A 51099-nucleotide genomic window follows, 5' to 3' on the forward strand; every position below is an offset into this window, starting at 1 on the left:
AGAAAATTGCAATGACGGTTTGGCACGAAGTTCTTGTGGACAATTCCCTTGGAATCGTAAAAACAAATGAGCATCGACTTGATTTTTAACTTCTCCAAACGCGATTTTTTGGGTGGTGGCTCATCTGGGGACTTCCATTCGGCACTTTGGCGCTTCGTTTCAGGTTCATGTTGGAAGCACTGCGTTTCATCACCAGTTACAATGTTGTAAAGGAAGTTCTCGCCTCTTTAATGATCAGTTGAAATGCGATAAATTGATGTTTTGGAGATATTCAACTCAACGATGATTTCGGTTCATTTTTGATAAATTTGCGATAAATTTCGATGGAGTTTTCGGTGATTACTAATTTTGGATGGCCAGTATTTCATTGTCATTTATGTTCTCACCAACCATCTCTGAAACGTATAAACCACTCATGGGCCTGAGAAATGCACACTTTTTTCATTAATTCAAATGCTTCTGTAAACGTTTTACCAATTTTAAAACAAAATCTGATATTAGCTCTTGGTTCGAAACTTTTAAAGTTCATGCTCGTTGTCAAGGTGACATTTTATACTAAGATGTGAGTTGAGATAGAAGTCAACATAGGGAATATTCAGTACATTTACAATACCAGACCGCTAAAATTGTGAAAGGTGTTTGTGGTGTCGATACTGTAACAGCGAATTACGTGCAATTTTGGTTTTGTCAATTCCGTTCAGGCATTTTTGATGTTAAAGAAAATGTCGATAAAATCACAGAAATAATCGAATTTGACCGGCATGTTAGTTGTCGTAGCAAAGCCCAGGAGTTAAAGATCGACCATAAAACAGTTTCAACCATTTTTCCCCAAAATAATATTTTACATAATAAGTTAGGAGTTTTACATGACTGTAGCACCTACAACTTCGTCGGTGAGTGATCCGTGCACCCTGTTATCTGGTTTATCTTCCTAGTTTTAGTTCACCCTTTCCAAGTTTTGTTTAAGACAAGATTAATGTACCTTAAAAATTAGTGTACAACTTTCTGACCACAAATTCACGAATTACTTCTTACATTCTTTTCTTTCAGCCGAGCTTGGCAAACAGTTTAGTTCTTTCAAAAATCGTTGAGATTGTTCTGTACTACACGGGCTAGCAGTCGTTATTCCACATAACTTTAATAGGCAGAAAGTATTGAGAAACGTTTATGCCACCACCTGTAGAGATTTGCAGACTATCTGATTCCATAGAGAAAATACTGAGATAAGCATTGCTGCATCAATATTTTTTTATTTACAGTTCATAGGTACGAGTATATAAAAAATTGCATTTACTGAGTAGAAAGACATAATTTCATGATGGTAAATTTTTTCTTAATATATGGTATTCATCCTAGTTAAGTGGAAACATAAGGACAAACAGGCGCTGTCACACAGCCACTCTATAGTAAATTTAAGGATCCGGTGATCCACCATTTAATTTGGCATCTTTAGTAAAGTCCATTGCGCGTGAGGCTGAGTACGGCATATGTAAATTTAAAAAGTTTAGACGCTCATCAACCTTTACATCAATATTTTCAAGTACGAGGAATTTTAGCAACTTATACATCGGCACAGTGAATGCAAATTTACGATGCCACAAAGAATTTGCAAGGTATCAGAGAAATTTAGATTTAGCTTTATAAGTTTAGCTGGGTACAAACACTTATAAACCTCCTAAGTTCGGAACTACATACATATTTTTATGAGTTAATTCACGAGATACCGACCGAAGTTCTCCCGCGATTCATTCAAAATTGGTGTTTAGGGATGGCCGAATTATGGCGCAATTGCGGCCAACATTTAAAAGCGATTACCTCTAAAAAATAATTATCATGAATGGCTATACACAAAAATAATAAAGATTGCCCAATCAATTTGAATTTTCGTTGTGTTATTTCACTTTAAAGCCTGATACCTCAAAATTGATCGAGAGTAAACGCGAAAAAAGATAATCAGTAATAGATTTCAAACGTAATAGTGTGTTTGCATTATATTTGGCTGGAATATCACGACCAGCGATTGTTCGTGATCTCGAGCACCTTAATGTAAATAAAGTTTTTTCTTATTGCACCAGTACTCATTACAATGATACTGGTAGCATCGCGAAACGCTATGGAGGTGGTCATCAAAAGACTGCAGCGTCACGTGAAACGGTTCAAAAAGTGAAGAAGCGACTTGAGCGAAATCACCGACAAAGTGAACTGAAGAACTGAAAATATCTGACCGCATACTGAAAAATGATCTCAAAGCCATGTCTTACAAGATCCAAAGACGCATGATCTCACACCGAAACAGCAACAAGTCAGACTTCAGAGAGCGAAGGAGTTGCTTCGCTTGGCCTAAAGCGGTCAATTTCCAAACATTGTGTTTTCTGACAAGAAAATTTTTCAAATTGAGCAATTCGTGAGCTCCCAAAACGATAGGGTTACGAGAATTTGAGACATCGATTGGCCACCAGGAGGCAGCAACCGTCACAGGTATAAGTTTGGGACGCTGTAACCGCAGATGGGCGGTTTTCCCATCGTTTTCATCGAGCCTGGCGTCGAGGTAAATGCGAAAATTTTTTGGAGGTTGCTTGAAGTCGTGGGTAGGCAAACATTTCGGTGGTGGACCATGGACCTTTCAACAGGACTCAGCACCGTTTCGTAAGGTTCGAGTGCATCAAGAATGGCTAAAAAAAACGTTCTGAACTTCATAACATCCATACAATGGCTCTCAAATTCACCAGACGCGAATTCAAGGTCCGATCAAAGAGATTCACTAGTCTTGAATCCCTGAAACAAGCCATTATCCGCGAAAATCCGGCCAAAATACCTGCAAGTTAAATTCGTGCAGCTGCGATTTGGTTTTGGAGCGTCTCAAGGCCATAGTCAAAGCCATTTTGTATTGTTGTCACACATTTTCTACTTTGTATTGAATAAAAGTATGATAATTTTTCAAAATAAATGTATGGCCTTTTTAACTGGTTACACTTCGATTGCCGGACCCTGTAGAATCCGAATCTGTTAGGAAAGATGTCAAAAAAAATGTGCTCGCCCTAATACGAGCGTCGTTTGAAAAGTCCGCGCAAAGTCAGAGAGATGGCACTACGTATCGAGGTTAGTTAGAAGCATCTCTTGGAAGAACACCCACCAAGTTTTGACCAGATCCGTATGTTCCATTGTGTTTGGCATTCGTTTGAATCGAGAATTCGAGTGATTTTCTTCTTATATATCCATCCAGCTCACGCCTCAGCAGTTGTGCTCGCGAAATTAATGGAAATAAGGTTCCAACTCGTTTGGGATATTCTCCAGACTTGGCATCCTCAGATCCCTTTTAGTACTATTTGTTCTCCATTAGAAGAAATGATTGGCGGAAAAAATATTTTATATCAGAAACCAATGGCTATTTTTCAGACTTGGACAAATCCTATTATTCGCAAAGGGTCAACAAACTAGAACAACGTTGGACGAAGTGTAAAAGCCTGAAAGTAAATTATGTCAAAAGATAAAAATGGCTTATCCCAAAACAACTATATTAATATTTTTATTTTTGCACGGACTTTTCAAACGTCCCTCGTATACATACATACGTATATATATTTGATTGATGTAGATTAGGCCGGGTCGATTTGTGGGGAGGCAAAAAAATCGCCCATTGCTCTGTGAAAATCATATTCTAGGGATCAAAATAAGAAACTTTGCCGAAGGAACCATACCTCTAAAACGAATTCTGATGCCCCCCAATTTGGGTCGAACTTTTAGTGTCTTTTGTGGCGAAGCAAAAAAATCGCTCATTGCTCTGTGAAAATCATATTCTAGCGATCAAAATAAGAAACTTTGCCGAAGGAACCATACCTCTAAAACGAATTCTGATGTCCCCCAATTTGGGTCGAACTTTTTAGTTTCTTTTCTCATGTAAAGGCCAAAAATGGTGATATTTTGAAATGATTGTATGGGGAACCCCCCAGGGGAGTTCCAGGGGGTGTGCCACTGGCATGGGTGGATCGGCCGTCCAAAGTTAGTTGGGGTCGGTCATACATTTGGACTCGATTGGAGCACTCTAAATGGGTCAAAGTGGGATTTTTCGTTCGACCCAAATTGGGGGACATCAATACGATATAATACGATTTTCACAGAGCAATGAGCGATTTTTAAATCGACCCGCCCTAATATAGATTTACTTGAAGTTCAAACATGCATCGGTTGTGAACTGTACATTCACTTTACTCCCCTACTTTAAAAATTGTATTCCGATATTGGAAAAATGATCTCAGTTGATTGTTTTTAAAACTTCTCTTTAACAGTTTCACCACGAAGTTAATAAAATTTTGCCTGCTTGTCCTTCATTTCACTATTATGGATGTGCATTAATTTAGCAATATAAGCAAAAGAAATAATACCATAGATTGACGCCATATATTACATAGAGCGTGCGTGTCTTTCAGGGGTGCTGCGACGTGCACCAAACATCGTTAGCATACCATAAAAGGCTATTCTGATTGTCTAGGCCTGTTGAACAAGTTTTTTCTTTAGCTTTAGAGAAATCCATATCAGTGTTGCTGTGTTGCACAGACATTCATAGGTATCTTATCAACCATCTATTGCTATCTTATGACTCCGAGCAAATGACTAGTCATAAGCGAAGCGAATAACACACCTACGCAAAGAAATGTAGTATAAAACGATAGCACAACAACCAACGTTATGACATTTACAGCAACATGCATAACAACAATATATTTCATATAAATTGCTTAACTGGAATAATTTAATTTAAAGAATGTAAATTAGTTGCACTTAGAAACGTGATTGAATTTATTTGTGTGAAATAATTAGGCTCATATGTAAGTTTCCGTACATAATGAAAAAAGTAAATACATACGAGTACATACAAATTTCAGTTATTCAGAAAATTTGATAAGCTCTTTACTTTAAATAAGCGAATATCGTCTGCTGAAAATTACTTACGTTTTAGTCTCACTGATTGACGCTGTTATTGAGGCTTTGTACTCGTACACAACTTCCGACTTGCAACGGTGTCTTCTCATCTTGTGTTGATTAGTGTCACGTTTCCAAACACTTTCGTTCTCTTCAAAACGGGGATTCAAAATAAATGTGAATGTAATTATATTAACACTGGTAATGAACCGCAGAATGATTTTCACTTTCTGTTTCAAGACAAAAACAACGAAAAAACAGTTAGTTTCACAAAAAACTAAAAAAATATGTGTAGTAATGTTGAGCTTTAACCACCAGTGAGCACTCACTTTTCTGACAACTGAATGTCGGGGATCGTTTTTATAGCCAACCCTGGTAATAAATTTGATTTTCAGTTTGATTCTTTTCACATATTTCGTTTGCGGCGCCTGGCCTTCGGAATTAGGGTTGAGCGTTTTATTTAAATAAATGAGTTGTCTTCGAACCATTTTTTGGGCATGTGTTGGTGTTAACTTATTTGTTTCTCACCATTACTCGTTATGAGGTATTACTCCCTTCGAAGTTCATATAAAACTCAAACAAATTTGTTGAATTTGTTAAATATGTAGTGGCGAATAGTGTTTATGGAATCTAGGGCGATTATAGCAAATGCGATTTTAATACTGAGTTACTGTATCAATAACTAGCCAATTTGGAAGTAAGCAAATTTTGGCACGCCTAGTATATTGAACACGTGTTTTGGATTAAGTTACTTGCATATACTCTGAACTATAAAGATAAATAAAAATAATAATAATAATCAATTGATCAATAGACTGGATCTTTAATTAGATATGGGAAGGTCGACTGCAGAAAAAGTATTATATTAAGAAGTAATAAAATTATACCCTTTCAGTATGAGAGGGGTTCAATAAGTACCCGTGTTAGAAATAAAGACACCATTTTTTCAGAAAAGTATTTTTATTTTTCAACATAGTCCCCTTAAAGATACACTTCACCCAACGCTCTGGCCATTTTTTTTAAGTATTTGTAGAACTCTATAAAATACGCCTCTGTCTCGGCAATGACTTTCTCGTTTGAACTAAATTTTTTCCTGCGAGCTATTTCTTCATGTTAGAGAACAAAAAAGTCGCGGGGAGGCTGATCGGGCGGATATGGGGGTTGAGGCAGCAATTCATGTAGTTTGGCGTCAAAGCGATGCGTTATCGTGGTGAAACAGCACCTTCTTTTTCGTCAAATGCAGCCGTGTCACCGTATATTTTTTGTGAAGGAGGTTCAATAACTCACTGTAGTATTGTTCAGTTCAGTATTCGCCTTCTTTGGAGTAGATTCACCTGGAGAAATCCATTGTTTTAATTGTGACAACTCGACGCAAAAATTCCATCGGATGCTGCTTAAATTACTCCAAATACTGCTTCAAAGTTAACAGCCGCATCCGCTTGTTGTTGCTTGTGAGCAATCGCGGCACACATCGCACAGTGGTCCGGCGGCCGGACAAAATTCAATTTTTCAACATTTTTGAAATAAAAATTTGATAATGCAGATGTTTTCTTAAATATTCAAGGCAGATTTTTTGAAAATATTACTTAATTTAAAAAATTTTTCATTGTAGTTTTTTGACTTTAAACATGAAATTGTATGCAAATCGTACTTCATACAAGAGTTTCATTTTCATGTCTGCAAATAAATATTACCATTTGATTGTTAACCAAATATTGAAAAAAAAGATAATTGAATATATTAACGGAAACAGTAATAATTCTCTTAAGTTGTGGTACAAAATCCAATTTTTTTTTTTGAAATTTCAAAATTTTTCGAAAATTTTTTTTTTAAAGATCATTTTTTCGAGTGGTCCACACCGGTCCACTTATTATTTCAGCTATGATCTCAAAACTGAAACCTGTTGCGCAAAGTTGCGCAAATTAAAAATAATGTAGCATTTGTGCATTTACCCATAGGCAAAACGTTACATATGGCTTATGCAATTTTGTGTAAAAGACAGAAAAAGACATCACAGACCCCATCAGCATTAAGAGACAACTAAAAAAAAAAAATTTTATTAAAAAAACACAATTTTTTATATATAATATAACACTATATACAATAAAATTATATATAATAATATAACATTCTTATCTGTCACTGGAGGAACGGGCATAAGCCGATTAGAATATTAACGAACATCTGAGAATTGCTTGTAGTAATAAAATCAAAATGGCGTATAGTTTTGAAAAAAAGGAGTTATTTATTTTTTTACGTTCTTCAGAAAAAAAGTTTTGAGTCAAAGAAGTTAGAATTACAAGATTACGTTCTTGAGAAGCTTCAATACCATGATGATAGTGTGAATGAATTGAAAGATCAGGTTTTGAAGATTGTTAGTAATTTTTGTAAAGATATTAATAGAAAATTAGAACGTTCTAACAGACATTGGGGTCGCATACAAAATGAGAATGCATCTTGGTTAGCTGAAAAAATAGATTTTCCCTTAAACGACAACTTTAAATCCTCTTCATCTGGCTCTGGTAGCTGTACTAATGTTGGCCGCCCCGTAAAAAAATTCAATGATGTTTGCGAACGTTCCAAGAGACGTAAAGTAGAGAATTTACGTAAATCAAGCGCCAGAAGGTAACGTTCAGGGTGCAATTTTAGTGAGACATGTAGCACATACTTCTAAAATGGTTGAAGACATTCCTAAGCCCATTAAAACTTTTACCTCTTATACCAGCGATGAAGCTTTAGCTTTCTTGGTGGCTAATAGACTGACAAAGCATCAGTATCTTTCTATAAGATCTGGTGCAATAGAAAGAGAAATTGATCTATATGCACAAAATATTAATTCATGGGAGTTTAATTATTAAACATGCTTTGCTGCCTATTGGCCAACTCTCCGAAGAGGCTCAGGAAGCACGCAATAAGGATTTGAAAAATTTTAGACAAAACAATACACGAAAAATGTCGAGAACTGACACAATGACAGATTTATTAAATGCTTTGCTTTGTTCATCAGATGTAGTTATAATATCAAAAACTAAGGTTCCGAAAAACAAGCCAAAACCATTTTCAAAAAAGGTTCTTGCGCTTTTAAATTTGAAAAATGATCCAACCTCAGAAAACAGCTCATCAGAAACCGAGGATTCTGAATCATAAAAAGAAAATTAAAAATGAAAAACAAAAAAACAACTAAATATCCAAAAAAAATTTAAAAACTAAAACAAAAAAAATTTAAAAATTAAAAAAAAAAAAAAATTAAAAATAAAAAAAAATTTAAAAATTAAAAAAAAAAAATTAAAAAAAAAAAATTTAAAAAATCTAAAAACAAAAAAAAAAAAATTAGGAGAGAATAACCTTACCGTAAACCTCCACGTGGTACTCTCTGGGGTCGTGAAAAATGTAAAAATGAACTCACCAGCTAATAACGGAAGTAAAAATATATTTATAGTATTGAATGAATTTAAAATTTGCTAAAACTAAGGTCAGATTCGTCATCACTCCTTAAAACCCCTAAATATATATTTTCAGCTTAATTAAATGAGTTTTTGAATTTTGTCCGCCAACGCCTTCTGGTCGGACCACTGTGCATCGGGCCGACAATGTTTTCATCGCCAACTAATCATCTAAAATATTAATTGCCGTTCCGGTTGATACACCTATGGCCGCTGTTACTTTGCGCACTTTTGTTCGTCCATCAGGGAGATTCATGTCGTGGACTTTCTGAATGATTTCCTCGGTAACCACGCCTGCTGGGCGTCCTAGTCGCTCGTCATTAAAAACTGATGTTCGTCCACGTTTAAATTCGTTGTGTTCAACTTGGCTTTTATCTCCTCGCATTTTTTCCCATCCAAAAACAAAAAGCGTGTTAGCGAACGATACTCCTCTTTTTCCATCTCAGCGAAAATTACGAAACACGTCTTATTCGAATAGTTGTTATTCCGCCCCGGCTACTTCTTGAACCGCCCTCGTACTTATATTTTCTTAGGGAAGCAGTTCAATTTAAACAAATTTAATGCATGCATTCATAACCCACTTCGAGATATTCCCGATACTATCAGGTGTTTTTTTTAGCTGCATGAGAACTGTCAATATCGATAACTATGGTTTGACAGCTGAGAATTGCAAACTGTGTTGACATTTCCGTTCAGTAAGGTTTGGCAAGGAATCATAAAAAACGGTTAACGTCAGAACAACGCTTCCATATTGTGGGAATTTACTTTGAAAAAAAAAATTTGTTCGCCAAGTTCATTCATCATCGGTCCATATCTCTATAGAAATCAGGAAGGCGCTGCTGTTACGGTGAATGACGAGTGCTAAAGAGCATTGCTGACTGAATTTTTGCTTCGAAAAATTAATTAGCTAAACATCAACAACATTTGAAACGATTTATTGCAATATTCAAGCCACCATTGACGACATACGGCCAGATTTATTGGAAAAATTAGACAAAAATTGGACTTGTGAAATGAACCATGTGACTCATATGCCGAATATCAAATTCAAAAAATAATTGCTTTAAAATGATCTACCAGGTTATAATAAAAAAAATTAATTTCAATAATATTTCTGTATTGTATTATCAATTTAAGTTCACAAGATATTAAAAAACCGATGTTTTTATTTAAAGCTCTTTAAACACATTTTTATTTCTTACATATATTTAATACTACACAATACTTTATTCATACCGCATATTTTATTATGTTTCTTGTTGTTATGTGAAAATAAATTCTCTGAATATTCGTAAAAAGAGCAACAGAAACAACATATGTAAATATCATGATGGAAAAAAATGCCCCGTGCGACATGTGATTGAAGTTTAATTAGGAAAGGTTTAAATAATTATTGGGTACAATTAAAACTATTTTTTAGAGACGCTAATGCGTAACATTCTAAAATTAGTCACTGTAAAATATTGCAGGTTGGCTTATATAAAAAAAAATACAAAAATAAATAGTTGGTGCATACACTTCTGTTAGGTATTTGGCCGAGATCCTCCTCTTATTTGTGGCATGCGTCTTGATGTTGTTCCACAAATGAAGGGACCTACAGTGTTAAGTTGACTCCGAACGGCAAATGTTTTTCTTATGAGGAAAGGAGGTTTGCCATTGCTTGCCGAGAAGCGGCAGATATTAGAAAAAACTGTTTTTATTATTTTGCTTTTTAATGCACGAAAATTCGAATCTACGCACTCCCGAATGGTAATTGAGCACCATCCACATTCGGCTACGACCGCCGCTTTTATGGACGTAGCAATATTCCAAAAATGTCAATTTAGTGCGAACTAAATATGACACTAACAAAGGGCCTATATGTTAAACCTGTTGTCAATAAAAGAAAAACGTTTTAGATGCCGTTTTTTCTGTTTTTTTCTATTAACTAATTATTTCCTTGGATACTTTTTTTAACGAAATGTTTTATTACTTGTAGTACTTTTATTTATGGTATTTTTTTAACCCATTTATTAATTCTCTTATCAAAAATCAAACACTGTTTAATATGCCGTGCAATATAATGAACACAATTTTGTATTTGAGGACGAGGATGCATACATATATACTTATACAAGGTGGCGCAAAATTTATCATTCAATTATTTTGGAATTACTTTTTTACTATAAAAAAAAGATTTGCAGTAATTAAAATCTTATAAAATACATAATACATTCGATATGGTGATTACTTTTGTGCCACCTTGTAGATATATTGTTTTATAGTGGCTAAATATAATTGAGAGACAGTCAATATATTGGAAAATGGATGTCAATTGTTTTATGATAACAACAAGTTTATTCATATTTCAGATAGCAGCCAATTGGATGGACAAAATAAAATGCCTAAACTGCGACCATTTGTGAATTTGTTATGCCAAAAATATCAGAAGTCAATATTCATGAACGAAAAACTTTCGGTACATGAAAATTATGATGGCATCACCTTGCAAACCAATTTGTGAACGGAAAACTATAATAAATTATAAATTATTCCCGTTATTATGCCATAGATAAACTGGCTTCGAAGCGTAGGGTTACAGCAAATGGGGTTCATGCAGATGGACCTCATTTTCCAAAAAAGCTCCAAAGTTCTCGCAGCTGTAAGGGGGCAGATCGTATTAGCCTCGTTATTTGTGCAGGTTATTTAGTCTCAGTTGCAGTGTATGGGTGATCAAGGCATGCGTTCGCAATAGAAGCGTATTTCAAGACCAATGACTCGTGTGCAACTGCTCGTCGTAGATTTTGTTCACGTTTCAATATTCGACGTTTACGTGATGCCTCTAGTGAAGATATAATTCGTTCATGGATGCGAAGATTCTGAGCAACAAGTTCGGTGGCAAAGAGTCTATGGTCGGAGTCCAGCCGGACATAGACAATAAATGGACAAACGAAAATAATGTACTCGTTGCTACAAGTTTGCACGATAATCCGCGCCAGTTCGTGAAGTGATGAAGTCCATTTACATTTAAATGTCATCCAAGGAACAGAACCTACAATTAAAATATCAACAGCCACTTTAGAGTTCCAAAGTGACGGTTTGGCGTGCATTGTCATGGTGTGGAATAATTAGTCAATATTTTTGTTTGAAAAATGGTCGAAGACCAGCAATTTCTAGTTATCTCTTATTGGCGCATGCTGAATGATTATCTTCTGCCACTAATGAGAGAACATCATTCTTCAGTACACAAGCAACATGGCGCCACGCCGTACATGACCAGAGAGACTGTGTGATTTCTTCCCTACAAACTAATAACTTTGGACTTTTTCTGTGGGGTCACCACAAAAGTAAAGTCTATGAAACAAACTCAGCGCCTTTACTCTGCATTAAAGGAGTTTGCAAAGTTAATGACATTTCGACAACACATTTCCATCAAGTAGAGGAAATAATTAAAAAAAAAATAATAAAATTCGCACTTATCTTCGTTGTAATAGTTATTGAAATTAATAGTATATTAATAGTAAATATTTTTAATTCCTAATTCCGCCACCAGATACCCTGTGCCATCACAGTGTTCGAATAAGGTAGATCTGTGAACTTTGTGTTGTTTAAAAAAAATTGAAATACTTTTTCCACTGTTCCCGCTTGGTTACAGTTCAGAAAACCTACCTCTGAATTTTGGTGTTATTTGCTATTCCTTCAAAAAAATTAAAAGCCAATAAAAAGAAATTCTTAGTTGTAAGGGCTCATAGGAATAAATGGGCTAAACTGAAAAGATGTGTTTCATTGCAATTTATCAAAAAAAAAAGCAATTGAAATAAAAATTTTCGATAAAATACTTATCAAGTTCAATGAAGCGGTAACAGAATTTAATCTTTCTACATTTTTTATTTTATGTATACGAGTTTGATTGTAGAGTGCGGCTTCGGATTGAACGAAACCAGATAATCATTTTTGGTCCTTCGAGCCGGGTACACAACCAAAAGCCATAAAACCACAAATATATAGTTAAAATCAAATATCAAACAGGGGAAGTCTAATCAATAGTATGGCGAATAGAGAAGACGAAATCAACGATAACAAGAAAGAAGCTAGAAAGATTGGCAGCTTCAATTTCTTTGGGCGCGTAGATTAAAGAACCACAGGTGGTGATTTATTTAACGATTTTTTAAAAGGATATATGAAAACAATTTTCAACTTCCGTATGTACGCAATGTTGCACACGAATAGTTTTTAGCGGAGAAAAAAGGAAAATATTTAAATTAAAGCATAAACGGCACATAAACACTTTTGGGGTAATAGTAAAAATGTATTAGGTGCGCAAATAAGTCCCCGCAGTTTGTCAATAGATGCTGCCAGCGCCAGCAGTGAGTGCTAGTCCATTCTAACATAACCTAAACATCATAAACCAAGCTTAGACATATGGTAAACAAACTGTTTCGACACATTAGTGATTTTGTTTTGGTATCATATACTTTTGGTTTTCTGAAAATGTCTGATTTTGTGCAGAATAATCGTCATTTGCGCGAAGTGTTGATTTTCCTCTTTCATTCGAAACAAACGGCGGCTGAAGCGCATCGAAAGCTACAAAAAGTTTATGGAGATACTGCTTTAAGTGAAACAACGTGCCGAGATTGGTTCCGTCGGTTCAAGGACGGTGACTTTAATGTCGATGACCGTCCGCGTGAAGACGCTGAATTGGAGGCATTGCTCAATGAGGATCCGTGTCAAACGCAGGAAGTGCTTACTTCAGTATTAAGAGTTACCCGCCAATCCATTTCCAAGCGATTGCATGCTTTGGGAATGATTTAGAAACAGGGGACTTGTGTTCCTTATGACTTAAAACCAAGAGATGTTGAACGTCGTTTTTTCGCCTGTGAACAACTGCTCCAGCGGCAAAAAAGGAAGGGTTTTCTTCATCGGAAAATGGATTCATTACAGCAATCCAAAGAAAAGAAAGTCATGGTGACTGCCCGGTCATGCTTCTACCTCGTCGCTCGGGCGAATATTCACGCTGCGAAGGTTATCCTATGTATTTGGGAGGACCAAGTTTGTGTTATTTATTATGAACTGTTAAAACCAAGCGAAACCAGCACTGGGGATTGGTATCGACTTTAATTGATGCGATTGAGCCGAGTACTGCGCGAGAAGCGGCCGCAATACGCGGAGAGGTGTGAAAAAGTGATTCTACAGCATGACAACGCCCGGCCTCACGTTGCCAGACCCGTTAAAATCTACCTGGAAACACTGAAATGGGAAATCCTACCCTACCCGCCATAATCTCCAGATATTGCGCCGTCCGATTATCACCTGTTCCGATCGATGACACATGGTCTAGCTGATCAGCAGTTCCATTCATATGTTGATTTATACAGTTCAAAAATGGTTTGATCCGTGGATAGCCTCAAAAGATGAATAGTTTTACCGCGACGGTATACGAGATCTACCAGAAAGATGGGGAAAAACAGTAAGAACTTGGTCGCGCACCTAATATAATATATAGACCTCCAAAGTTGATTATAAAGACACCACATAGTGATAAGTTTTAACTATTTACTTATTAATTTTTTAATTTCACTTATTTTTTGTTTATAGAAAAATGGTTCATTCTATAACATAATCACAATCCAAGCTTAAAACCTTGAACAAGATTTATGAAAATTCGACAAATTGATCCAAAATGTCAAAATTTTTTATAATAATTTCGGTTTCACTGGTAAATTCTTTTTCTGGCTTAATTTTTAAAAATTTTAAAGAATAGCTTGCTTATTCGACTAAATGAGTTGATTTGTTTGTAAGTATCAGGTCAGTCCATAAGTTCGTGTGTTTTTTAAAGGTGGTTTTAAAATTCATAAAAAAGATGTTTAAAGTATTTATTAACCAATAATATATTTTCCTTCATTATTTACAATGTCTTGCCAACGTTTAGGCAAATTTTTAATTCCCTGCTCAAAAAATTGTTTGCCCTTGGAGCCAAAATACGCTTCGATATCCCTTTTTATAGCTTCTTTTGAGGAGTAGTTCTTTTTACTTATATGGGATTGAAGTCCACGGAAAAGGTGATAATCACAAGTTGCAATATCCGGAGAGTATGGTGGATGCGGCATCAGCTCCCATCCGAACTCGTTCAGCTTGCCTAATGTTTGCCTTGCGGTATGAGGTCTTGCGTTGCCGTGGTGAAACAAAACTTTGCGTCTATTCACTAAAGACGGTCGATTTTTGTTAAGTGCCTCATTCAGGTTTGATAGCTGATGGGAATAATAATCAGCAGTTATCGTCTGGTTTGGTTCCAGCCATCCACCAATACCACCCATATACCACCAAATAGACAGGAGAATATTCTTGGGGTGAAGGCCATCTCTAGGGGTCGGTTCTGATGTTTCGTCTTTATTTAACAATTGGCGTTTGCGAACAGGGTTATTGTAAAGAACCCATTTTTCATCGCCAATAACGATACGGTTCAAAAAACTTTCAAGTTTTTCAACTCAAGCCGTTGCAGCAGCTGAGAACACACATTCACTCTCTGCTGAAGGTTGGCGACGGAAAGTCTATGCGGTGCCTGTGAACTGTTCCATGCGATGAATTTAACCTCTGAGCTATCATATCGACTGCCAAATTTGGTTGAGCTTCCACGAGTTCGAGCAAGGCGTCGGAGTTAAAGACTTCAGGACGACCAGCGCGCGAGGCATCCTTCACGTCGCAGTTACCACTTCGGAATTTTGAAAACCACTTTTGCGCAGTCCTTACTTTTATAAAAAAATACAAAATATGCCTCTGATACGCGTTCGAAGATTCCATTTTTTTTTAACAACACGTGCTTCTATCCGCGATTAAAACCACTTGTCGAATGCACAATATATCAAAGAAAATATAAATAGTTCCGTTATATTCCGCGAATAATTTTTTGTATGCAAAAATCGTACAAAAGTGAAATTATGGGTAAAATACGCACGAGCTTATGGACTGACCTGACATTAATGTTGCATTTTTCAATTGAAATCGATTTGCACCTTATTGTATACGTAAATTAAATCAGGTTGGAAGTGAACAACCTTTTTGTAATAAAATTTTGTTTACGCTTTTAATTCGATATTTCAATTGCTTCGGGATTTCGGGATTAGTACAACTCCTGGCATCCCTAGTACGTACGTGTGTGTAAAACGGCTGATAGAGAAGAAATGTTTGGTTAAGAAAGGTGCCTAAAAGCATGCTACATATTGAATTTTTCCAACTTTTATTTTACTATATTTTTATGCCCGTGCGCATAACAAAGAAAAAATAAAAACGGGTGCGGTCCTAATTTTTGCATTACAATAGTTTGAAACAGTCACCAACCCAAATCAAGAGTGAAGGCGAAATTTTCTGCCAAAGAACAGAAAAAGCAAACAAGTTAACGAACGCAAAATTCTGTCACCACTTGCAAAAACTGGTAGAATATAAAAACGTTTGTGTTGTCCAAAAAAAGTATTATAAATATAATTTCTATATTATCCTGATTTTTGTTGTTAAATTTTACATTCTATCGTTTCTGGCTATTAACTGCAAATTTTAGAGCGCAAGGGGAGAATTGTACAAAACACTTGATTCATCATCAAATTACTTCACAAAAAATTCAACCATATACTTTAAGGTCCTATGTTTTTTTTTTTTGTGGACACGTTTTGCTGGCTAAAATTTCCCCAGCACAAAATGAACGGCTCTCTTGTATCAACTGCTCTGCCACTTTTGATTTCTCGATTTTATGGATTTTAGCCATTGGCAAAATGCTCTTGTGCCACAATGCATTATCCTGTTGAAAAATAATTTTGCTCTTTTGCCAACTTTTTTCATGATTTGTTTCTTTGAACTGGTTTAAAAGATTACAATAATATTCAGAATTTGTTATTTTACCAGTCTGCAAGTAATCCACAAACGAAATTTCTTTCACATCCCAAAAAATTTATGCTAATACCAAAAATTTTTTGCGTATTGTTTCAATATTGTTATTTGAAGACTGAGCAATTTTCAACCGTGTCAATGCTACTTTAATTTTGTTACGATTTTGAACTGAACAAGCACCACTGTAAGCTATTACGTGTTTTGAGTACTATTATCCTTCACAGGTAATACAACACGTCATGGTACTTCCTATGTACCTCTTGAAGCTGTCGTTTCATCCCAAAAATGCAGTCTGTGTCAAAGGAAAAGAACCGGTTTTGTTTTTGTAACTTCAAGATATATTTCGTTCTGGTTTTTGCTGCATAGCCCTACTCAAGGGCTACGACGCCAGTGCTAATTCAGGTTAGTGTCGTTCGAAACATTCCCGTAAACGCAACCAAACAAAAATGAGTCAAAAGGACGCGAAACGTTTCGAGGCGGTATTTTTATGCACGCATTCGAAAGGGCCGAAATTATCTTAAGCCGCGGTTGCAAAAGTGATTAAAAAATCAGAAAAGTATTGTATGTTGTGATGTGTAATCAGCGGTATAAGGTGTACAAAAATGTTGATGACTTTTCCGAGCCCGGCTTGAAGCGAGTGACCACAAAAGAGCAGGATAAAGAGATCGTCCAACTTTTTAAGCGGGACCCTTCTTTGCGACCACGCTAATCACACACAATTCTTGCTAAAAAGGGAATGGATGTAAATATCAACACCATCGAACGACGACTGAAGGAGGCGAACATATCCTACTGTCCCACATCATCAAAACCACTGCTCTTAGAAAACAACATTGAGAAACAAAAAAACAAGAAACTGGCGTCACAGTAATGGACTGGCCTTCTCAGTCCTCAGATGCCAACCCTATGGAAATCGTGTGGGGAATTATGAAAACGCTTCTTGCCGGAAAGCCAGTCCTCGATTTAAGGGGGAAGTCTACTGTGAATTTTTCAAAAAATCGATTTTTTTTTATTAGCTTAAAAAATACTTTGAACCCTCTTAAATAAGGTACAATATGTGTTACAGCTGGCTAAATTTTTCTTCGTTGAAATTTCGACCTTTTCCCGAAGCGCTCCAAAGCGCGTACCTGCTATACTGAAACTTTAAACGCATTTTTCTCGAAACTAAGTTTTTGTATACGGTGTACACGATATCTCGAGTTCTGATAAATGAATCAGCTTAAAAATTTAATTATATATTCTCTGTAATAGTGTCTCTCGTCTGAAATAGGATTTTTTTGATATCGTTATTTGTTAAATTGTTATAAACAATAGTAACATCAATTTTAGGCAAAAAAAAAGAAAAAAATTTCAAGAATTTTTTTTTCAATGCCAAAATTTTTTATCGACATAATCCTACGTCAGACGAGAGTCAATACTATGTATATGATAACAATATTTTGTTTTTTTGTTTTAGATCACCGAAACGTAAGATTTCATGTACACCGTTTAGGCACCTAAGAAAAGCGGACCTGCGCTTGCAGAAGTGCCACAGCGGCCATTTTGAATATTTTGACTTAAAATTTTTTTTTCAAAAACTTAAATATATAATAAAGATAAGAGTTTAAATAGATTTTATGTACGAGCAATATTTTGTTAGAAATAAAATCCGGAAAATAAGCCTGTTTTTTCCCTTGTCACAGTAGACTTCCCCCTTAAGGCAACTCGCAAAATCTGTCAAGTTCGCAAAATCTAGTCCTCTTTGACGACGATGTCAGGCAATACTCGACAACGATGGATACTATACAGCTTATTGAGTAATTGCGACTCGTAGTGATGTACAAACTTTTACGTAAAAAAAATTTAAATATATTGTATATTTTTTATACTTCATGAATAATCGCGGTTCTTTTTTTCTGGCACAGACTGTACATCTTCATATTGTCATCATAGAAATTATGGAAACCCAAATTAAGTACGTACATATTTCTCTTATAATGAAGCAAAAGGTTTATGATTCGGAAGTGCTTTTTGCAAATCAAATGACAATCCATAATATTTCCTGGAATTTTCGTTTGCTTTTTTCTGGTTCTCTGCAAGACAGTTGTAAGTTGTAATTTCTCTTCCTTATCATTGCATGCTGCGATTTTTACCTTCAGTAAATCGCATTTTTGGCAGGTGGCCTTTCGACGAGTACGGAAATTTCTGTAGATTCATTCCTCAACCAAAGATTGGCAAAAAGGCGAAAGGCTATATTTTACGAATATTTAAATCAGGACTCAAGTATTTGCGGCTTATTATGTAGTTCAGAAACGCGTGAAAGAGGGCCCCGCGCCATTTTTAAGTTATTTTTATATAATTTCTTCACATTTTTGTCTTCGACCATTTTCATAATTAACAGCAAATGAATTCCATATAATATTGAAATTACAAACAAATCCAATGGTTAGTTTTTGGCAATATCGTAAAAATTACATTGAATAAATTTATAAAATTTTGGGGTATGAAATAACTGAATCTCCGAATCGAATCTCCGTGCATGAAATACCAAAATGAAAAAGTTTTTTCTAATAGCTGTCGCGCCGCGGCAGAGAATGGGATACTTCCGATTCTATTTCTGTTCCTCATAAAAAACCATTAACCTTTCGAATGCGGCTTAAAACTCTTAAACAACTTTTTTTCGATGGTTCATAGGTCGAAACAGTCACCGTACGTGACGATTTTTTTTTTGCTGCCTAATGCAATTGATAATAAATCGGGATTGGTAAAACAATACGAGGAATATAAATGGTTTGGCTTCGGCTGTATATAGGCAACTCTTTACTTGTTTTCATTACGATTTTTTTTTCTCATGCGAAAACCAACCACTAACAAATAATAATTTGACTTTGAAACTGTACATTTTATTTACGTGGAAAACCACTAAACCCAATGCGTGTGCTAATGTGTATAAACACTTTCACCTACTTTCTCTTCACATTGATATTCAAATAAAAGTAAAACTCAAATTATAACAGAATACCAAATTTGGTTTATTGCGATTTCCCCAATTCACATTCCATGTGCACTCCTCTCACTCCACCGGTCCATGCAATAATTTTCTGATAGTTATCGATGTTTACAACTGTAATAATATTCGCATTTTTCTTCTCCTGATGCAAGTGATCTATTACCATTTGGCCACGTGTGTGAATACCGGCCAGCTCAATGGTTGCGTGATGTAGCTGCGTCTCATTCACCACCAAATGGGGAAAGAGGTAGGCAGCAACGGCCAATGCATCACAAACCAACCAACGTTTGGTGCCTTTCGGTATGAGCAGGGCGCGCTCCACGCGATTCAGTAGATCGATGAAAGGAGTTTGCACTGAGCCAAGAACGTTTAAACGCCAATCCTGGGGGAAAAGGAATAAAAAAAGAAGAAAAAAAAAATTAAATTTATTTAATATACTATTTTGTATGTTAAAGTGCGCGTGTACATACAAGAGTAACACGAGCAGCTCCATCGTCGCACGCTTCCCATGGCAGAATAGTTAAGGGCGTTTTTACGTTGGCTAAAACAATATGCGCAGCTTCTGGATCCATCATAAAATTGAACTCGGCACTTTTGGTAGTATTCCCTTTGCCTGTGGGTATAAGCGTAAACATATATCGTTAAAGTACTTAAGTACTTAAATAGTTAATTGTAAATTTTGTAAAATAAGAAATATCAATGAAAGTTGCAATTTGTGGCGTTAACCTCGATAATTGCCGCCCATAATGAAAATTTGTCCAACGTTGTCCAAAAATTTTGAGCCATACATACTAATGCACATGGCAAAATTTGTGAGTGGCCCCACTAATAAGAAGTCAACTTCTTTCGGATGCTGAAATACAAAATTTTTATAGCAACGATTTCGCATTTAAATATATTTTTTTGTATTAAATGTAATCACACCTTGCAAACAAAATCGTACATTGCATTTACCGCATGCATCGGTTGCACTAAATTCAGATCAACTGGTTTTTCATGTTTCACATCACCAAATCCATCTTTTCCAGCAAAATACTTAGGATTCTCCCAAGCTCGTGGTTTGACAAGGTTACTGCAACCTTTATAAACTGGTATCTATGTAAAAAAAAAATTTTGATGAAAGAAAAAAACTTTCTTTACGCAAAAAAAAAACCTTCTCTACATACATCATTTCGATTAGCTGCATCTAGCACTCTGAGTGTATTTATCACTGCATAATCCACCTCAGTGTTTCCTTGCACGCATGTGATGCCAATGATTTCAAACCTTGAGGGGGAGTTCGCTAGGTCGACGCGCCTTTTGTATGCTTCCTCAGCTTTGATGAGCATCATAAGGCCCCAAGCATCGTCAGTGCCAACATCGCAATCGTATACCACATATTTTCCCATATTGCTTTTTTAAATCAGTTATTTGTAAATTCGAGTATTAAGAAAATTTTGGTCGTTAATTTTTACAGCTCAGTAAATACGAAAAAATCGGTTATAACTGTAGTTAAATTTTATTATCTTATTAAGTAAAACTTCGAATGCAAATATCGAAAGCTGCTGAAACGTCCGCTCTAGCTTGCAATTAGTTGATTAATAATCGCTAATTTTCCAGCTGTTCGCAACTCTTTCATTAGCTAGTCAATCAGATCTGAAGTATGGAGTGTCGCATTAGGACTGCCTATTGTGAAATTATGAGAAAAAAGAAAAAAAAGCAGTGTCCATTTGAAAAGTTTTGTAGTTGGTTTGTTCTTTTTGTGAAAAAAAATTTCAGAGAAGTTTGCACATGGGGGTTATGTACTTTTATAGAACACAATACCTAATAAATGGATGCCGTGGGAAATTAGACCCTTCGACAAAATTTCCGATTTCCGATTAGAACTTGGCAAAGTCCTGCAGCAATAAACGATTAACACAACCGTAATTCAGTCATTGCTCGGTCATTATACACACAACCTTCCTTTCCTCCCTGCCCTATTCTTTTTCTCTGCAATGAAATAACAACGGACGAGCTCGGTTTTTTCGTCCAAGTGGCACTTTTCTTCGGGCAACTATTTAATCTCACCTAACGCGTTAAAAATCATTTTTTGGTTGAAGAATTATCCAGGAGTGCCAGTTTTCGACTCGCTAAAAAAATGTATAGATTCCAAATCGCTGCTCTTAGGGGAACACCTCATATGTTAATAATATACATACATAGTTACTTTGCACGGTCTTCTTATCAGCATTTACATGACATCAAAAATGCTCTATTTACACACAAATATTGCTCTTAGTTACACTTTCAGCGCTGATAATCAAAGGAGATTTTAACGCAACAAAGTCAAGGTCAAACACTATGGGAGGTTTTCCTGTAAACAATTGGAACCAGAAAAATATTATTATAATGCAACTTATTTATTTATTTTTATATAAAGGGTGGTTAAGCTTCAAGGGCCGGTGTTGATTTTGAATAAAATACAATTTTTTTAAGAAATTATTATCATTTCTCTTTATTATGATAATACTGGTATGGCTTAAATACGTATGGAACAAAATATCGGCCAAATGGCTGCCGCGGCCTCGGCGGCACACCTCCATCCGATGGTCCAAATTTTCGATGACGCTGAGGCATAATTGAGGTTCTATGCCATTAATGTGCCAAATTATCTCATCCTTTAGCTCTTGAATTATTACTGGCTTATCGATGTACACCTTTTCTATCAAATAACCCCAAAGAAAGAAGTCCAACGGTGTCAAATCACATGATCTTGGCGGCCAATTGTTTCGTTAGCTGTGTGACAAGTGGCACCGTCCTGTTGAAACCACATATCGTCCACATCCATATCTTCCAATTTGGGCCATAAAAAGTTTGTTATCATCTCACGATAGCGAACACTATTCACAGTAACTGCCTGACCGGCCTCATTTAGGAAAAAATACGGCCCAATGACGCCGCCGGCCCATAAATCGCACCAAACAGTCTCTCTTTGTGGGTTCATTGGTTTTTCGGTAATCACTCTTGGATTATCATTCGCCCAAATGTGGCAATTCTGCTTATTGACGAATCTACTGAGCTGAAAATGTGTCTCATTACTGAAAATGATTTTCTTCGAAAATTGGTCATTCACTGTTGCCATTTCCTGCCACCATTCTGACCATTGACGACGCTTGAAATGGTCAAGAGGCTTTAGTTCTTGAGTCAATGGCACCTTGTAAGCGTGTAAATGCAAGTCTTTATGCATAATGTTCATCAACGACGAGCGTGAGAGATGCAACTGTTGGGCACGACGACGAGTTGAGGTGGACGGCTCTTCAACCACACAGAAGCAATATTTTCTGCAGTACGAGCTGTACGAGCATGCATGGAGTTTTCACTGGTCTCCTACAGACCCGGTTTGCTCAAACTTTTGCACAATATTTCAGATTGTCGGCCTTTGGACGATTAAATGACCGAAAAAATCACGAAGTGCGCGATATGCATTTTGATTTGAACGCTCGTTTTCATAATAAGCCTGAATAACTTTAACGCGTTGCTCGATTATTTATATTTCCATGATTCAAATTGAGTTAGGTTGAAATTGAAAAATGTCAAATGAAATGCAGAAAAAAACTTGACGTTTAGGTGTGGCCTTTGAAATTTAACAACCCTTTATAAAGAATCTTTCAAAAGTGACGCCTAGATTTTAATGTCATTTTTGGTTCTGTCGGGGATAGGAAAAAGGCAAGAAAAGCTAGAACTTTGTTGAAAATATTTATTTATTTATTTATTTAGTTAAATATAAAATCTATGAACAAAAAATTCTTACAGACTAGTAACACAAATTAAATAAGATTATATTCAAGATTTCAGAAGGTTATTGAAAACAGCATTAGATAAAGAAAAATCAAGCTCGATAAGAGATGAGATCCGGTCGAATTCATTAAGAGCGCGAACAATTATCGATTTTCGGACATTATTCATCGGGAATTATTACATCCATAAAATGGGAGAGTATTTCGAAGTGTTGTGCAAAGTGTTGCTAAACAGTCTCTAACATCGATATATCGACATTTTTAACAATTAAACATTTATGAATTGACAGTTTGGTGATCACATATAATTGTATGGGGCCATATTTCGGCCCCATTCCCGAATGGCTGTCCACACACCAATCCATTCGACTACGGCGACAGAATTATATGCATGTAATTTGAACTTGAATTTCGTATTCTCGTGCATTCTCTTTCTTGTTCTGAAAATGGCCGGACTGACGATGAGTTCAGGCAGGTTAATCAATTGCTCTCTGCCAGACATCTTCCATGCAGTCTTCAGTGGGAATATGATTATGAGAACCTTCTTATTTTGATCAGGGCCGGGCACTGAACGTTTCTCAAAATGTTTGACCAAATTCCTGGAAGTTGATCTTGAAAATAATACTTTCAAGATCTTTATTTAAACATCGAATTGAATTCAAATCACAACATTTAAAATTTGGCAAGGTGTAAGCATAAAACAGCAACATGGATAAGGCTATACTCGTATATGGTATGCCATAGCCCACAATGGAGAGAATTTAGAACGTTGAATTTTTTGAACGCAAATTTTCTGACGTAAGAGGTAATTTAGCCGAAGCCGTTCACACAAAGAGCGCAAACTAAATTCGAAGTTGTCACGTACAAACAACGACAAAGATTGGGTTAATCCACGCAGCGCGTGCACGCTTATCGAGATGGGGTTTTCCCATGATCTTGTCGTGGCGGCGCTTAAACATTCGAAGAATGATCTACAGCGAGCGGTTTGTTGCCAGAAGATAAAATAAACCCAAATTTTTTTAACTCAATATTTTATTTTGCAGCTGGATTTGCTGCAAACGAATAGTGATGAGTTGTTGCAAAGTTTGCCAAAAAAGGAAAATGCTGATTCTGATATTTTGGAACAGGTAGTGAAGTAGCTGAAAAGTTATTACATTTAATACCATTGATTAAAAAATTAATTCATATTAATTTTTATATGCACATACATTTCAGTTAAAAGAGCTTGGCTTTAATGAGGAAATAGTACGCGTGGCGCTTGAGACTACACAAAATGATCCGGGGAAAGCACTCGATTTTCTAGTTAAAATATTCGGCAACGAGGAGGATTTACTAAAGCAAATAAGTCGTATTGCCGAAGCTACTAAAGAAATTGTCGGCGATGACACACCATCTACTTCTAGCGGATTGAGTTCGCTCGCATCTACAGCTATGGACAAAGTGAAGAATGAAATAGAATCACTGAGAGCATATGAACGCTTCAATGAGGATCTCACATCGAATGGACAGGACTACCTCGATCTACCCCTTCTACAGGAGGAACAAATCTTGGCTGAATATAAACGCTTTTTAGAGCAATGATTAATACCCTTATATTTACCAGCCACTCTATGGCATACATTTATTTGCAAAAAGGTGAATTGTACATTTTACTTTAAGTACAAAACTGTTTACGACAAAACTGAGTTTATGTTGGTGGTATAAGAAAAAATCAGCGCAGCTAATGCTTTCTTTTCTGCCGTCTGAACGACCGCAAGAAGAAGTGTGAAAAGAGTTGGAAGAATTCTGTCGGATCTTCTATGTGACGCGACGTTGCAGCCGCAGTTACTCACACAATTTTGCTTCGGATGGCCACACTTTATGGTCCTACCAAGAATACTAGAGAGCGCACGGCGAGGTAAAATACAATATTGTATCTCGCAGTTGTAGAGAAGTAGGGGAAAAGGAAACTCTTGTTCACTATCTTTGCAATTCTTCGGGCTTATCAAGGGCTTTTAGCAAACTATTCCTGAACAACGTTGATCAAACTTCAAGCTTAGGTATCTATAATATTTGACCTGTCCATTGTTTAAAAGTCCATCAATGCTCTTCGGCTCTATTATTCATAGGCCTTATATAATAACTGCTGCTTTGTAACTAATATGGGTGTAGCAAGGACATTGGCTTCGTGCGCCCCTATGGGTATGGCACATCAGCATCACCTAGAGTGGGATAGAATACACTGTTTGGTAATAAATTACAACCAGTGTTTGTCTTCCCAAAAGCTCTTGTAGTTTCTCTGATTTGAGCTTGAATAGGTGCAGTGGTTTGTGTGTTGCTAGAAATTCGTCCAGTAATGCTTCTACTGCCTTATCATTGCCTGCGAATTGCTTTATTGCGGCATCACTTGGTTCCTCACTTTCTGCGGCAACTATTCGTATTAATGCCAATGCTGTCTCTTGACTGGCATTGCCAGAATTTTCTTTCACTTCTGCTGATTTATTCTGCAAGGCTTACAGCACTGGTATCCTTGAACATTTCGTTAACTTTGTCACGCAATTTTATGATTTTTGTTTCTTATTCAATATTACACTCGGCCTTCGAGCGATTTCCGACGAATAGCTTGTATTTTCGAGATTTAAGGTTTTCTAAAATTTCGCTCACTTTTTCTTCCAACTTTTCAGTATCGTTGAGAAAAATCCTTGAGTTCATCTGATGAAAGTGGTGTTCACGTTATTTCTATAAACTCAACTGGCAAATCAACAGAAGATTGTGTATTAAAACGGCGCTAGACGGAATACTATTAAGGAAACACAGCCCCTCAAACAACAACAACTAAGAATCAGTTTAAAATAATAATCGCGTAACAAAATCATGTAATACTCATAAAACAACACGACTATTCTCTAAGGATGTGGTTGGTTCCTGACGGTACCACTAGGCGTATAAGTGTTAACTAGAGCAAGTGGTTTCGGAATCCACAGAGCACACCAAAATAAAGAGTTTCTTGTTTTCTATACTAATAAATATCTAAATCTAAATATATATATATGATTGGCGCGTACACCCTTTTTCGGCGTTTGGCCGAGCTCCTCCTCCTATTTGTGGCGTGCGTGTTGATGTTGTTCCACAAATGGAGGGACCTACAGTTTCAAGCCGATTCCGAACGACAGATATTTTTATGAGGAGTTTTTTCATGGCAGAAATACACTCGGAGGTTTGCCATTGCCTGCCGAGGGGCGACCGCTATTAGAAAAATGTTTTTCTTAATTTTGGGTGTTTCACCGAGATTCGAACCTGCGTGCTCTCTGTGAATTCCGAATGGTATACACACACCAACCCATTCGGCTAAGGCAATGCAAAAAAAACAACAATACGTTTCGAAAAGTTCTCTACCTATCAAAGAAAATCCCGTTAAAATTGGAGTTTGTGTGAGTTTTTTTTCTGAATTGTGAGTTTATAAAGAATTTTATTTCAAAATTACAGTTATTTTTTTATTTTATATATTAATCAAACTCAAAACCATATGTTTTCTACAGTGTGTGAGCTTAATTCTAAAAGCTTAAAAATAACATTAAAAATAGAGGAGTTTTAGGGGAAAAGATTTGAGAAAGGCAAATATAAGGCTGTAAAAAAGTGAATGTAGGAGGAGAAGAACAAGGAAATATTAGAAGAACATATATCTATGTGTACGAGAATATAAGCAACTTAGGAGTTTATTTTTAAAGCGCCATGTACTTCGGATGGTTTCGATCTTTGTGGCAGAGCGCTCCAAAGGCGAACAGCGAAAACGAAGAACTGACATTCAGATACCAGGCAACTGTTTTTCATACTAACGCGGTTAAGTGACCAGACCGATCTAGTAAAATAAATTCGTGCGACAAGATATTTGGGCTCACTAGAGTAAATTACCTTGGGAAGCAGCATTAGAGGACATTAAGTTTACTACTCCTCTTTTCATTGGGTAAAGTGCTGAATAGCTGATAATGAACGGAGCATCCCATAGACCTTTCCTATTGCACTGTAAATGTGGCTATTCCACTATAGAGTTCTATTGAAAATTCTTCCTAGATTTCTAGTAGTGTTGTTCAATTTCGCTTTATTATAGCGTTCAAGTTTAAAAGTCTGCTGATACACTGAAATTTACTCGGATTTAAAAGTAACCCTTTGTCACAGGCCTCTTTGCTAACGTGATCTTAGTCAGTGTTGCGGTAATTAATGCAAGAATTGACGGATACAAAAGGGCAGCTGACATATAATTGGACATCATCTTTGAAGATCATTTATATATAACACAAACAAGTGAACAGTTAGGAACTTCAATTTTGGTTTTATATTGAACAGAATTTCAAATTGATATATTAGCATTAATCTTTTCCTAGCTCACATTCCATATCCACACCTTCTAAACCCGCAGTCCACGCAATAATTTGTTTGTATTGCTCGCTATTGACTTCCATAATTATATGCGCATTGTCCTTTTCCTGTTTCAAGTGATCGATAACCATTTGACCACGGGTGTGGTTGCCAGTCAGTTCGACGGCTGCATGATAGAGTCGACGAACTTTTACTGTCAAGTGAGGGAATAGGTAGGCTGCAACAAGCACCGCATCGGAAGCTAGCCAACCTTCAATACCTTTCGGTATAAAAACTGAACGTTCCACAACATTCAGCAGCTCGATGAAAGGACTTTGTACAGATCCAAGAACATTTAAGCGCCAATCCTTTGGAGGAAAAAAACATATTGAAGTATATTAGTATAACCACTTTATGAATACCATCAAATACATGAACGTGTACGTACAAGTGAAATGTCAAAATGTTCATCGATACAGGTTTCCCACGGGAGTAGCGTCAAAGGGGTATTTATGCTGTTCAAAACAATGTGTGCCGCCTCTGGATCCATCATAAAATTAAACTCGGCACTCTTGGTGACGTTGCCTTGGCCTGTTGGAATACAGGTATAAAAAAAAATAAAAAAACATGTATTAATGAAAAGAAAGGTCTAACTATGTAAACATTATGTCAAATAGAAATAAAATCAGATTTCAATAAAGTTTATTTGTTTTTATGTATTTCAGAGTAATTTCACGAAAAATACTTGCAAACGTACATCCACTGGTGTAAAATTTCTAACAAAAAAATCGGAACGTATTAAATTTTTAGCAGAAAAGTAGAGCTCTGGTATACAAGTAACTACTTCGAGGTATGTACATATATTACTTCTACATAAAGGGTGTTTTTAAGAGCTTGTGAAGTTAAAATAATAATACAAAACAGAAATACTGTTGGAATTCATTTTCTTTTATTATAATCTTGTAGATATTTTCATGGTATTTATGTATTTTTTTAATATGATATCCGGAATATGTCCGCCACGGCTGGGAATTACGTGGTCCAATTTTTGACTACATTTTCTAATAAATCTGAGTAATAAATCTAAATGAGCCCAATCAGCAAAAAAGCGACGCAAATGATGGTCCCTCGGCTCCAATTCTTGCACGAGCTCTATTTTAAGCCAAGATCCATACGTAATATTTTCCTCGTAGTCAAAGGACAAAGACCAATAAATTCAAAACGATGTCGAATCGACATTTCGGCGTCTTCTTTAGCACTTCGCTCTATGAACTTCGCGAACAGATTTATTTTTTCTAAGTACATTTCTATACTTCGGAAGTGTTGTTCTAGCGTTAAACGATTCATGGGGACTTGCCAAACTTTAGTTTTTTAGTTCTCATGCAGCTAAAAAAACACCCGATACATATAGTCCAAGCATTTATTGGCAAGTGTTTACAATTTTTTTTTGCAACCAATTTATTTTTAATAATTTTTGTATCAAACTATATTTCTTTCTACTGCAAAAACCATATACATACATAAATGCAAATTTCAAACTTTTTACAAATTTAAAAACATTCAACAAATTTTGATATTAATTTTACACTTTCTAACTCGAATTTTTAAATAACCTGCAGTAAAACCCATTGAATTTTATTCTAATAAAATGCAAATTTTAAGTAGCTTAAAAATCGCGTTGATTTTTGGTGTTTGGTTTTTTTGCTGACGGTGTTGGGTGTTTTCTTCTATATAAAAAAATGTATTTAACACAGTGTAGTGCCATTGAACAAATAAAATGTGAAGCGAAACATTATGAAAATTTTTTTTTTCAAATTATATTTCAAACATTAAATTCAAATTAAGTTACAATAGAATGTAAACGACTCCTAACGCCTCTTTTCCATTGGAAAAGAACTGCCAAAATTAGCATTTGTTTGGCAGCACTTAATGAGTAGTAGTAATTAAACTTGCTTAATATCGGAAAAGAGAGTTGGTAGCATTGAACAAAGTGAGTTATCCCAGTTTCATGAGGTATAACCATACTCGCTAAGCATACTTTTGTTTGATAAATTTGTTGTTGCTTTCACAAGTAAATTTTTCATCAAGTGAGCAGAGCGCAAACATAACGAGCAGAGAAGTGGTAAATCGAAAACGCCTAATAGTAATATTTATTTATTTTACATACAAATACTACATGAAACACTATAATATTTTATTAAAAATTAAATAAGCCCAATGATTCTCTTTTGAAATATAAGCAAATATAAAATATAAACTATTTCATTATCAAATAAGAAGGAAAAAAACCATAGAAAATCTGAAAATTCGCACAGCAAAGTGTTGATACTCTTGCAATAAAGTATTTATATATGTATGAAAAAGTTTAATAATAATTTGAGAAAAATTACACTTAATATCTAGTAGGATATCCTCGTAACCGAATAACCTCTTTTAGTCGGTCAGGCGTTGAGTGAATCAAACGTTTTGTATAATTCGAATTTATATTTTGCCATTCGACTTGGAGCAAACTTTTAAGTTGATTTTTCGAAGTTATGTGGTGTTCCTTTAATCGTTTTTACAAATGCCTCCATAAATGCTCTATAGGGTTCATACCTGGGCTCTGTGCAGGCGTTGACAACAAATGATGTACTTTATGTATTAGTCGCATCTTCACTGTGTGCGCGGTGTATTTGGCATCGTTGCCCTGGTGGAAATAAGATCCACCAGACAATTCCACTTTTTCAGCGCTTATTAACAAGTTTTCTTAAAGGTTTTTCAATATACTTCTTTTGTCATTATTTCAAGAATAAAAACAAGATTGCTAACACCTGACGTGGAAATGCAGCCCCAAACCATTACGCCTGCACATCCATGCTTGACCTTATTAATTGTATTTTTGGGGTTTAATTCTTCATTTCGCTTCCTCCACACTTTAAGTCGCCCACCATATACGAAAATATTATGTATATTTAGATTCGTTGGACAAAATTATTTTATCCCAGAAGCCAAACTCTTTCAGTTGAAACGTTCTGTCAAATTCGAGCCCTTTATTACTATTAGGATCACTGAAAAAGGGCTTTTTTTCTGGCAATACATCCCTTATATCCATTTCTCTTGATTGACTTACGTATCCGATGAAACAATGGTGTTTAGAGATTTCTGCAATACAATAGCTATATTTGGATCACTTTCGAAAGGATTTTTTTCTATTGTTCTTTTGATTTTCAGTTAACTTTCTATGGTGGCCTGATCTCTGCTTATTTTCGATCCTTTTCTCCTTTTTGAGTCTTTGTATTACCTTTTGCACTGTTGCTTTACTCCTGCTGATGTTTTCCCGATTTCCATCTTTAAGCATGCGTACAACAATTTTGCACTCCTCTAATGTCAATTCCTTTCGGGACATGATTGGGCACGTAAAAAAGTAAACACAGATGCGAGTAAATGAACTTCATCAGTTATACTGAAAATAGTCTTCCAACAAATATTATTTCGAAGCATCGCAAATCAAAACTACCGTTATTTCGCACATTGGCTACTTCAAAGTACGTGTGTGTCAACATTTTTTCTGTACGAATTTTTTACTTAGAGTTACATTTTTGCCTGCCGTTATTGATGCATCAGACAAAGTTGATTCTTTCCTTTTTGATTACGATTGAGTACAAAGTGTATTGTTCATATATTAATAAAGCTCTTCAGAATCTATAATAATGTGCGAATTTTCTTAAAATGGTGGTTGGTTGGTTTAAGTGGAGTTTCGTCCAGAGTCCAACTAGCGCTTCCGCACCATTTTGTAGCCACATCCTCGTTACCAACTTGTTTACCAGTTATTTACAGCATGACTATATCAGTCTGTGCGGTTCAGGAACCTTATCAGGTTGCTGACATCTAAGTCAGACAGTGGTTCTAGACTCTCGAACAGCGGCCAGGGTTAACATTCTGTCCTTCTATAGGGCAAGGAAACAATGAAAGACTGTTTCCTTTTTCTCCAGTTGTTTGCAACTCTGACAGTATGGTTGTGACGGAAGCCTATTTTTGCTGCTTATTCTCCCACAGACCAAAAGCCAGTTGTGACTGCCGTTAGTCTCCAGGCGTCCCGTCGTTTCATGTTTATCAATGTTAACGATTGCTTAAGGTCATAATGTTCTGCTAATTTTGCATTTCGTCTGGTCTCTCCATCTACAATCTGCGATTCGCAAGTATTTTAGGGAAATTGCACTCTTGACTGCACCAAATGGTGTGAATACCGATTCTGCAAGTGCTCATTCATGGCAGATCCCCTTTTTGCCAGTCCATCTGATTTTTCATTACCTTCAATTCTCCGATGTCCCGGGACCCTGATTAAGGTAATTTTATGGTTTTCGCTCAAGGTGGTAAGGCTAGTCCTGCTTTGTTCAACCAGTTTAGAGGTTGTTGTCGCCGAATCCAGAGCCTGGATTGCAGCTTGGCTATCCGAAAGAATAGCGATATTGCCCTTAAAAGAGGGATCTGCGATTAGTAACCTACAAGCTTCCCCAATTGCCAGCACTTATGCCTGAAAGACACTGCCAGCATTAGGGAGACGCACATATTTTTCAATTTAAGCCTATGAGAATATATGCCACAATCCATTTTACTACCATCTGTATAGATTATAGTTTCGAAGTTGTTTAGTGAGAATCCCTTATTCCATTATTTCCTAGATGGAAAGAGAGTGGCAACATTTCTACTGAAGGTTATCGTCGGGACGATGTAGTCAGTCCTCTTCGAGGTATACTGGGTTTGTCGCAGTAATAGACTGGCATGACTTAACTTTTGAAATGGTAGGGTATCACGATTTATGCTGTGCACTGTATGCAATATTAATTTGTAATTAACAATATTTTATCAGGAAGAAGAAGAAGAAAACAGAATGAAACATCCCAATGTCTCGCTGTAATATTTGACTGTCCTTTTTTTAAATATTAGCGCGCTTTCAGATCGTAAAGGTTTACAGTCATCAGTTTAACAATAGGCCTCCTCGATTTACCAAGTGTTAGTAGGTGGCGAATAGATGAAGCAACTGGTACAAATAAATATATGTTGTTTGATTTTTTGGTTCTTGTACGTTTTTAATCATATATCAAATGGTAAATTTATTTTCATTATTTTTGTTCAAAATGAATTTAAATTACTCAGAAATAGAGGAAAAAGCTTTACTCAGTGGTCGAAAATTCGAGCTGTTTAGGAGTCATATTATGATTGAGAATAAATTCTATATTAGAAATTAATAATAGGACTATGAATAAGTTCGTTTCGGTTTTACAACAGATGGCGTAACTTGATTATTATTCCATCGATCCACATTTCCAAACATTCATTGGAGAGCTACTGTCGTAAGGCACAAACGTCAGTATAAGTTTTTTATTTGAAGCGTAAACAACAATATTTTTACCACACTTGAAAATGTCGAATTTCGTGCCAAATAATGTGTTTTTGCGGGGAATTCTTCTTCATTATTTTAATATGAAGAAAAAAGCAGCCGAAAGTCATCGTATCTTGGTGGAAGTTTATGGTGAGCATGCTCTATCTGAGCGAACGTGCCAGAAGCGGTTTGCACGCTTTAAAAGTGGTGATTTTGGCTTGGAAGACGAAGAACGCGAGGGTGCGCCGCCAAAGTTCATGGATACCGAATTGGAGGAATTGCTCGATCAAGATCCGGCTCAAACGCAAGAAGAGGTTGCAAAAACTTTGGGAGTTGATCAATCAACCATTTCCAAACGTTTAAAAGCCATGGGAATGATCCGAAAGGTAGGCCATTGGGTGCCGTATGAATTGAAGCCAAGAGACGTTGAACGCCGTTTTATGGCATGCGAACAACTGCTTCAACGGCACAAAAGAAAGGGTTTTTTGCATCGAATTGTGACTGGCGATGAAAAGTGGGTCCATTACGACAATCCAAAACGTCGGGCAACGTATGGATACCCTGGCCATGCTTCAACATCGACGTCGGCGCAGAATATTCATGGCCTGAAGGTTATGCTGTGTATCTGGTGGGACCAGCTGGGTGTTGTGTATTATGAGCTACTGAAACCGAATGAAACGATTACGGGGGATGTCTACCGACGACAATTGATGCGTTTGAGCCGAGCACTGCGAGAAAAACGGCCGCAATACGCCGATAGACACGACAAAGTTATTTTGCAACATGACAATGCTCGGCCACATGTTGCACAAGTGGTCAAAACATACTTAGAAACGCTCAAATGGGATGTCCTACCCCACCCGCCGTATAGTCCAGACCTTGCGCCATCCGATTACTATCTCTTCCGATCGATGCAACATGGCCTGGCTGACCAGCACTTCCGTAATTACGATGAAGTCAAAAAATGGATCGATTCGTGGATTGCGGCAAAACCGACCGAATTTTTCACAAAGGGAATCCGTGAATTGCCAGAAAGATGGGAAAAAGTAGTAGTAAGCGATGGACAATATTTTGAATATTAAATTTGTAACCATTTTACGTCAATAAAGTTTCAAATTTCGCAAAAAACCGCACGAACTTATTCATAGTCCTATTAAATAAATAAATAAAGAATAACAATTAATAAAAACTCATTAATAACGTAATTTGTTTTTATATTTGTATGGATATTTTGGGAAACGAGTATTTTTAGTTAGATATTATCGCGTACTCGATGTCTCTGGAGCAACACTTTACCTTAGTATAAATACATAAAAAAATTATATTTTGATGTTTGTCATGTAACAGAAAAATTCTCTAGCCTACTGCCAAGAGAAAAAATGTTTGATTGCTTACCCTGGTAGTTGCCGCCCATAATGAAAATGTTTCCAATATTATCTACGAATTTCGAGCCATACATATTGATGCACATCGCAAAATTTGTCAGGGGTCCCACTAATATAAAGTCGACCATTTTCGGATACTGAAACATACACACTCAAGGTAATCAGATATGCAAGTATACAAGTATAAATAAAATTTAAGTCCAAATGCTTCATATGAACGGAATCTTACCTTGCAAACAAAATCATACATCGCATTTACCGCATGCTCCGCTCTTACTAAATCTAAATTGACTTGCTTTTCATGCTGGACATCGCCAAAGCCATCTTTCCCATGAAAAATTTCGGGATTTTCCCAATGTCTTTGTAGAATCGGACTACTGCAACCCTTATAGACTGGCAACTGGAAATTATAGGTTTTAAAATTAATTTTAAGTACCCTTCACTAATCCCAAATACTTACATCATTTCTATTAACTGCGTCCAACACTCTGAGTGTATTTATTACCGCATGATCGACATCAGTGTTTCCTTGCACGCATGTGATGCCAATTATTTCAAACTTTTTAGGGGAATTCGCTAGATCGGGACGCCTTTTGTATGCTTCCTCAGCTTTGATGAGCATCATCAGACCCCAGGCGTCGTCGATACCCACATCACAGTCAAATACCACATATCTTCCCATAGTTTAAAAAGTGTTTGCTGACTACAAAACTGCAGTTGTTTATGAAAGGAAAATAATTACTGAAATGCAAAAGATCGTCAACAAATATTTTTTATTCCCTAAAGAAGCAAACAATGTCTAAGATCATAAAGTACTAGAATGTAGTTAAGTTATAAGCAATATAAATGTATTATAAAATAGGTAACAACAGTCGAAAAATGTGTGTTTCTAATTTTGTTTACATTTAACGCATTGCGTGCGGAAATAAATTTAAAAACAAATCTCTTGGTAACAATACAGTTTACGTGTGTTTGTGAGTGTTGTTTTTTTTATCTCCAATAAAACTCTACCATTGTTTTATTGTATTTCTCCCAAAAAGTAACTTGGTTAAGTAAACGAGGTTATATACTTAATAATCTTATCAGTTAAACGTAGTTGAATTTCAGTACTTGGAAAATTACTATTTGCTTCCACTTCATGGGTAATTGAATTAAAAATATGTTTATGAATATGTATCCTTTTAAACATAAGAACGATGAAGTATATACATGCATGCATACATATATTATGTAAGAGAGCTCAACCAAATTTCGCGGAGTTGGCCACACCAAACATAGCACTGTCGTTTCGATGTTACCGAATCCGCCCAGATTTAAATGCGACCAATGATTGCCCCTTCAGCGGAATTTCCCAAAGTTTTATGTTGGACTCAAATTATCGCATCTGTGAACGTATCGGCAATCATACGAAAAACTCTTAAGTGATACATTATCGTATTATCTGAATGGGATGATGACATACGAGTGTAAACGGATCAACGGAAAAGACATTATTCAATTCATAATGGATTTTACGTTACATTACTTTTGGAAGTTTTGATTCACAATAAATTTGGAATTATCAAAATAATTTTAAGAACTACTTTAATTAAGCAAAATCTAACATGTACGGACTGTTTTCTATTTAAGTTCAAGAGATAGCGAAAGCTTTGAAAAAATAATAAAGAAGTAGCTGAGGGATAAATTGGTCCATAGGCATTATGAGCCATAGCGTACGCGTTTCATAATATGTTTTAAAAAATTAAATTATAAACCATTCTATACATATTTTAAAACGTTAAAACGTTAAATTTGGTACATGGAAGTTAAATTTGGTACATGGAAGTGTTCCAGCGATGCTTCCGGTACTACTATCAGCTACTCAGTAGGAAGTAACTGCTTCTTTGGAATGTACCCTAGGACAGTCTGTGAAATAATATCGACCGTTCTGCCACACCTTTTGCTTCCCGTAAAGTTTATTACAATTAGTCCTACAACAGCTAAATATATTTAAAATTTTCATTCAATTATACGTTCACGGAAGTAATAGTCCCCAAACCTGCGATATGAAGTACGTTTACGTATGTCGTAGTCCAAAATTTTCAGTGACGAATTGCAGAATGCATTACTTTAATTTCAGAAAGCAGCAAAGCGATATCAGATGTATTGCATCTGCATAGTCATCTGTAAACTTAACAACAAAATAAGCTTAAAGACCTTTGACGAAATCGACAGTGCGATAGCCTATTTTAATGACATAATAATGAACGCCACTATGAAATCCACTCCACAAAAGCTATCTGTTCCTCGTGCTACAACATACCTGCATACATCAAAGAAAAAATCAAAATCAAAAACCGCTTACGTAAACGCTGGCAAATAACAAGGCTGCCACTTGACAAAAGCAAGCTGAACGCAGCTACAAAGGAAAACAAGCAAATGCTATTCGATCATAAAAATATGAAACTTAAGAGACGCATAGAAAATCTTGGACCCGGTATAACAACAAACTATTCACTATGGAAAGCTACAAACAAAATCGAAAATAAAATTTTATACAAACCACCTATCTGAAAATTTGATGGTAGCTGGACTAGAACAACTCTTGACAAGGCTGAAACACTTGTCAAGGCTCGCAAAACACTAAAATACCAACAATACGCCTAATGTTAACCTTTCCCTGACCCACGCAAAAAAAGATCCATGCAAAGCAAAAAATGTTACATTAGAAGAAATGCATATGTAACTGATCCTAAGAAGTCGCCAGGATATGACCTAATAACTGGAAAAATTTTAAGAGAACTTCCAGAGAAGGAGCTTTTTTATATAATGAACTTGTCAATCAAATCTTGAACTTGAAATATTTCCCAAAAGTATGAAAAATTGCTCAAATTATTCCAATACCAAAACCAAGCAAAGATCCTACGCAAGTAACTTCGTACAGACCTATAAGTCTACTGCCAGTATTATCAAAAATTTTTGAACAGTTACTTTTTCACAGAATCTATCCCATTATACAAAAGGACAAAATAATACCTTGACACCAATTCGGATTCAGGCAAAAACACTCCACCATCCAACAAGTTCACAGAGTTACAAAGAACATTTTTGAAGACATCGATCAAAATCGAACGTGTGAAGCAGTATATCTCGACGTAGCCAAAGCTTTTGACACAGTGTGGCACGCAGGACTTTTGTAGAAGTCCTTAACTTATTTACCAACAGACTACTACAACTGAATGAAAAATTATATAGCTGGAAGACAATTTTATGTAAAATGTGAAGATAAGTATTCTGATATACTAACAATGAAAGCAGGTGTACTGAAAGGTAGTGTCCTTGAGCCGCTTCTTTACCTTCTTTATACAGCAAATATCCCTCCCCTATCAACTCTCTAATAGCAACAGACCACACTGTTTTGCTAGCATCAGACAAAGATCCAAGAACGGCTGCTTATAAACTTCAGGAATTACTTGACAATACCACTCAATGGTTCGAGAAATGGGAAATTAAAATAAACAAAGATAAAACCGCCCACGTCACATACACTAATACGAGAAAAAAAACAATACAATCCAACTGACCTGCATATTTAAATTGTGTCACAATTTTACGAATAAGAACAAATAAATATATAATTAAATAACGATTTAATTTTTTAAATCAATGTACAGGGTTGGCCATATTAAACTGACCCATTGAGTAACCCTATAACTTTTTACTGTAATTTCAGATCAGCTAATGACATACCGCGTTGGAAGCGTCAGTCGAAGGAGATTTATACCATGAAACAGTACACCCCAATAGAACGCGCTGAAATTGTTCAGCTGTACATTCAAAATTCCTTTTCGATTGTAAAAACGCAACGTGCGTGGAGAAAAAAAAATAAAGTGAAAAGTGCGCCGTCAAAGAACGCAATCAAGCAAATGCACAAAAGATTTTTGTCTTCCGGCACTGTGGCTAATACCCGACGTCCAAATAAAAAGCGGCCAAGACGATCTAACGAAAATATCGCGGCCGTACGAGCCAGTATCGAGTCATCGCCGCGAACGTCAGGTAATCGTCGTTCTGCTCAGTTGGACATCCCTCGGACCACTCTACGACGTATCATTCGTTTGGATTTGGGGATATTCCCGTACAAAATACAACTAAATCAACAACTGTTGCCGGCCGATAAGCCTCGTCGCTTGGAATATGCCAATTTTGTCGTCCGAATGGCCCAAACTGATGAGGATTTTTGGCATCAAATCATTATGAGTGATGAGGCCCATTTCTCCTTGAACGGAACCGTAAATAAGCAAAATTGCCGTTTCTACGCCACTGAAAACCCTCAAATTATTGAAGAGGTACCTCTCCACGACCAAAAAGTTACAGTCTGGTGTGGCATTTGCGCTGATATGGTCATTGGGCCGTTCTTCTTTGAAAATGGTCAACACCAACCATTGACCGTCAATCAAGAGCGTTATCGGGCCATGATAACCGATTTTGTGATGCCGATTGTTCGTGAAAATGGTATGGAGCACTTCTGGTTTCAGCAAGATGGCGCACCACCACACACAGCACGAGCCACCGTCAACTTATTGAAGACTTTGTTCCCTGGCCGTTTGATATCAAAAAGCGGCGATTTTGACTGGCCGCCACGATCACCGGATTTGACGCCACCGGACTTTTTTCTTTGGGGCTATTTGAAATCTAAGGTTTACGTCAACAAGCCAAAGACACTAGGCGCACTTAAGGCCAATATCCGAGGGGAAATAGCCGCCATATCGGCCGAGACGCTGGCCAAAACTATGGAAAACGCCGAAAAACGGGCACATTACGCTATACGAGCTAAGGGCGACCACTTGCGCGATATCATATTCAAAAAGTGATGTAAACGAATCTCCTTGAACTAAATTAAATGTTTTTCACAATGAAACACAAAAAAATGTTTCTTTTTCCATATTTTTTTAATAATCACATGGGTCAGTTTAATATGGCCAACCCTGTATATAGTGGTATTGATTTCTAAATACTATTGAAACCCATAAAGAAAGAAAAATTGTAAATATTTTAAGTTGAAATAGAAACAATAATAAAGGGTTAAAAAAAGATGTATTGCAGAATTATATTTTAAATCTCCCCCTAAATTTTTTATATTTCAACCAACAATATTTTCATGAAAAAAATTTAAACATGCTAGATTTAGTTAATCACTTTATTGGTCAACATTTAACTTTGATAGAAAGAATTAATAATCGAACTATTTCCACTGTCCAACTGACAATATGTACGCGAGTGTATGTCAAGTGTAAGTGCAGCAACGTGAAGCAACGAGTGCAATCTTTGTTCAACAATTCTTTGAAACCTCCAAGTTTGACTTAACATGCGCCTTTATTTTTCCCGATATTATTTGTATGGGGATAAGCATAGGAGAATAAGGCCCCAGACGCAATAAAGTAGCTTCTTGGCATACCTGGTGTGGTTTCGAATGGCGTGGCGCGTGTCATATACATACAATTAAGTGACAAACTGTTTAAATAATGCTTTTATAAAAAATATCTGATATTCTTTGGCATTTTCTAAAGAGCATTTACCTATTCTAAAGTCCATATGATATTTTCTATAATCGAACTGACCCTTTCTAATCCAAATTGATATTTCCTAAAGGACCAAATTATTGTAAATTCTCAGAACTGCTAATTTGTTACTTGTTATTCTACTGTTTGTTATGCCATATTTCAATCGTTGTAACTAAATATTTCAAGTTCTTCACATGTATATTTTATATACATAATTTATGTATATTTTTTTCATTCAATATTAAATACTTGAATTGTTCATTTACAAATTTTTTGCCTTCCACAGAATTTTAAAAATTGGCGACGAGGATGGGCTAGGAAGCTAGTCTTTCACACTCCTTCCTCTTTTTCTTGATTGACGGGATAACCGCTTACGCGATTTTGGCCGAGTTTGACAAAGCGCGCCAACCGTTTCTTTCTTATGTCAATCGGCGCCAGTTGAGTACGAGGAGGAGGCATTCCTCTTCCTTTGCTACCACCAGCTGGTACCACATCGAATACTTTCGGAGCCGAGACGTTTGTATCCATTCGGACCAATCTCGGATCTCGCGCTCCTGCATCTTAACAATAAGAGTTTTACTGAGCTTCTCGCTAGGCTAGATGAGCAGTATACAGAAAAGTAGCATGTACTCACTGCTCGTTTCAAATTCTATCGTACCTGGACAGAGTTACAAGGGAATGTAGGTTCGAATGCCAAAAGGATAATCGTAAAGAATCGTACGTGGATTACAAGATACGTGATATGGAAGTCATATAGTACATATCTCACACGACAAGGTTCGGTCAGCAGCACTTGAAAAGGTTAACGGAACTCTCGACGAAGTTTTCAGTATCTCCTCAGTCTACGAATTAACTGTACACACGTCTTTATCATCAATAAAAAATTTTTTGTTAATCGGCATAAAAATGAGATTTTGGTAATAAACCTAAAAATTCAAAATTATTTCGTAACTCAGGTCCAGAATCCAGAATGCAAAAAGTCTCATCAGCGAACTCAAAGTTTTCACTACAAGAAGTGGACGGCTTTCAGCTGACATTTTGTGGTTACCATAAAATTAATTTTGTAGTGAAATCTTTTAGTTTGCTATATTTGTGAAGCGAAGCAACTCTTTGAAGCTCATATTTACAAAAAAAAAAACACTTATTTCTAAATTATTGATAATTTTATTTGCTTCGAATATTATTTGCTTCTTATTTGCCTGCTGTTGGTTGCACACAAATAAATTTTCATCAAGTAACCAGAAAAACAACCCCGAGTATTCAACCCGTTGGGGAAAATAGAAATGAATCCAATTATTTTGCCGCCGTAAAAATAACCGACGGCAAGAAATCCGTCCCCGCCACAGTTCTGGGCAATTTCATGCTATTAAATATATTTAAATAGTACAGCGCCAACCCGTTAGACGCTGCCGCTGCAATTCCGTTCAAGGGGTAATACAATATCTAGTACGTATTAAATTTATAGGAAGTGTCGAAAAAAAAATATTTTTTTGTGCTGGTGGCGCATTTCGATTGTTTTTGTCCCAGTGTGGATCTAGTCATTAATCCATTTTCGTTGTTGACAAAACAGTATTAGGTGGTGAAAATTATTTATTTATTTATTAGAGATATAATTATGAATAATTATATTACATTACGAAAGACTTTAGTAGCTACGACTGTCAACTTGAGGTGAAATACTAATAGTATTCCACTGAATGCAATCAAAAAACTATTCACACAAATGTATGAGCGTCTAAAAACTACAAATAAATTATTGCCACCATTTGATTTCATGTTTAAATTTTAACAATCCTAACATTTTTCTTCTTAAAATCTACATATATTAGATTTCACTATGTTTGGACCACTCACTTTAATAAAAAGTGCACACTTTGCCGGCGAAACTTTTCTCTCAAATGCCAAACACAAACTGTCCGCAAATCTATTCAGAGTTTATAATATTTACACATTTCTTTGCTTCGCAGAAGGAGTGGTATAAAAGCCAAGTGTAATTTTATTTACATATTTATGTGTGTGTGTACATATGTAAGCACATTTAGAGAATGTCTTTTTTTAATACTTACAGAACTTCTCTTACTTGCAATTATGTGGACTTATTCGCTTAAGAGAGCAATGATCGAGTATAAAACGTGTACGCAGACTGATTTCGCCCAATTTTTATTATACTTCTACTCGTACATATCTGCATATATATATTAAATTATAAGTATGTAAATATGGATAAGTGTATGTTTACGTGGTAAACCACTTTATTGAAGCAAATACCATACAAAATCTATGGCTATCAGGCCTGTTACTAAATTTAAATGAAATTTTTTTATTATAAAAATATAGGTACTCGTGTGTACCTATAAATATTTATAGTACCGTGACATCGTAGTAGGTGGCGCCAAATTTAAAATTTTTGCAAGACAAAACTAGACAGCCGCAGTATACAAACAGACAATCAATGGAGCGCGTAAAGATCAAAATAAAGATATCCATCACTTACACTATTTTTTTTATTTAGTAAAAAAGTTATTGAAAAACAGATCTGATTAATTATGCGCCACCTTATACTTGTATTGTCACTCTACAAGAATTTCATGTTTTAATTTTACACTGCTTCTCGATAGAGAAAAATACAGTTCAAGCGAGAAATTTGCTTAAAAAGCGTTATGGGGACTCCGCACTATCAGAAACAACAATAAAACGATGGTTTGTTGACTTCAAACGTGGACGTAGAGACAGAGTAGAGACAGATGATACACAACGCCCATCACGTCCAAATAAGGCGGTAACACCAGAAAACATCAAAAATAACCACAAAATCGTTTTGAATGATCGAAAAGTGAAGTTGCGTGAGTTAACTGACATCGTAAAGATATAAAAAGAAGCTGTTGGCTTTATATTGCATGAGCATTTGGCTATGAAAGAGCTCTGTTCAAAGTGTTCATAAACAAGAACGATTTGAAGATTCCCACATCCACTGCATTCACTAGATTTGCCTCCCTGCGACTACTGGCTGTTCGTAGACCTAAAAAAATGCTCATCGGGAAGAAATTTTGCTCGAATGAAGAGGTTATTGCTGAAACTAAGACCTATTTTGAGGCAAAAGATAAATCCTTCTACAAATCGGGTGTTGAAATGTTAAAGCAGCGATGGAATGATTGCGTTGTTCTGGATGGGAATTGAATTGATGAATAAAGCTAATTTAGAACAAAAAAAATGTATTTTCTTTGTTATGCCCGGGACTTTTCAGCCCATATGTTAGTTACATTATTTCTGGCATTGGATTGCATTTCCAAAATGTTAGCCATTAGCAGTCTTTTGCAACGGAAATCACTTGGATGGGTAGTTGAAATCGTTGGAGGCGATTGATTTATTGCAACAAGATAAAGGAATAGTATATTTATATCTTCTTCCTACTATGTATATATATACATATATACTTACTTACTTACTAAAGAAGCTGAAATAAGCGTTTAAATAAACTCACCAAGAGATAATTAGCTCAAGGGCGAAAGAAAAACAGAAGGACAAAGAGTCAAGCAATTGTCAGCGCCAAAACTAGTATTTTAAATGCTAACAAAGTAATACAATTTTCCATAGCTGACAGAAAGGAAAATAGAAGAATTTTGAAATAAATAAATCGGCCTTTTTTGTATTTTTTTTTAAATAGCAGTTTTTACGCTAATCGATAGATCCTTTTTATGTGCAAACAGACTAAAAGAAACGTTGTCATAATCATACAAGAAGCTGTAACTCCTACACCTTTTCGCCAAACACGAACTATAAAGAAGGAATAAACAAACGTGTCAAAAAGTTTTCTTCAGTCAGAGGCAAGGCAAATCTATTAAAGGTGGTGTTGCTAAATCAGCTGATATGTTTTTTTTTCTTCGCCGTCTCCATGTAGCTGTCAGCTCAGAATGAAACAAGGCGAATTCATTATTTGTTTTCTAGCTTCCCAATACTTTGCTTTGACAATCAAACGTACAGAACATTGTCGTTTGTCTAATGCCACCACCTTTAATGAATGCGCCTTGATTAGAGGTCTGCTACAAGCTTTATTCAGAACTTCAGAATAAAAGAATGAGCACAGTGAATAAATCACTCAAACCAAAAGAAAAACCAAATAAATACATTTAAATAAAAAATAAAAATACCTCTTAAATCGAAAAAAAAAAACGAAACTAAACTATCAATTTGCTGAATTTCAATATCTGTATTCTTTCCTATCTCTTTCTCTGATACTTTTCTCCGCTCGAAATACAATGGGCTTTTTAGCCAGAGTGGTTTAGGAGCCACCAAATCTCTTGGTGCTCCTTGGCTCGACCAATTCAAATTTCAATTTCATTTCATCAATTTACCGACTGGGCCCAGTGAAATAAAATCCATAATGTCATATGATTCATCTCATTACTGTAATTTTAAGCGAAAAAGTACGCAAGTAATCTTGAATGGTGCGCACTGGAAAAGATAAGAGATCATAAAGCGCCAAACTACCAAACATTTGCAATCAAGAAATAAAAGCATCTACGAGTACATAAATCGTAATCAGTCTGATAGCAAGGTAAATAACTAAACTCCTATTTCTAAGTCATTTAAATTTTATAATTGCTAAGGCATATTTTACACTTGCCTTTATTCGACGCTTTGGTTCCGATTGTACGATCTAAGTTGGAATAGGCAGGCCACATCACCTTTGACATATTAATAGACTTGAACGAGTTCAAAAGCATTTTCTTCGTTTCGCTCTCAGATCGCTTAATTTTGTTCATTCGATTCCTTCATATGCTGCAAAAGGTGCCTTAATAAATTTATAGTCCTTACAAAATAAAGGAAGTATTTTTTCATTCTGCTTTACCTTTGATATCATTACTACTTATAGTATAATTGCCCCACCTCTTCTTTTATATTCCACACAAAAACCTGCGAAGTAATGTTTTATTCTTTGTGGAGCTGGTTAGAATGGTTTATGCCTCTTATGATCCGATACATTGAACATTGACTGAATTCTATAAAATTTCATATATTTTGACTTTTGTCTCGAATTTGCACTCGAATGAATTATATAATATAGATAAACATAAAATAAATAAACAAACAAAATTCGAAAGCTAAAAGAAAGTTAGTGGATAAATTATAATGAATAAAAACTTCACTCAGGTTGAATCGTAGAAGCATAAAATTTATGATAACAAATTTGACTGCATTTGAAAAAGGATAGCACTTTTTGTGTTTTTAGCAGTAGATACAATTTTGTACCATTTGTACAATTTTAATTTGACCGGTTGAAGCTAAGAAACTATCTAAAGTTTAATTATATAATAGGAGGCAAAAAAATGAAAAATTTTGGTTTAGAATATCTTTTTTACTTAATATAAAAAAATAATTTTGAGTGATGGAAATCTTTATTTTGACTTTTATGCGCTCCATTATGGTATTAGGGGTAGTTACAATTTTCAAAAAATTGGATTTTTGTATTTTCTTAAAGTATAATTTCTTAAAAATATTGTGTGAAAATTTGAAGTGAATTTGACAAATACTTTTCGAGTTATTCAACAATTAACAAAGGGCGCTCGGGCAAAAACAAACACAAACAAAAACTTTAAAAGCGTTTTTCTCAAAAATATGTTTTTTGAACTGGTGATCGCTGTAACTTAAAAACCGCTTGGTAGATTTCAATAAAATGTAAACTGCTTTTGAAAAGCATAAAAAACTCGTGTCTGATTGAAGGATTTTTTTCAAAAATGTCGATTTTTTTTAGCAATTAATTTTTTTTTTCTCGAAAATCTGAAAAATAATTCCTGAGACTGCCATATTGTTAATTTTGAAAAAAAGCTTCGATCAGGCACAATATTATCTATTAATACAACTAATTTCCCTTGTCCGATTGGTTTTAGATGAATCTTCAAGGACTTGTGATGATCACCGCTGGAGAAACGCGCTCCACACAAACAGCGATAACTTTTACAGCTATTTATTTTTTTGAAATTTTGTTAAAGTCAAGTCGAAACATGATGTATTAATGCTATGTTTTTATTTTTGTAAAATAAAGCAACTGACTAACAAAAAAAAATATATTGGAAATCATCATTTTTTCGGGCCTCTGACTACCCCTAACCCTTATTTGTCTGTTTGTATACTAGAGCTGCCCAGTTCACAAGTGTCAAACTTATAAATCTTTCGATATAGTGGTACATTTTGGCACCACCTCTTCTAAATACTGATTTTAAAAATAGCAGAGCTCTTCCTAAGCCAATATACTCTAAGCCATTTGATAACTTTTTGCACACTTATTTTCAAATTTTCATTGGAAAAAAAATTGAAAGCTTCTAATTATCGTAGAATAATTTCGAATATATATACATACGTGCATATTTTTTGAAGCTTTTAGCTCTTAATTATTCTTTAATCTGATTTAAACATTTTTTTGCGCTATTTATAGGAATTTTTATGAAGAATTACTTTTCGCTTTCTAACTATACATTTTATATGTCCTTGATAAAAATGAGACGCCTTTTGCGAGTGTTATTTTTCGCTCGTAAATACTATTTTGTGAGTTATTATTTTTTTTATTAAAAAACATGAAGTTAAATCTGAAGAAAAATGTTAAATTTTTTTTCCGTTTTTGTTTTTTGAATAACGTTTCAAACGACTATTTTAGTTACCAGTGTATAATTAAAATTATATGCGAATAAACTAATTATAAGTAGCTATAAACTATGAAAATTTACTGAGGTTCGGCGAAGACATTTGTCCCTTTTATTTCATCATAACAGAATTCACCATACAACTTCTACTAGGGAAAATGGACAGTAAATTAAAAATATTTTTTCCCCTTTTGTTTCAGAATATATATCCCCAATGATGAAGACGAATGAATAACGAATGATAAGTCTCCTACACACGACTTTCAACTATGTTTACCTGGTTCAAGGGGTAAAATGCAAGAGTGTATAGAGCATGAGTAAAGAGAAAATATTTTGAGTAAGTAACAAAACAGAAAGGTAGAGAGATTATAATTTTGCCGGCTTTCTGAAATTCGCACTATACATTTGTGTGCACATACACACACATACCTTCATATCTGCATGAATATAGTCAGATATATGGAGTGGAGAAGTGCAAGGCATCTATGTACTCGTGTATAGTGATCGTTGCTGGTTGATTAGCTGAGTTACGAGATTGTAGATACAAACACATATGGTTCTCTTACCTACTTGGAAATACATAGCAGCAACCGGCATAAAAATATATATTCGCACTCTGCTTTACAATTTACAGCTGCTTAATTGGAATTTAGTGCGCTGGAAGAGTGCTTAGAGAGCAGCTGACAATATTTGCGCAGTCGATACACGGAAATATTTTTATTTAGCAGGAAAAATAATGTACCTGCAAAAAGATTAATAAAATAATTTGTGTGATATAATTAAATGCCTCTCTATATATACTTCAAGAGTGAAATGTTTAACAGACAGATAAAAAAATTGTAGTCTAGATATTTTCTTAGATAAATTACCAAAAGAAGTGAATGCCATTTTATACATTAATTAAACAATAAAAAAGTGCTACTGTTGATAACAATGGAAAATCGTTTTGTTATTTTGGACTGTGATGGCGGCAGTGATGATGCATGGGCATTACTATTGTTAATCAAAGCAGCCGCTGACCAGCATATAACATTGCTGGGCGTGACTATCTGTGGCTGTGGAAATACTGACCTGCACAATGCGGCACGAAATATGTACCGCATTTTGAAGGCTTGCAAACGAACTGAGGTAAAAAAAATTAAGCAATTTAATTCAAATAATAAATCAAACGCGAATCCAGATAAGTCGATGACAGTAGTACAAAAGCAAAATTTCAATAAGAATGAAAGAAAAACAACAACAAAAAGCGAGATCACTTACTTTCAATAAATGTGAAATGCTACAAAAGCGAAAAAAATCGGCTGCTCAGCAGCTGCTTAACTTTATATGAGTTCGCCTTGAATCAAATATATGTAAAAAAAGAATGAAATAAAAAAAAAAACAAAGTGAACGGCACTCTGTTGATTTTATTTCACTTTTTCTTTTCAGTTCCTTTGAAGCACCGTTTATTTTTCATTTTCAAAAATGCATTTTCTTCCAACAGATTCCTATTTATTTTGGCGCTTCTGAGTCGCTTATACCACCCACCGAACTTGTTGATGATAGTAAATATTTTCATGGCCGCGATGGCTTTAGCGACATTTTGCCCCTGGAAGCAGATTATAAAATTGAGCAGGTGGTGCAGGAGGAACATGCTGTGGTGGCTATAAATAGATTTTGTACTATGGTAAGTTAATATACTTTAGTGTTTGTGTACAAATGTGTATACAATAATATCCACAATTCTCTTTTACTGCTTTTAGCACCCGAAAGAGGTATCAATAATAAGCGTTGGTCCGTTAACCAACATTGCACTTTGCTACTCTATGTTTGGTGAACAATTTGCGAATGCTGTAAAGGATATTTATATAATGGGTGGTAATCATCAAGGTAAATATATATACATATATACAATTTTGATAATTGATCAATTCATCTTGAGTAAACCTCATGGCGGTTTTCAGAAGCTTTTACAATTTACGTTTTATTCAGTAATAATTAGCCAGTAACTAAATTTCTCAGAATTTGTCAGCATTTGTTTTCAAAATAAAATAAATGGAAAATTGCGAAGAATATCTTGACATAAATAGCGTTTTACACTTGTCTTATGTTAACTTGTTTTATTTAAATTTCCGCTTTTTTTTTGTAATTTTGCAATATACACTTTGTGCTTGTTTAATGTATGAGTAGTGCCAAATTTACCCAGTAAAACCCCAATTTTTTCTCATGAATGAAATGCCACTCTGGCTCTCAATTTTCCCTTCCTGACAATTTTGTTGTTGGTTGTGAAAGCTCCACATGAATAAAATTACTATAAAACTCAGTAAACGCTGAATATTTTCGTGTGCTACTAAATATTTTTTTAGGAAAAAAAAATTTATATAGAAGAAAAACCAAAAGAAAACATTTTTTTAATTTGTGTATGTGCCTCAATGAAATAATAATAAAAAAAAAACCAAAACGGCACACACATTTTTATTTACAACTTAACAAAAAAAATATTTTTTCAAATATTTTTACAAGTACATGGCTTAAAGCGGCATATAATTTCAAGGAATTAAATAGCAGTCAATAGTCATCAGAAGTACCAGCAACTACAGCCAGAAGCTCGACATTAGGATGTCTTATGTACCTGTAAATAAAATTAATTTGTTGCGTGCTTTTAGGGTGCTGGGCTTCAGGTGAATAACTTTTCATATGTAAAGTGTTTTTTTTTTTCATAAATTTGTATCTTACAGTTTAATTATTTTTAATTTTTTCACACACTTTTAACACGTGATCTTAATTCTTCAGCATATTTCAACATTTTTTCGTGAATGATTACTACTTACGCGCATAACTTCTTTACTGCCTTTAGGTCTGGCTGTAGGAGATGTGGGCCCTCGACCAATCCTCGCTTTACAATTCTCGCATTTCTCATATTTTTCATTGCATACAGTTTAGCACTAGTTGCTCTTTAAGGAACAACATTTATGCCTCAAACATTTCAAATCAACCGAAGTTAGTCGAGTTGGCGTCGTTCAAAGCGGATGACCTTTCATTTGTATTGGTCTTCATTTACTACATTCATTGACCTTAGGAGGAAAGAAAGAGATGTTTTTAACAGATAATGCGTTATTTTGCATTGCAAAAGCTGCGAGGCTCTTTCAATAAGTACAATTTTATTTAAATTTTCTTCAACATTCTTTTCATTTTATTCTAAAAAAATTTTGCAAGCGTTTCCCAATTTTTTTATGCCGTCTAAGAAGTAAGATTTCGGTATCTGTTTGGGCGATTATCTCATTATTTGACGTTGTTCACTGAGCCATATTTCTAAGTTATAAAAAGTGAGTAGAGGTCAAATCCGGGGCATGGATGTTGTAATAATTCGACCCTTCATTCACTTGCAACTCACTTTTTTCCATTCTTTTCTGATAGGCAAAATCTCCTTGCTTAAATCAAAAAATAAAACAATATGGTTTGACTGACATAACTGAAACTTTGGCTGCTATCTAGTGAGTAAAGCTTCTTACTAAAAACTAACCGAAGCCTGCAAACGAGCATAAATCGTATTTGATTTAAGTTGCTTCAAAACCCTCTATGAAAGTATTCTGATAAACAATTTCATTTTCTACTAAAATGCTATTAAATAATTTAAAAATTGTTTTAAATTAACAGGTGTTGGCAACTTCACGCGCTGTGCCGAATTCAATTTCTATTCAGATCCCGAAGCAGCTCATTCAGTGCTTGCCAGATCGAAATGTCCCATTACAATATTACCGTGGGAGCCCTGTTTGGAAGACCGGTTTTTTATATGCCTTGTATGTAAGCTGATTTATCTCTTGTGAAGATATGAATTATTAAAACAGGTTTCTTACAGAATTGGCGCTTAGAAGAATTTGGCGAAACCGCGGCGAATACCTGCCCTGCTATCGAGATAATGAACCAAGTGGAGCGAGCTCAATGGCTTCCATCAAATTTTAAAAGTTGGATACCCTGCGATGCTTTGCTTGTCGCGGTGTTTTTATTTGAAAGTGTTTTTGTAAAAAAGGAAAGCAAATGGCATGCGACTGTTGATTTGACAGGACACACACGTGGCCAAATGATTCTGGATCATTTGCAAGAAGTTGATAAGTTTCCAAAAAATGTACGCATTATCGAATTGTTAGACTCAGAAATTTTCAAGAAAATTGCACAATGGGCTGTGGGATTATATGACGACTTTGTGCTCGAGCATAGCAATGGAAATGTGGAAATATACTAACTACAGTTGATGTGTGGAAATACTATTTTATTGCGATTGTTGCGATTTTTAATACAAAATTTAACAATACTTCAAAGGGGATATTATTGAAGAAGATCATCTAAACAGATGCAGACTAAGTAGTTTTTAATAAAAAATTACATAAAATCTTTGAAAGTGATTTTTGTGGGTGGAGCAAGACCAGCCGGATGCGGACTAAGTAGTTTGTAATAAAAATGTTTGCCAATACTTTAGAAGTGCTATTAGTAACAACTGCATACCTCATACCGATACTCATAACATTGTACATCTGGTTCAAAAGAAGTTAGCTGCGAATCACCTGTGAGTTTTTGCTGATTTCAACCTCTCAAATATTAAGTGGCCTGGTAGTTTCTCCCACTTGTACCATCGAATATGACAGCTGAGCATCCATTTCATTGTGTAGATAATATCTTAAGGCTCAATTATTTCAGATAAATTATTATATTTTGTGAAAAAATTTATAAAAATCTAATTCAATAACTACATTTCTCATTCACCATTTTCATGTTCCGCAGCTATTGATAGGAAAATTCTTTGAATCTCCAGTGGTGCCTTCAAATATATTTAGCTGTTGGGATTTCTCTATGCTTACTTCCGTCTTTTTCAAAACTAATTGGGATGTTATATTT

At 35.4% G+C, this 51099-nt stretch overlaps 3 protein-coding genes across 3 annotated transcripts; 2 read left to right on the plus strand and 1 right to left on the minus strand.

Annotated features, from left to right (window-relative positions):
* Positions 1 to 19207: 19207 nt before the first annotated feature.
* On the minus strand, positions 19208 to 41479 carry LOC128857586 (uncharacterized). The gene is made up of 11 exons (XM_054093337.1): positions 41444 to 41479; positions 34510 to 34790; positions 34279 to 34449; positions 34060 to 34186; positions 27751 to 27893; positions 27317 to 27670; positions 20376 to 20606; positions 20134 to 20304; positions 19936 to 20062; positions 19680 to 19822; positions 19208 to 19591 (listed from the first exon to the last, which is right to left on the minus strand). Exons 2-11 carry the CDS (start codon positions 34729 to 34731, stop codon positions 19232 to 19234), a joined length of 2049 nt encoding a protein of 682 aa, XP_053949312.1. The 5' UTR covers positions 34732 to 34790; positions 41444 to 41479; the 3' UTR covers positions 19208 to 19231.
* On the plus strand, positions 23775 to 24622 carry LOC128858361 (uncharacterized). The gene is made up of 3 exons (XM_054094555.1): positions 23775 to 23950; positions 24011 to 24094; positions 24183 to 24622. Exons 1-3 carry the CDS (start codon positions 23885 to 23887, stop codon positions 24546 to 24548), a joined length of 516 nt encoding a protein of 171 aa, XP_053950530.1. The 5' UTR covers positions 23775 to 23884; the 3' UTR covers positions 24549 to 24622.
* Positions 41480 to 46718: 5239 nt separating the features above from the next.
* LOC128856614 (uncharacterized) lies at positions 46719 to 50899 on the plus strand. Its single transcript, XM_054091924.1, has 5 exons — positions 46719 to 47355; positions 47711 to 47893; positions 47970 to 48096; positions 49864 to 50006; positions 50066 to 50899. The coding sequence occupies exons 1-5, from the start codon at positions 47161 to 47163 to the stop codon at positions 50447 to 50449; spliced, it is 1032 nt and encodes a 343-aa protein (XP_053947899.1). The 5' UTR covers positions 46719 to 47160; the 3' UTR covers positions 50450 to 50899.
* The last annotated feature ends 200 nt before the right edge of the window (positions 50900 to 51099 follow it).

Source organism: Anastrepha ludens, chromosome 3 (genome assembly GCF_028408465.1).
Source record: "Anastrepha ludens isolate Willacy chromosome 3, idAnaLude1.1, whole genome shotgun sequence".
NCBI lineage: Eukaryota > Metazoa > Arthropoda > Insecta > Diptera > Tephritidae > Anastrepha > Anastrepha ludens.

Bases quoted from the DNA above. Each gene is read 5' to 3' on its own strand.
- LOC128858361 (XM_054094555.1), top strand. From the start codon at position 23,885: ATGGGGTTTTCCCATGATCTTGTCGTGGCGGCGCTTAAACATTCGAAG. The intron at 23,951-24,010 runs GTTTGTTGCCAG...TTTATTTTGCAG, and splicing joins AGAATGATCTACAGCGAGCG to CTGGATTTGCTGCAAACGAA. The intron at 24,095-24,182 runs GTAGTGAAGTAG...CATACATTTCAG, and splicing joins ATTCTGATATTTTGGAACAG to TTAAAAGAGCTTGGCTTTAA.
- LOC128857586 (XM_054093337.1), bottom strand. From the start codon at position 34,731: ATGGGAAGATATGTGGTATTTGACTGTGATGTGGGTATCGACGACGCC. The intron at 34,450-34,509 runs GTAAGTATTTGG...TATAATTTCCAG, and splicing joins ACGCAGTTAATAGAAATGAT to TTGCCAGTCTATAAGGGTTG. The intron at 19,823-19,935 runs GTTAACGCCACA...TTATACCCACAG, and splicing joins TATGGGCGGCAATTATCGAG to GCAAAGGGAATACTACCAAA.
- LOC128856614 (XM_054091924.1), top strand. From the start codon at position 47,161: ATGGAAAATCGTTTTGTTATTTTGGACTGTGATGGCGGCAGTGATGAT. The intron at 47,356-47,710 runs GTAAAAAAAATT...TTCTTCCAACAG, and splicing joins AGGCTTGCAAACGAACTGAG to ATTCCTATTTATTTTGGCGC. The intron at 50,007-50,065 runs GTATGTAAGCTG...GGTTTCTTACAG, and splicing joins ACCGGTTTTTTATATGCCTT to AATTGGCGCTTAGAAGAATT.